The sequence below is a fragment of the Erpetoichthys calabaricus genome, chromosome 16 (genome assembly GCF_900747795.2).
Source record: "Erpetoichthys calabaricus chromosome 16, fErpCal1.3, whole genome shotgun sequence".
NCBI classification, from domain to species: Eukaryota; Metazoa; Chordata; class Cladistia; order Polypteriformes; family Polypteridae; genus Erpetoichthys; species Erpetoichthys calabaricus.
The window spans coordinates 350,507-422,595 of record NC_041409.2 but is presented as its reverse complement, the minus strand read 5'-3'; the positions used below and the strand labels follow the sequence as shown (position 1 = coordinate 422,595).

At 42.2% G+C, this 72,089-nt stretch overlaps 2 protein-coding genes across 3 annotated transcripts; one reads left to right on the top strand and one right to left on the bottom strand.

Annotated features, from left to right (window-relative positions):
* Window positions 1–13,864: 13,864 nt before the first annotated feature.
* LOC114663826 (carboxy-terminal kinesin 2-like) lies at window positions 13,865–45,422 on the bottom strand. Of its 2 annotated transcripts, XM_051919716.1 has the most exons (13): window positions 45,289–45,422; window positions 41,155–41,292; window positions 40,715–40,852; window positions 32,841–32,918; window positions 31,398–31,499; window positions 27,764–27,883; window positions 27,377–27,664; window positions 27,051–27,209; window positions 26,827–26,959; window positions 20,134–20,270; window positions 19,933–20,006; window positions 15,011–15,086; window positions 13,865–13,952 (listed from the first exon to the last, which is right to left on the bottom strand). In XM_051919716.1, exons 2-13 carry the CDS (start codon window positions 41,218–41,220, stop codon window positions 13,908–13,910), a joined length of 1,416 nt encoding a protein of 471 aa, XP_051775676.1. In that variant the 5' UTR covers window positions 41,221–41,292; window positions 45,289–45,422; the 3' UTR covers window positions 13,865–13,907. The 2 variants fall into 2 exon arrangements, with proteins under 2 accessions (XP_051775676.1, XP_051775677.1); XM_051919717.1 differs by lacking the exon at window positions 41,155–41,292.
* Window positions 45,423–55,613: 10,191 nt separating this feature from the next.
* LOC114643270 (N-lysine methyltransferase SMYD2-B-like) lies at window positions 55,614–56,980 on the top strand. Its single transcript, XM_028791878.2, has 2 exons — window positions 55,614–55,825; window positions 56,823–56,980. The coding sequence occupies exons 1-2, from the start codon at window positions 55,629–55,631 to the stop codon at window positions 56,944–56,946; spliced, it is 321 nt and encodes a 106-aa protein (XP_028647711.2). The 5' UTR covers window positions 55,614–55,628; the 3' UTR covers window positions 56,947–56,980.
* The last annotated feature ends 15,109 nt before the right edge of the window (window positions 56,981–72,089 follow it).

Below are 72,089 nucleotides of genomic sequence, written 5' to 3'. Positions count from 1 at the left end.
CTAAAAGATTCTTAAGGGAGATTAAAATGGAGGTGCAAGAGCAATATAGGGGGTATTTAACCTCACACATTCCCTTGAGTAGGTCGACGGGGATTCCACAGGTGCCGGTAGTTGGTTTAGACTCAGATGTAGACTCAGGAGACTTATCCTGGTTGACAGGTATGGAAGATAGTTTGGATGGAGTTATGGATGGGTTGATAAATGGCGATATAGATGGAGTGAAGGGATGGTATGAGAGTATTTGGTTGGGGGAGAGAGGGGATTGGGCTTTTCGAGTAACACAACAACGGTATCTAGGAAACTTGGAGATAGATTTTATCGAAGGTTTTACTTACCGGGGGCCGATTCTTCTCTTCTCTCTGAATCTTCCATCTTCTTTTATGCCAGTTTGGACTCCTCGGAAGCTGAAAAACAAAAAACAAACAATGTTAGATCAAATGGAGGGGGTAGGCCGATGGTTATTTTTGCAGGATCACATACAACAAATGGAATGGCAAAATCAGTGGCGGGGAGCCATCTATTTCTTACAAAGATTTCGGATGGAAGGGCAATTAGAGGTAGGCACTTTATTAGGGACTTGCCCCAACCTTAAGGTTAGTGGGGGGGTCCCTGATGTTAAAATAGTGGGGTTGGGCCCAGAGGGGAAAGTAGTGCAGGTAGACACCTTGTTAGAGACTTGCCCCACCCCGTACCCTAACTTTACGATTGTTGGAGGTGGCCCTGATGGTGCAGTAGTAGGGAGGGGCCCTAAGGTTAAAATGTCTCAGTTGGGGGCTAGTGAGGAGGGGAGTAGTCAGAAGGTTGTTTTTGGAAGGATAGTTACTGATGTGGGTAGTGATTGGGTAAGAAAATGTCAAGGACAGAGATGGGATGAGGGTATGGGAGATATAATTTTTTCAGGGTTAGTAGAGGGGGTGGAATGGGATGATGTGGGTGTGAAATTAATGAGGAGGATGGTGGAAGTGAGCTGGAAATTGGAGTTGGGGGAATTTTTAAATCTAATGATTGGTTTTCAACTTGTTTTTGGAGATGGACGATGGTGGTGGGAAGGATCAGAAATAAAGAGATCGTGGGGAGATAATCAGGGACAAGAACAGGATATGGGAGGGATAACGATAGAACAGAATAAGATTATCCCTTTGATTTTTACATTTTCTAACCAAGCCCAAAAGGTAACTAGGGTTCTGAAGAATGATTTTTCGGAGGCTCAGTTAGGGGATCAGGACTTGCAACAATGGAGGGTGATCTCATCATATAGAAAAAATAAAAATCTGAAAGATTTGATGGTTAGGGTTTCCTGTGTGTCCCGACTCAAGAATAGGCGTGCCTGGGAGATTCCTTTTGTTTATAAAATAATAGTCAGGAATTATGAGACCAGGGAGGAATATCCGATTTACCAACAGCTATCCCTGACATCGATTAACTGCATCTATGGCATTCAATGCCAAGAATGTAAATTGATGTATGTGGGGAGGTTAGGCTAATTAGCGACACGGGGCTAACACTGCTTGTCCAAATATCCGTGGTGAAACTAAACGCAGAGGAGGCTTGCAGTAGGCTGTGGATATGTTTTTTCACGGAGTCGTGTAGTTTAGGCAGTTCTGTGTCAGTCATGTAGTGGCGGCTTGGGACACCATATCTGGGCTCCAGAACACGGAGGAGACGCAGGAATCCCACATTTTCTACCTCCGAGAGTGGCTGGTCACTCAATGCAATGTACTCGATAATTGCCTGTGTTATTTTCACAGCACGTGGATTGTCTCTGGACATTTTCTCTCGTCTTCCAAGAGTTTGCTGCAGCGTGGGTTGTGTTGGTTTAGAAGCGTGGGTAAACTCTTTGTACTCGTTGTCGTGTTGGGATTTTAGGTGCTTGATTAAATTACTTGTGTTAAATGCGCTACCTTTTGAGCCTCCTCTGGACAATTTCGCTGAGCACAATTTGCAGTCCGCCTTTGTTTTGTCGTCTTCATTCACTTTGAAATAGTTCCACACGGCTGACATGTCTCGCCTCGCCTTCTCCCCGCTCTGAGCTGCAGCCGGGGCCTGGGGGCGGGCACTCGGCGCCTGTGATTAACCCCTTACACGCCGCTCAAACATAGACATTTCTCAGACCGTGGTATCGGGGGACTTTTAACGAGTATGAGTACTTTAGAAAATGTGGTATCGAGGCCGATACCAGATACCCGTTTCGGTATCGGTGCATCCCTAGTGCTATACGAAGAATTTACAGGCAGGCTTAACTGTAATCCAGAATCCTTTATCTTTTCTTTTTTCTATTCTGTTGGGATACATAAGACTGAAACATAAGACAAACCAACTCCTGTTTTTGTTTGTGAGGTCCAAAACACTGACATTTCTTATTCCTTGTTGCTTCATTATATGTATTGTACTTTCAGGTGAGTGTCAGCTCTCATGAACACAGAGCCAAGTCCGATGACTTAAGATAAAATCAACTATATTTGATTCTGTCAAGGCAGACTAGTTGGACTGAGTAGCTTGGTATTTCACACTAGTGGCCAAAGAAGTCTGTGACTGAAAGTTACTAGAAAAGTTGCATAATGTGACAGGACCTTAAGTTCCAGTCTGCAGACATTCCATCCATCCATCCATCCATTTTCCAACCCGCTGAATCTGAACACAGGGTCACGGGGGTCTGCTGGAGCCAATCCCAGCCAACACAGGGCAGGAACCAATCCCAGGCAGGGTGCCAACCCACCACAGGACACACACAAACACACCCACACACCAAGCATACACTAGGGCCAATTTAGAATCGCCAGTCCACCTAACCAGCATGTCTTTGGACTGTGGTAGGAAACCCACACAGACACGGGGAGAACATGCAGACTCCACGCAGGGAGGACCCGGGAAGCGAACCCAGGTCCCCAGGTCTTCCAACTGCAAGACAGCAGCGCTACCCACTGCGCCACCGTGCCACCCTCTGCAGATATTACAATACAATATTTTACTAACATTTACACACATAAACATAAACATGTGTATAATGGATAAATAAGCAGAAATATAACTCTATAGTTACATGACAAACATGACAAAGACCTGATGACAGATATATAATAAATAAAGAATATAAGAGCTGTGATATGGTCCAGTAACATATCAGAGACAGAAAGACAAAAAAGCTTTTTTATTTCTAGCTTTTGTGTTTGAACTTCCACTAGGTCTGATTTATTTTCTTGTACTGTGATGTTTACAGTGTTGCATTTTAGTCTTTTAATTTTATTTGTTTTGAGAATATATTTTGGGACTGAATGAGAATGTTCCTGAATTCACCCCTTCTATTACTTATAGTGGCAAATATTTATTTTACATTCTGTTTCCTAGATATTCCCATATACCAGATAGTCTGCTTTCTATAAATCTTCTTCTTCTTCTTTCGGCTGCTCCCGTAAGGGGTTGCCACAGCGGATAGCTTTCTGTCCTCTGTATCTTGTTCTGTTACTCCCATCACCTGCATGTCCTCTCTCACCACATCCATAAACCTTCGCTTAGGCCTTCCTCTTTTCCTCTTCCCTGGCAGCTGTATACTTAGCATCCTTCTCCCAATATACCTAAGGATCTGCTGCAGGATTCAGCTTGTTTGTACTGGCTGTGCACGGATCCCAGGAGTTTAACTATTATTATGTAAATGAAATGACAAACTGGGCAAATGCACAGGCTTACTGCCGGAGTAACTTCACTGACTTGGTGACTATTGCAGATGGGAAAGAACTTAAGGAAATTCTGGGCAATTTTACAAGAGAAAATTACCCTGATGCAGAAATCTGGATTGGGCTAAAAGATATACTTGTAAATAAGACCAATGGAACATGGAGCAATGGTGAAACATTCACCTATCGAAACTGGAATAAAGGGGAACCAAACAATAAGTATGTATCTTGTGGCTGCATGTACTACCACAGAAATGAAACAAACCACAATGGCACCTGGAATGACTGTGGTTGTAAAAATGGTAAGACATTCATCTGCTATGCAGGTAAGTTACAGCTGAGCACAGACTCGTGTCTGGAGGTAGAGGGACACAAATGAGGCTCATCAGTGTCATACTGACTACGAAATCTGCACTTTATAATCCTCTAATGTGATTGTCTCTTCTCAGCATTGCACATTCTCTTCATGTGCTCATGCCTGCCAGTCTTATTTTATTTTTAAATATAAGGCAGCAGTGTGTGGCTTGATGTAATTTACACTGTTAAACTTGAGTGTTAAAGCAGATAAGAAAGTTGCTACCATGTTAAATTTTTTAATTGCTGACTCAGGGAATTGTGAATCTGTGTTAGGATTTACCAATTTGTCTCGCTGTTACATCTGCTACAGCCATCTGACTCGTGTCTGCTGTCTAACCAAATGGTCACGTTTGTCCATCACTCTGTGATTAGTTGTGCAACTCTCCCATCAGAAGGTTGTAGGATCGTTTACAAAAATGTAGAAAAAATATATTAGTCAAATAGGAGATCTGGCAACTAATTATTTTAGAGCAATATAAGATCTAGATACAGAAATTCTAACTGATAAACCGAAGTCAACTTTTTTTAAGTGTTACAAAGTAATAGTCGTGCAGTGGTAGGTTCTTCTTCCTCGCAGCTCCTGAGTTCAGATTCTAGCTTGGCCACTGACTGTGTGGAATTCTAACCTTGACCCCCATTTTCAAGGGGCTTTGTTGGACACATCTTTTAATTAATGATTCCAACTTATCCCATTATGAACGGATGATCCTGGCAATTAACTGGCACACTGTGCTGGGTTGACCCCTGCCTCCTATTTGATATGGCCAAAGAAGAACAAACACAGGCTAAAGAAATGCTTTTTGATGAGAGATTTTACTGCAATTTTGTTTTTAAATGAGATGAATGTGGCTAAAATCTTAGCTTTAATGTAATTTTTACTTTGAAATGCACCACATGAGACACGCCCTGCAGATTTAAGATATAACAGAAGGTGGCCTGTCACAAGCTTTTTAGAAGTATGCAGGTTAGGTATAGGTTATAGGTTAGGTTAGGTACTACCTGAGGTAGTGTCCACCACCTTTAGTGTCATTCTGTTTTTTTCTTGCAGTGAAAAGGAAGTTCCATGCTGTGAACAACCCAATGACTTGGCTCTCAGCTTTTCAGTACTGCAATTCTAATAACACTGGCATGGCCACAATGCGAAGTGGAAGAGAAGAGTGGCATTTGCTGAAGCACCTCAATGAAACCAAAATATTGGAGAAAGTGTGGATTGGAATGAGGAGCTCCATGATCTTTGGACACTGGTTCTAGATGAATGATGACCCGGTCACTTACCAAAACTGGATAAATGACCCCTCAAAGGTCTTTCAAAACACTCGTTTCTGTACCAGTCTGGATCCGAATCAGAAGAAGTGGGCCAAGCAGGACTGTGCAGAACGAGCCCCATTTGTCTGCTATACGGGTGAGTGAACTTTTTATCAAGTAAAACACTCATTTTTTTTTTAGGAGTAATCAGCTTCATATTTGAAATTAAAACAATTTAACATCATCTACATGAAATGAATGGAATTTTGTGGATTCAGAGTTGATTGTATTCAGCCATAAGTCAACTAGACAGCTCTAAAGCTTTGTTCTGCATATCGCTGGCGTGTACAATACGCACAGGAGGCAGGACTGCCCACCAAAGTCATCAGAATTTTTACAATATGCTGATACTCTTTGTGTGATTCCTTACAGACAACTAGCATGGCCAACATTGATTCCATCCTCTCAGATGGCTATAAGATGGGAGGACAGATCATCCACTCTGACACTTGACACTCTTCTGAGAACTGGCAATGCAAGATATATTTAACAGTTTTGCTTTTAAAATGTTCAAGGATTTCCGCGCTGTCTTTTCCACAAAAAAGAATTTACATTCACTCATGAAAGCCATTTGTACCACTCATGCATTTGTCTAAACTCTTAATGAAATGGCAAATAAGCAATTTAGATCAAGAGGGCCTTTTAAATGAAGCTCCTGTTTTTAGCAACATTGGCAGTGTTGTGTTTGGTCTTTTGCCAGAGACATCTAATTAGATCAGTTGTTTTATCAAAGGTTTACTTGTCTGTTTGCAGCAATGACATATGAAACACAGGACCTCTCTTTATAAGGTAGTTTGCAGGACAGTAAATGGCAGGAGGTCAGCATCCTGGGAACGACTGAGAATTCCTCACAGTAACTTTGATAAGTTTATTCTTGACTGCATTCCATTTTGAAGAAACAGTTCCTACAAGCTAGGACATTCTTCCTAGGGTCACCATCTTAAATTGTGAGGTGCCATAATGTCACATGTTATGAAGACAGAGTGTCACACACAACACGCACAGGTCACTGGCAGCGTGCACCATCACCCTAAACAACATGGAAATAGAATCAAGAAATGGCAACATGTTTTGATTGCCATCATTAATGTATTTTCTGTGTAAATTGCTGTGCAGTTCCTATCAATCTAGATAAGGAGTGTAAGATTCTGAGACAGAAGGAATTTGAATTTGGGAGGTTGAGTTTTGTCTAGAATATGATCTGAAAAGTTTTAATATTTAATCACATTTATATCACGGCAACTTTTCCTTTTCTGTGTTTGCATCACTATGTTAGATTTCTGTTTTGCCGTCTACATGGAGAGTTTGCCCAGAATCCATTAGAGTGCAGCGGTTTGTAAAATCAATTTTGCCACGATGCAAAGGTCACCTTCGATGTTTCTGGATTTCCCTTCTTTGACATATAAACATTGTTTTGTTTTATTTAAATGATACTTATTTAGTCTTCCCCTGGTTTTCAAAATCCCTGCTATCATTTTCGACTACAGTACAAGTATTTTTTCAATCCCATTCTGGCTTTGATGAAAAATCTTTGTCTCCCAGGTGTAACCTTTTGCTCCTTCTTTGGTTCTCCTGGTCTTTTTCATTTTCTTTTTAATGTGTGTTTGTGAGTCAGTATAAAAGTCTGCTGGAAAATGGTAAACAAAATAGTACTGCAATAATGTGATGAAAACAACAATAAAAATCCTTCATTGTCAAAATTATCAACTTGCCATGTTCAAAGTGGTAAATAATTAACTCTGCATAAAATAAAACATTGATTCATGACACTTGTGTTTTCTCTTGTGTGTTCAAAATTTACTCTAGTTATTGTAGTTAGGCCTGAGGCTGGCAGTCTCCTTTTCTTTAGTTTTTCACTTTGTTTTCTGTACCTGCTGAGTTTTTCTTTCTTTGGTTTATTCGGAGGTTCTCGCCTTTTTCTGTCACACAGGTTGTGCTTAGACTGCTAGCAAACACTCAGTCGTCCAAGACACACAAAGAGGAGTAAAGGTATGGGAGGCACTATGTTTTCATGGTGGTCTCTGTCCCGTGAGTCAAGCGCCTAATGCTTTATCTCTTACAATAATGTTCACTTTTCTTCTGTGATTCAACAACAACAACATCATTTATTTCTATAGCACATTTGCATACAAAAAGTAGCTCAAAGTGCTTTACATAATGAAGAAAAGAAAAATAAAAGACAACATAAGAAATTAAAATAAGACAACAACATTAGTTAACATAGAAAGGAGTAAGGTCCGATGGCCAGGGTGGACAGAAAAAACAAACAAAAAAAAAAAAACTCCAGAAGGCTGGAGAAAAAAAATAAAATCTGTAGGGGGTTCCAGGCCACGAGACCACCCAGTCCCCTCTGGGCATTCTACCTAACATAAATGAAATAGTCCTCTTTGTAGTTAGGGTTCTCACGGAGTCACTTGATGCTGATGGTCATACAGACTTCTGGCTTTTAATCCATCCATCATTGCTGGAACATCATGGTGCTTTGGGTAGATGGAAACTGGAAAAGGAAACCGAAGAGAAAATAGGGGTTAGTACAGATTCTGAATGAATAGTTATTATAATGAATTGGATATACAGAGTATATTATTAAATTACAGTGAGGTTATGAGAAGGCCATGTTAAAATAATGTGTTTTCAGCAGTTTTTTTAAGTGCTCCACTGTATTAGCCTGGCGAATTCCTATTGGTAGGCTATTCCAGATTTTAGGTGCATAACAGCAGAAGGCCGCCTCACCACTTCTGTTAAGTTTTGCTCTTGGAATTCTAAGGAGACACTCAGTTGAGGATCTGAGGTTGCGATTTGGAATATAGGGTGTCAGACATTCCGATATATAAGATGGAGCGAGATTATTTAAGGCTTTATAAACCATAAGCAGAATTTTAAAGTCCATCCTGAAAGACACAGGTAACCAGTGTAGTGACATCAAAACTGGAGAAATGTGTTCGGATTTTCTTTTCCTGGTAAGGATTCTAGCAGCTGCATTCTGCACTCGTTGCAAACGATTGATGTCTTTTTTGGGTAGTCCTGAGAGGAGTGCGCTACAGTAATCTAGCCGACTGAAAACAAACGCGTGAACTAATTTCTCTGCATCTTTCGATGATATAAGAGGTCTAACTTTTGCTATGTTTCTTAAGTGAAAAAATGCTGTCCTAGTGATCTGATTAATATGCGATTTAAAACTCAGATTACAGTCAACGGTTACCCCTAAGCTTTTTACCTCCGTTTTGACTTTTAATCCTAATGCATCAAGTTTATTTCTAATCGCCTCATTGTATCCATTATTGCCAATCACTAAGATTTCGGTTTTCTCTTTATTTAATCTGAGAAAGTTACTATTCATCCATTCTGAGATACAGGTTAGATATTGTGTTAGTGAATCTAGAGAATGGGGATTCATCCATTGTTCTCAAGGCCACCTTCTTGTATTTCTCATTTTCATTTGTTGTCCACCACAGTGCTTTTTTCATTAGGTTTAACATTACCCTGACTGCTGTTTAATTAACTCCTGTTAGTGTTTTCAAACTTGAGACCATGTCTCTAGCTCTTGGTGTTCCTGGGAACAGACTTCTCTTTTACTTTCTCCTCATTTTGCATAGTTCCTCTGGAATTTCACACTACTATCCAACTCTAAATAAACTAATCCTTGGGCTCCACAGTGGTTTGTGCATCTCCCTTACTGCACAAGGAATACAAGTTCAATTTATTACAACCACATGTGGAATCTGGACATTAATCCTGTGCAGTTCTCTTAGTTTTGCTCCCTTGCACAGTCAAAGAATCCCAAGCTGCGATATTTACAGTTTCAGGGTAGAGGAGTCTTCAAATACTTACAGTGTTGGATTGGTATGGCTAAAGAGCTGATGTCTGCCACCATATACTGGAATAAGAACGCATAAAGGATGAATGACCAGTGACCCAGAAGTCTAGCAATTATGTGCAGAGAACAAACCACATCTAGATCGCCTTAGTAGACCAGTTATGTTACAGGTCATTACTAACCGGAGCTGCTCTACAGTCCTTTTCACAATTAGATTTTGGAACAGAAGTGCAACACATTCTCCAAATCAAACGTGGCTGTCACTTTTAACACAACAACAAAACATTTACAAAACCTCTCAGTAAAGGCTGCAAATCTTTTCTTGATCATTTCCTTTGGGAGCTGGTTGCTCTATACTTAAATCCAAAATCTTAAAGCACTCCTTGCATTTCCATCCCTTCTTGAGGATCACCCTCCATTTCATCATCACTTCCAGTTCTCCACACTGTCCCACCTCCTAGAATTTCTTTTTGTTATACATTTACCTGAATTGCTGGCACATCCTCTTTCGCCCAGTTACTTGAAGTTTGTAAGAGAACTACTTGCACGCAGCTTGCAACTTTGCTTTGGTTTTTTTTCCTCCCCATTTACCACAACACAACCAAACTGGTTACACTTCTGTCTGATCTTTGAAAGCCTTTTACTTTTTGTCCCCCCAAGGTCACTTAAGACAATAAGCAACCAAATCAGATTTTCACAGTAACATTCTGGTTCTAATGACAGCAAGACTAGATAAAATTCAGCATTGTCTACATAACTCTGCCCAGAATTTTTTTTGGTCAAAAAGTCTCCAGCAACCCTGTCCAGGGTCTTTATTGTACAAGTGGTGCCATTCATTTTTTGTACTTCTTCCCTTTCCCAAATCACTGTCCACATTCAACATTAAAACACAAGACGTCACCTGAAAGGCCAGACTTTTGAATGCCAAAATTTGTATTCTTCTTAACACTCTTAACCCCAACTAGATGGTGAAATTCATCACTTCAGACAAAATCATGGCCAAAAGTGCATAAGGAATCAAGCAAACACCACAAACAGCCAATATGGAGTCAACATTAACTCAGAGTATTTTTAGGTGACAATCTTTACCATAATAAGTCATAAATTAATCATTATTAATACAGCTAATGTTTCTGACATCCCCATTGATAAAACACTGATGTTACCCTCATAGAAACCTTCTTAAGGCTGAAAACAAAGAAGGGTAAAGTACGACCACACAAAATTGACCATAATTTTAATCATGAAAACTTTGGCCTTTTTCTCTCTCTCTCTCTCTATGAAAGCCTGTCTAATTTATCACGACAGGCAGGCAAACAGCTCTTGTGTGATTTGCTCCTACCTTTTATATTCAGACTGAGACAGTACCATAGTGCACAAATAATAAAACCAACTAAGTAGGTCTGTACAATACCAAGACCATGCATCTCGGCATTAATGAGAGATCTTTTGGCCTGAAAACCCTAGAAGACTTCCAATGCAGCTTAACTGGAGTTTTTGGATTTCATTTTGTTTTTCTGTCCACGCTAGCCCAATGACCTTGATATCAGACCACCATTTAGAGACTGAAAGAAAAAACACATAGAAAAACTAAGGATTTCTATTTCTCAGTGTTATGCAAGTGTGCATTTTTGAATGCCATTATGAATTATTTTTCTTGTTTTAGTTTTTTTTTGCAATCAAGGACTTCTTAGGCAACCTGTAGAGCACTTTGAGGTGCATCACTGGTATGAAAATGGGCTACAGAAATGTAGTGATGCACAGAGAAGGAGGAGAGAGAAAAATAAAATATCAGGATTGAATGCTTTATACCTCACAACCGAGTCGGTCTTATTTTTTTGTACATTTGGTTTTGTGCTATTGTATACGGCCTACTTTCAATACATGCTATTCAACAATATCAAATTAATGATGTTGGTTAAAAATCCTTTAATTAATAAAGTGTAAAAGGAAATATAGAAAAATAGATAATTGGATAAAAGAAAATAATAAAATGTGAGCCATGTTAGATGGTCAAGGTGTTTTGTCCATTTTTGGCTAACAAGTCCTATGGATCCACATTGTTTATGAAGCTCAACTTGTTTAAATGGCATTGCTTTGGATCCAAATTCGATTTGCTCTGAATGATCCTTTATCTTTCTCTTTATATTTGCTTTTATAAAAACTGTTGCAATTCCTAGCAGTTATGTTACAACTGCTCATTCCTTGTTGTAAACAAACCAGTACAATCCTCTAACATTTATTTCCACATCTTATAATGCAATGTCACATATCACATACGCTCTAAAGAACATTCCAGCATCATTTCTATTCCCCCCCCATCACACTCACAAATTGACCTGCATTTTGAACATTGCAGGCGACAATATGAATTTTAAAAATGTCCACACCCATTGGCCAGTCCACACTGCCCAGAAGAAGCTACAGAATGATTGTGTGTTTGTGTATATCACTTCTGGAAATCTAATCATTTGTCTCTGCATGCATTTTAATCATTCAATAAGGGTACAATGAAGTCTACATTTCAAAGCTTTCTTGATCACTATTTAAAACAGTTACATGACTACATCAACTTCTGTATGGACACTTTAGTTCCAGTAAGAACAGTATGCTGCTATGCTAACAACAAGCCATGGATTACAAGTGACATCAAGGGCCTTTTGAACCAGAAGAAAAGAGCCTTTAAAGAAGGTGATCAGCATGAGCTCAAGCGCGTGCAGAAGGAACTCCGAGTCCAGCTCAGGGCGGCGAAGAAGCAGTACAGGAGAAAGCTGGAGCAGAAGTTGCAGAACAACAGCATGAAGGAAGTGTGGGATGGGATGAAGATCATCACTGGCTGCAGCTCGAAGCGGGGTACCACCATCGAGAGAGACGTGAAAAGAGCAAACCAAATGAACATCTTCTTTAACAGGTTTGACCACCCTAATCCACTCTCACCTCGGAGTACTGCACTCTCTACACATCCTTCTGCTGATACCAACATAGGAGAGACATCCCCACCCACAAATACAGCAGCGCAAGTGAGCAGAGAGCTGAGGAAACTTCGTGCCAGCAAAGCAGCAGGTCCAGATGGAGTATCGCCACGACTGCTGAAGGTCTGTGCATCAGAGCTAGGGGGTCCTCTACAGCGCATCTTCAACCTGAGCCTGGAACAGGGGAAAGTCCCGAGGCTTTGGAAAACATCTTGCATCACCCCAGTCCCAAAGGTATCACGTCCTGGTGAGCTGAATGACTTCCGGCCTGTCGCTCTAACATCACACGTGATGAAGACCATGGAGCGGCTGCTGCTTCACCACCTGAGGCCACAGGTCCAACACACCCTCGACCCTCTGCAGTTCGCATACCAGGAGAAGGTGGGAACGGAAGATGCCATCATCTATATGCTACATCGATCCCTCTCCCACTTGGACAGAGGCAGTGGTGCTGTAAGAATTATGTTTCTAGACTTCTCTAGCGCCTTCAACACCATCCAACCTCTGCTCCTTAGGGACAAGCTGACAGAGATGGGAGTAGATTCATACCTGGTGGCATGGATCGTGGACTATCTTACAAACAGACCTCAGTATGTGCGTCTCAGGAATTGCAGATCTGACATTGTGGTCAGCAACACAGGAGCACCGCAGGGGACTGTACTTTCTCCGGTCCTATTCAGCTTATATACATCGGACTTCCAATACAACTCGGAGTCCTGCCACGTGCAAAAGTTTGCTGACAACACTGCTATCGTGGGGTGCATCAGGAGTGGGCAGGAGAAGGAGTATAGAAACCTCATCAAGGACTTTGTTAAATGGTGCGACTTAAACCACCTACAACTGAACACCAGCAAAACCAAGGAACTGGTGGTGGATTTTAGGAGACCCAGGCCCCTCATGGACCCCGTGATCATCAGAGGTGACTGTGTGCAGAGGGTGCAGACCTATAAATACCTGGGAGTGCAGCTGGACGATAAATTGGACTGGACTGCCAATACGGATTCTCTGTGCAAGAAAGGACAGAGCCGCCTGTACTTCCTTAGAAGACTGGCATCCTTCAACATCTGCAGTAAGATGCTGCAGATGTTCTATCAGATGGTTGTGGCGAGTGCCCTCTTCTACGCAGTGGAGTGCTGGGGAGGCAGCATTAAGAAGGATGCCTCACGCCTGGACAAACTGGTGAGGAAGGCAGGCTCTATTATTGGCATAGAGCTGGACGGTTTGACATCCGTAGCAGAGCAACGGGCACTCAGCAGGCTCCTATCAATTATGGAGAATCCACTACATCCACTGAACAGGATCATCTCCAGACAGAGGAGCAGTTTCAGCGACAGACTGCTGTCACTGTCCTGCTCCCCTGACAGACTGAGAAGATCATTCCTCCCCCAAACTATGCGACTCTTCAATTCCACCAGAGGGGGTAAACGTTGAACATTGTTCAAGTTATTGTCTGTTTTTTACCTGCATTTTTTATTACTCTTTAATTTAATATTTTTTGCTGCTGGAGTATGTGAATTTCCCCCTGAGATTAATAAAGTATCTATCTATCTATCTATCTATTAAATAAAAAAAATTAAAAAATCCACTTCTTTACAGGATTATAAAGAAAACCTTCATAACATACATTGCACAAATAAAGCCTGACCTGAAGGTACTAAAAAATGCAGTTGTGTTTTTATTATTTGATTTTTAACGTATAAAATGTATACAAAAGAGATTATGTTCTAAAAGAGAAAAATCACATTTTATTTAGACATTTTAGTATTTACAAAAAGTATTGAGGAGTCATGTTCTGTTGGCAACTGCTGTCCCAATCACACATTCATTCACCTAAACAGAGAAAGAGAGAAATCAGATTAAAACAGAATCGGACCTGGAGTCAGTGTAAAGGCTGTACAGCATATCCCAAAGATCTCAGTGCTAGAAAGATGCTCAAGGCCCATAACCAGCTGCTCCATCTTATTTGTTAGAGAAGGTGTACTTCCAGATCACAAAATTAGTGTACAACTAGAGCACCACACGAGAGAGACTACCACCATCTACCCAAAGCACCATGATGTTCCAACAATGATGGATGGGTTAAAAGCCAGAAGTCTGTATGACCATCAGCATCAAGTGACTCCGTGAGAACCCTAACTACAAAGAGGACTATTTCATTTATGTTAGGTAGAATGCCCAGAGGGGACTGGGTGGTCTCGTGGCCTGGAACCCCTACAGATTTTTTTTTTTTTTTTTCCCTCCGGCCTTCTGGAGTTTTTTTTTTTTTTCTGTTTTTTCTGTCCACCCTGGCCATCGGACCTTACTCCTTTCTACGTTAACTAATGTTGTCTTATTTTAATTTCTTATTTTGTCTTTTTCTTCTCTTCATTATGTAAAGCACTTTGAGCTACTTTTTGTATGAAAATGTGCTATATAAATAAATGTTGTTGTTGTTGTAGATTAATCTCAGGTTCTGCCGCAATCTGCCTCCCCAGATCTAGAAACATTCCTGGCCAAAGTAGACCTACAGAAGACTTAATTAAAAACCACAAACTATAATAGATAAAGAGCAGCTTTTGAGTACACAATTTGACAACCACGTTTGAAATGCAGAGGTTAACTTTAAAGAAAAGCATAAAACTTCACCCATTTCTCCTAACTCAACCATAGGGCAACAAGGAGCCAGTGCCTGTCCTAGAGCAGCACTGAGGGCAAAGAAATAGCCAGCACTTAACTACTACACTTCCAGTTCATTAAAACTGAAGTTGGAATGTTTAAAATGGTCTCTTGAGGGTGTGAGGAAACTACCCTAACCAGGTCACCATCATTAAATTATATAAAAACACTCCAGCTTCACCATAAGTGAACCTACCCACATTACCTAAAACCAATAAAATAGTTGTACTGACCTTGCTAGCAAATCTCAGCGAGTTGAGAGATTCACCAAAGCTGTCACTCTTTGGTGAAATGTTCACAATCATCAGCCTGTGGAATGAAAGATCAGGAGTTCAGTTTTAATCTTTCACAAATGAAATTTCAAAATATATTTTCACCTCATTAACCTAATCTCATATAAAAGGTAATTACATTGATGGTTTGAAGTTTTGCATTTAAATCATTCTTTAAAAAAACGCTTAACGATACATTTTAATTTCATCAGGGTCCGTCCATTTTTTTTTAAAAAAAGACTGCACCGTCATTACAAGCACAAGTGACAACAGGAAGACTTTATTTTGTAATGCTGCTCTGTAATTACTGAATCAGAAAAATGAAGAAAATGCAAACTCCTATTTAGTTCATTATCAGCTGCAACCATAGAGTACTCCCAGCTCACTGTCAAGTGTTCAAAAGGCCCATCTGCTGGTGGTCCGTTCTTACATTAAGGATACAAGCAGTCAAGTAGGAGGGATGAGAAGACTCTTCCTTTTTTCAGCATTAAGAATAAAGGTTGTGTTAGTTAAGGCTTAACTTAAGAAAAGAAAAAACAGCAACCAAAACTAAAAGTACATTTAACTGAGAAAGGCAAACTCAACAGTTCAACATGCAAGGCAAACAGTACATCCGTTGTGCATCTACTAAGCACTGCCAATGTGTTTTGATAAGCCTGCATGAATAGAGATTTGCTTGACTATTTCTATCTCATACCACAGAAATATAACTAATTATCAATCTTAACCCCAAAATAGTGTTTTGTATCATGAATTAAAAAACTCAAAATTTTAAAAAGAAAAAATAGTATGCCAAGCCAAGAGTAATTATTTCAAGAGCTCAAGGTGTGTGTATTTTATTTATATACACACACACACACTTACTGTATACTTATACATTATTAATATACCCCAATTGGGGGGGTTACCAGGTGTACACACTTTTTCTTCCCCTTGCGGGAATCAAACTTCTGATGTCAGCATCTGAGACTTTGTGCCATGGTGGCTGGTTCCCTTTCTGTCAAGTCCAACACATGTGTAGTGTACTCTTATTTGACAGGCACTCTATAGCATGTCTATGATCTGCTTCTCGCAACTGAGAGGGCATAGCGGATGTCTGCCGGCCAACTATAAGTATTACCAAATCCAAATCATATTATGGGATATCATCTACTGTTAAATTCTGCTCCATACTTGTACATTTTTATACTGTATTGAGGATTTGTTCTGTTCTGTGTATTGTATTGTCCCCCTTTTTGACACCCATTGCACAGCCAATCTGGAAAGGGGTCTCTCTTTGGACTGCCTTTCCCAAGGTTTCTTCCATTTTTTTTCCCTACAAGAGTTTTTTTGGGAGTTTTTCCTCGTCTTCTTAGAGAGTCAAGACTGGGGCGCTGTCAAGAGGCAGGGCCTGTTAAAGCCCATTGCGGCACTTCTTGTGTGATTTTGGGCTATACAAAAACAAATTGTATTTTACCTGGTAGAGAACCACCCAAATATGAGATTTCAATCAGACCTATGCATGCACATATATGTACACACATATCTGACATCTGTCAAACACGTATATACATACACTTTGTTGGCCCAAACGTTCATACATCATCATGTTACACAAATTACATTTTAAAGAAATGTAAATTTCAGTATAACAAATACTTTGATCAAAAATGGCCACAGAAGATGACAATGCAATGCAAAAAATACTTAATTCCTTTCTATGTCGAGTCTTGGGAGCCCTGCAACAGGCCGTCTCCAAGAAAGTGACAAGTCTGAGAAATTTCTGGTCTCGGGCAAGAGTGTAGACGTGACATCATACACATAGCCAAATTCTGAGTCAGAGCTCCACCTAGTGTCCACATGGGTAGTTGTGTCATGGGTGGATATTGCACTGCAGAGTTTCATAACAATTGAGAAAAAACAAAAAAAGTGAGAAATTGTGTCTGTTTATGCTGAAAGAAAAAAATGATCAGATCAGAAGAGTGCGAGTGAGAGTAGGCCAAAGCCCGGTGTTAAACGTTCTAAACATTGTTCAACAAGCATGTTACACGGCAAGCTTGATCCTGCAGAGAACAACCAATTACTTGGCCCTTGGTTTACTGTTTACCAAATGGAGATGGAGACTCACGAGAAGAGTGAATGAAGTCAGTGTGTTTATCAACAAGAAACAAGGCAATAGATTTCAAAAGAAGAAAAAAACAAAACAAAAAAAAGATAGGCACAGAGCTAAGAAAAAGAATTGCAGCATATTAATTAGCAATCAATTACAGTACTTTCACAACCTAACAAGACAAATCAGGTGGAAAATTTGATATCCAAAACCATAAATATAAAAAAAAAAAAAAGAAGAGTTTAAAAAACAGACAATAGAATGTGGTCACCTACATACTGTACGTGTGCACAGCCCCAAACCTCAAAGTAAAAGCATCAAGTAGTATAAATATCTCAAACAACCTGGGAGGGAACTGGCGGGTACCACACCATTTGTGAGTGTCCATTTTATAGAAAAATACAATATTAAAGTGGCCTTTGCTGACTAAGCATGGAAAAAGCATTTTCTAAATAAAATGTATTATTACTACTACTACTGGTATACAGTAATAATGTACATTGGTGGTGGTGGGGGTCAATTTATTTGTTTGCAATTATGAAAGTATAAAGTGCATGAGAGGAGAGGTTAACACACAGCTCTTTATTTTTCTATTAGGGGAAAGAGCAAGTAAAATTTTAAAGTAAAAACGCATGGAAAAACATACCAAAAAAAAAAAAAAAAAAAAATAGCCACTTCATTATTATTGTTTCAGTATTTAAAACAAAAAAAAAAAAATCATATATTGAGAGTGCTAATGCTGTCATTTCTTCTGTAGTTCTGTATCATGAAGTTTATTCTGAATTCTGCATCATTGTTGTCCCTCAATTAATCCAATTTCCTATTGCCACTAGTAAATAGGTGTAGAATATTTGTTTAATAAGTAATGCAATTTTGTTACAGTAAATTAAAAAATTACTCTTTAAATGTGGCCCTAAATTTAACTTGGTATACAAATGTTCCCACAAAACAATGCAACTGTAGAGCTGTGCTGCTTAAATAAGACACATTCCCACATTTAAGGTTTAATAGAAATGGTTAAAATTTGACATAATTGTTTTTTTCCTCTCCTCCTATAAATGTAAACACAAAAGCCCCATTCTAGACATTAACTTGATAAACGGTATAAATAACTAACTTTAAAAGCAGCAAGAACACGTTCGACAGAGCAATACTGAATAATTAAAGCAGGCTTATTCAAAATGCAGCCCAGAAGCAACCTCTGAGTGGCCCAGCCTATGGTCCCATCAGGGCTCCAGACTGCAACTAAAAATGATCGGACATTCGACTGAAAACAGGTTTGGTGATTATCATTTCTACTTCATTCGCCAGTAGCGAATTATTTAAACTTTGAAATATTATATTGTATCAGATGCAAAAGACCTTTATTTTTTTTTTTTATTGTGCTGTTAACACACTGCTTCCCAAACTCGGCCCTGGAGGCACACTGTGGCGGCAGGTTTTTGTTGCAAACAGCTTCTGTTTTTAATTGGACTCCTAGGCTAATGAAGTGATGTGTTATTTCCCAAGTGCGGTGTTTTGGAAACAGTATAGAAATTAGAAAACTAAGTTTAGTTAAAAAAAAAAAATGAAAATGTACTAAGCAGTTCTATTGGAATAATGCATTTTCTTCTTTTTAACAATATTTTCATCTTGATTTTCATTCTACTTTTCTAGGCATTCTAATTGTTTAACTAATCCATTATTTTTCTAATTAGTAGTGCTGACGCTAAAGTAGTTGCAGCCTTTGATTATTCAGTGTCGTTTCTCTGGATGTCTGCGCTGCCCATTTTTAATTGTCATTATTAAGATACAATGAAGGGAGCAAACCACCACAGAAAATGGGCCAAATAGAAAGAAATCAACAAAAGGGAGTCAAGCATTTAAATCTATAGCAAAAGCAGAAATGTTTCTAAATGTCTTGTAAAAATCATGCGGCCGTGTTTTTCTGAATGTAGAATAAAAGAAAAATAATACCAGCTAATTACAGTAAATGAGATTAGTGTTATCAGGTGTTGACAAAAACCTACAGCCACAGTTGGACCCCAGGACCCCTGTGTGAATATATGTGTTGGAATGGGCTCCCCTTGCATATCCATGAGCTGCTTAAAAGCTGCTTTATATCCCGCACTGGGTGCGAGATATTTGAAATTCCTCTGTTCATCATGCATGTCCCCTGTTATGATTACATCTGTGCCCTGTGGAATTCAGCCGTCCCTTCTGATTTCGCACAGGCATACTAAGGTGGATGACAGTAGAAGGGGAAAAAAAAAAAAAAAAAAAAGAAAGTATTGCTACTACCTCCGATTCTGTTCAGTTATAGTCGTTTTGTTGTTTTTGATGTGCCTGTCCCAGATATGACCAAATTGAAAAGGGTAAAAATGAATGAACATTACTTGACAAATTTTAAATCAACACAAAGAAATGTAACATTACTTGCTGGTTACCAGTGGCTGAAAATGTCTGGCCCAGCTAAATTTCTTGGTGTGAAAATCTGGCCCAACTTAAATTTGTAATTGGATAACCCTGAATTAAAAGTATACACATATTGTATTTGTTCAGCCGGTCTAGAAAAGACAAAAACTGACTGAATTTATATATGGGTTTAACAAAAAAAAAAAAAAAAATCTGCTTTGATTTCCATAAAAGGCTATATAAAAAAATGTAAGCAAATAAATAACATAAACACTTCATTTGTTTTGCAGGTTCAAGGAGTAATAAACTACCATTTATTCGCCTTCAAGAGAGAGAGCTTAAAACTCTTAAGGTTCTATGTTCAGATTCTTACCCAGTGTTAGCATTACAAAATACTTACGTTTTACTGTTTCCCCCTAAGCAGTTCTGCAGTAAGTAAGTTAGTTTAGAGTTCCTGTAAGGCACAAAAGTATCCTTAAAAAAACAAAAACACATGAATTAAGACCTGCACCTTCAAGTGAGAGAAAAGAGAAAATTAGCTCAAAGGAAATGGTCCAAATTGAGAAAAGTGGAACTACATAAAGAATAAACAATGAATTACCTTGTTTGCCAAAGCAATGAAGACACACCCCAGGTTGGAAAGACTGGAGTTAATGGCGTGTTTTTCTTTTAACCGGTCTCGTGACTCCGATTTATTAATCCTCTCACTGCCGGCAAGGTCAATTAAGCTCAACGTAGCTGTTAAAATATAAGTTGCATGTAAATTTAAAGGGTACAAACTGTAGTGACTGACAGACAATAGCCAGTAATTTAGTCTTTTGCCAAATAGTAGCCACATTACTTGCCCACAGAGCAGGGGTGCCCACACTGTTTTCGGCTTGCGTGCTACTTTTAAAATGACCAGGTCGAAATGATCTACCTACATTAAAAATACTATACACACACACAAACACACACACACACACACACACACACACATCTATATATCATCCGGAAAGTATTCACAGCGCATCACTTTTCCACATTATGTTGCAGCCTTATTCCAAAATGGATTAATTTTTTTCCTCAGAATTCTGCACACAACACTCCATAATGACAATGTGAAAAAAGTTTGAGGTTTTTGCAAATTTATTAAAAATAAAAAAAAAACTGAGAAATCCCATGTACATAAGTATTCACAGCCTTTGCTCAATACTTTGTCAATGCACCTTTGGCAGCAATTACAGCCTCAAGTATTTTTGAATATGATGCCACAAGCTTGGCACACCTATCCTTGGCCAGTTTCGCCCATTCCTCTTTGCAGCACCTCTCAAGCTCCATTAGGTTGGATGGGAAGCGTCGGTGCACAGCCATTTTAAGATCTCTCCAGAGATGTTCAATCGGATTCAAGTCTGGGCTCTGGCTGGGCCACTCAAGGACATTCACAGAGTTGTCCTGAAGCCACTCCTTTGATATCTTGGCTGTGTGCTTAGGGTCGTTGTCTTGCTGAAAGATGAATCGTCGCCCCAGTCCGAGGTCAAGAGCGCTCTGGAGCAGGTTTTCATCCAGGATGTCTCTGTACATTGCTGCAGTCATCTTTCCCTTTATCCTGATTAGTCTCCCAATCCCTGCCGCTGAAAGACATCCCCACAGCATGATGCTGCCACCACCATGCTTCACTGTAGGGATGGTATTGGCCTGGTGATGAGTGGTGCTTGGTTTCCTCCAAACGTGATGCCTGGCATTCACACCAAAGAGCTCAATCTTGGTCTCATCAGACCAGAGAATTTTCTCTCTCATGGTCTGAGAGTCCTTCAGGTGCCTTTTGGCAAACTCCAGGCAGACTGCCATGTGCCTTTTACTAAGGAGTGGCTTCCCGATCGCTCAGTTTAGATGGCCGGCCAGCTCTAGGAAGAGTCCTGGTGGTTTTGAACTTCTTCCACTTCTGGATGATGGAGGCCACTGTGCTCATTGGGACCTTCAAAGCAGCAGAAATTTTTCTGTAACCTTCCCCAGATTTGTGCCTCGAGACAATCCTGTCTCAGAGGTCTACAGACAATTCCTTTGACTTCATGCTTGGTTTGTGCTCTGACATGAACTGTCAACTGTGGGACCTTATATAGACAGGTGTGTGCCTTTCCACATCATGTCCAATTAACTGAATTTACCACAGGTGGACTCCAATTAAGCTGCAGAAACATCTCAAGGATGATCAGGGGAAACAGGATGCACCCGAGCTTAATTTTGAGCTTAATGCAAACGCTGTGAACACTTATGTACATGTGCTTTCTCAATTTTTTTATTTTTAATAAATTTGCAAAAATCTCAAGTAAACCTTTTTCACGATGTCATTATGGGGTGTTGTGTGTAGAATTCTGAGGAAAAAAATTTAATCCATTTTGGAAAAAGGCTGTAACCTAACAATATGTGGAAAAAATGATGTGCTGTGAATACTTTCCGGATGCACTGTATATAATAATAATAATAATAATAAAAAAAAAAAAAATTATATATATAATATATATAAAAATAATATATATAAAGATATATATGCAGTGGAACCTCGGTTTACGAACAACTCTGTTTACGACCAACACATCCGCCAAACTTTTGCCTCGGTTCACGACCACACACTCGGTATACGAACAAGCCAGTTTCCCTTTCGGTTTGTGCGCGTCGATGATTTACGCACCTGTTGCTTTGTTCTCGGTCAGACGTGCGTACTTGCACATGCGTGCGTGCTTTCGCTGTGAAGTCTTTGTGCTCCATTTCATTTCCCTTCCGCTTCGTACGCGCCGATTAATGTATTTAAGCACGTGTTCAGCCTCTCCCGGTTCATTGTTCTCAGTCAGACGTGCGTGCTTTACCTGTGAACTCTTTGTGCTCTACAGTATTTCGTGTGCTTTTGCAGTTAACCATGGCTTCTAAGCAAGTGAATGGTGAGAAGTGTTGCAATGTTACTTTTCTCTTTTTTTCAAATGTTTATTTTTTTCCATGTGCTTAAAACTCATTTAAAAAGCGTGTTTAATGCGATCGGGTTGTAATGTTATTAGCCTGAAATCCTGCAACGTTACTGTCTTGGTTGGCTTTTAAATAAAGTTCGGATTTGTTCAAATGTTCCTTTTTTCCCCCCCTGTGCTTAAAACTTTTTTATATATATATATATATATATATATATATATATATATATATATATATATATATAATATATATAATATATATATAAATATATATATATATATAAAAGCGTTTATACAACGATCGGATTGTAAGGCTACAGCCGAACTGCTGCAATGTCAGAGAGAGAGAGAGAGAGAGAGAGAGAGAGAGAGAGAGAGAGAGAGAGAGAGAGAGAGAGAGAGAGAGAGAGAGAGAGAGAGAGAGAGAGAGAGAGAGAGAGAGAGAGAGAGAGAGAGCCTGCGTGTGCAGCTGAGGAGGGAGCCTGGGTTTTTGTGTCAGTGTTATTTGTGCTTAAAAAATCTTTAAAAAATATATTTACATACAGTTCGTATGGTCTGGAACGGATTAATTGTATTTACATGTAATCCTATGGGGGAAATTGCTTCGATTCACGACCAAATCGGTTTACAACCAGAGGTTTGGAACTAATTATGGTCACACACACACATACATACATACACAAATACACACCAATTCAATAAATGTGTTGTCACTACAGTATTTCGATTTAATAATCTTCATGTGGGAAAAGGCTGACTCGCATAAATGAGTAGAGCCGAATAATGCAGTCAAGGAGGTCGCACATTTCCTCATGTTTGGGTACTTTTCCTCTGTGAGTAAGTTCCAAAACTGTCCATGAGCCCCATACTTCAGCTGAAGGTCGTCCTGTAGTGTCAAAATCTCATCCTCCACTGTAGAGGAGTTTTAGGTGGAACAGTGTTGCAATTTTTGATGCGGGTGAATCACTCTCAACATCTTCCCTAAATGGCTAGCACTTAAATGTAGAGATTGGCTCAAGTAAAGCTGTGTCTTGAAACCGTCTGTCAAAGTCTGACAGACAATTTTCAGTCTGCTCCGTGTAGCGTATGTTGTCAAGTTGCACACACGCCTTCCATTGCATCTCCAGCACTGATGTGAGGTTTTGGATGTTCCCCAAATCAAGGCGCTGCAGCTTGGAGGACAGATGTTGCATTTTTCGTTTGAAAGCATTAACTGAGCTAATCATATTGACCATAGTTTTCTCTTTTCCTTACAGCTGTAAATTAAGCTCATTCAACATATTGGCCAGATCGTTAAGTTGCTTGTATTCTGCATGTTTAATGACAAGGAGAAACTCCTTTTTCTCCAGCCAGGGGTCTTGAAATCTCAGCAGGAATTTCTCCCTAGCCATCTTCCTCAACAAAGGCTTCTTTTATCATCTCTCCATCTTGGAAGGACTTCTTAAAGATCGAGTGACTCACCCGGAACCATCCTTCGTTGTGTCTGCCTTTGCTTTTGAATTCAGCCGAGTGAAAAATGACGGCTGTCTGATTAACGGCAATTTTAGCTTTTCGGAAGAAAGTCAGTTTCGTAGTTTTTATGAACAGTTCGAAAGTGCCTTTCCACATTTTCCTTCTTTGGAATAGCAATGATAGATTGACAGATCAGACAAATAAATGCACTTCGATTGTGGCATTGTGAGAGAAAAAAATCCTCTTCCAATTCCACATCCAGCCCATAACCAACAAATTTTTTTTTTTTTTTTTTAAATCCCTTCTTTAGTCGATGTAAATTGAAAGGCTAACTAGATCACTTAGATAGCCAGAGTTTTGCAGTAGCTTGCGCATTTGATCGATCATGCGTGCGTGATGACCAGTGTGTTAGAAGAAGAGAGATCTCAGACTGGCTGCCCTGTATGTCAATCAAGTGGCAAATGCCATAGGGAGGATATATGATAGACTAACATTTAAAAAATTTTTTTTTTGAATGCAACGCGATCTACCTGTACTACTTTTCCGATCAACATATTAGGCACCCCTGCCATAGGGTTTATCAAGGCTAAGAGGTCGCTCCTTGAAAGAAGAGACAACTGCAGTAAAAGCAGAGCATATGGTTTGGTTGGTGGGTGGCATAACCAAAAGAGTTGTGATGACACTTGTATGTCCGTCAGTACTGGTGATAGTAAGCTCTTAAGTAGAGACTCCTATAGAATATTTATATGTGAATGTGAGGGGGTTCGAAGTAGAATATTGCAGCGTGACAATTACGCTTTCACCCGAGACTTTGTCTACAGGATCGCTATGTGTTTGTGTATCTGCTGTATGTGTGACAATCTTAAGGTGCAAGAGTAGACCAACCTGAAAAAACTTGGGAAGTCCTAAAGAAACTCAGCACTTTGGGGGGGCAGAAATAAAAGCTGGGCTTGGGAGCAAGGCAGTTAAAATTAATGAGAAAGCATTTGGTATGCATCACAACAAGATAACCTAAGTTAAACTCTCCTTCTAAAAAATGTCAGAACCAAACAAAAGGGTAGTAAAAGATACAGAAAAAAATAAGCAAGCTAAAAATCAACGTAAGGGATATTCATTAAAGCAAGATGGAAGACAACCAATAATGGTGAAAATGCTACACTGCAAATCTTGCAAAAAAATATTTGGCCACGTGGATCATACAAAGAAATTACAAAGTGTGCCAAACAAAACAAAAATGACCATTTTTCTAAGCTTGCATAGTTACATCATTAAAAGCTTTTCGAGGCCAGCCTCTGGGAAGTACAGCTATAGGTCTACTGAAGTAAGCCACCCAACATAAAAAAGGTCAGTCATTGTCCTACCCGCTATATCCTAACACAGGGTCACGGGGGTGTGCTGGAGCCAATCCCAGCCAACACAGATTGCAAGGCAGGAACAAATCCCGGGCAGGGTGCCAGCCCACCGCAGGGCACACACACTGGGGACAATTTAGGATGGCTAATGCACCTAACCTGCATGTCTTCAGACTGTGGGAGGAAACCCACACAGACACGGGGAGAACATGCAAACATGCACATGAAAAGTGCTCAAAACAAAAAGTTTCAAATTTTGACAATCACATCACTCTTTTACTTCATACTTAGGGCTAATTTTTTTTTATGATATGGTAAAATGATACCAGGGAAAAAAAACAAACTGTAAAGCCAAAACAGAATTTAAAGCTGTATACCTTCCTGTTCAAGATGCAGTACCAAAATTCAAATCAAACCGACTATTCTTCAGAAAAAACTTTTATTCAGCAGAGCTAATCAGAACCTGTACTTGTGTTACATTTATTGTACATTTAATACTGAAGATCTTCTCTTTCCACACAGAAAAATGCCCAATCATTTTGAAATGTGGACTTTTCTTAATTAAATATGCTTAGATGTACACTATAAACAACAGCATAAAATTAATAATCACAAACTGGCTGAGTGTAAGTGAGTGAGGCTCATGATAGTAACAGTATTTGATCTTCACTAGATATTCCTCAAAACTATTAAAGTATTCAGAGCTCATCTGTTGGTCAAACATTTTATTTCATTATTATCTGCAAAAAGTTAAAACACAACACTGCTTCTAGGCAGAGCTTTGCAATAAACTCAAAAAACACACCCAAAAACTAAAAGTATTAAACAAGAAGCGTAATAGAAGAACGGGAATTCTGACCAGGAAAGGAAGAGGATTCATTACCCAGATGGGAGGCCAGAGAAGAAAGTTAGATGAACTGGCAGGCCAGACAATAAAATAATTTTGTACTTGGGCCGTTATAAGTTAATGGTTGCCTATGCGATAGCCGGGAATAGACAGCAGTTCCATTCCCCATATACCAAGTGGCAGTGGTCCTCACATGGCAACCCAGTCAGGACACCTGCAGGGGTGCTTGGGATATGGAGTCCAGAAGTGCTGTCCTGTCTAGGTCCTTATGGGCCAATGGGGGTTAGGGTGCTGTAAGGGGAAGAGCTTCCTGCTTTTCTTATGGCCCAGAAATGTCCCCCCCACCGGAAGCCCTCCTGGGTCCAGCCTAAAAGACAGCCCACTGCCTCATCATTGAGTCAGTCTCAGAAGACAGCAAAACACTCAACTGGATGATGGAAGGAGGAAGAATTTATTAATTGTGTATTTGCAACTGGCATTGAAAAGGTGTTTCAGAAACGGTGCTTCTAGGAAAATATTGTTTATCTTATATATATAAAAAAAAAAAAAGTGTGCTGGGTATTGATATGTCTAGGGTTGGAGAGCTACAGTACGCCTTGGTGGATACACCAATAAACTCCAATATTAACGTCAAGGCATAAAAAACTGACTTTGTTAAAACTTGTTCACAGCCTGCAATTATCAACATACACTTTGCTACTTACAGGTGATGTTTCCCTTCTTACTGAGCCCTTCAATCTTCAGCTGGAACACACTATGGCTGCGTGAAGACGACTCATTCATCCTGGTACAGGCTGTAGCACGATTCTGCTTTGCAATTTTGATTAGAGACAACACCTAAGATAAAAGGAATTTCAGTCATAAAATACAACTACTTTAGTATATATTTATTATATACGGTTTGACAATTTCCTCCAGTTTTATTTACCTCTTCTACGGTCTCCACATTTACATATTTACGGTTAGTAACATGTACAGCGTTAGAAGTAGGTCTCTTGATTTTATGTTCTTTTTTAATCGTTTTGTCAACAAGCAGGTCCCGGATTGTCTCGTTATAAATTTCGAGGAAGCTTGCAGTAAAGGTGTACTGTGGGAAAGAATGTATGAAGGGCTTTATTAATAGAGATTTAAAATGTTACAAGCACAATGTTGATTATAAATCCAAATTCAATGTGAATTTCCTCATCCCACACATGACCTTAGAACGGTCACTTTGAGGCCACAATCTTGACTCTGTTTTAGTGCTGGTCTTACCTTCCATCCTTGGTCTTTAAGCTCCACAGCTGAATTAAAGACCTGATGTACTGCACGGGGTATTATCCCCATGGTGTCATCAAGTGGATCTGGACCTTCCATGGTGTAAGTCTTTCCACTTCCAGTCTGGCCATAGGTGAAGATACAAACATTGTATCCATCAAGTGCCGACTGTACAAGAAGAGAAATCTCTTGAAAGACTTCTTGTTGCGACGAGCGGGGTGGAAAAACTCGGTCAAAGTTAAACTTGTATTTTCGCTGGTCTTTGCTCTCTCTGCCACTGTGAGACTATTAAAAAGATGAAAACAGAACAATGAAATTAAGAACTTCAGTGGAGGAGATGCAGTGCTGGGGAGAGGTGGGATGTTAGGGTAGTCACTACTATACCTCTTCAGTCCTTGCAAGCAAGATTGACTTCTCATCATTTGGGAACTGAACATGTTCTAGGTTCTCAGCGTGGTCACTGGGCAGAAGAGGACGCACTCTGCAAAATACTCTTATGTTCCCCTATGGAAGAAGTAAAAAAATAAAATTCAGGCTTTCACTATAAATACTTCAGAAGAATTTAAAGGGAATTTCACACTCTTGTTCAGTTGGCTTTGTGGTGAATCAGGAAGTTAGACACATTGTTTCAATCTTCAGTTTAGACATTTTTCACACAGCAAAAGAAAAACACCCTATGGGTAGGTCTTACACTTCTCCCATTGGGCAGAAACAATTTGTCTCAAGAATTATCATGGAAGGTCGACCTCTGCTATGTTTGAACATCACCACAATTGCAATAATTGTGTGGTTTATTTGCCTTAACACAGCTCGGTAAGTAGAATGTGATTACCTGATAATTAGAAGAACACATGTAGATGAGCAAATTCACTTGCTACAGAAAGTAGACATTTTATCACACATCACAAGGTCTGTTGTGAAGGGCGTAATATGATGTGCTTCAGTTTCGTTTAGACCAGACAAAGAAACAGGAATGTACTTTTTATTTCACTGTAGGATGTTGCAGATTGGGCGGCACGGTGGCGCAGCGGGTAGCGCTGCTGCCTCGCAGTTGGGAGACCTGGGGACCCGGGTTCGCTTCCCGGGTCCTCCCTGCGTGGAGTTTGCATGTTCTCCCCATGTCTGCGTGGGTTTCCTCCGGGCGCTCCGGTTTCCTCCCACAGTCCAAAGACATGCTGGTTAGGTGGATTGGCGATTCTAAATTGGCCCTATTGTGTGCTTGGTGTGTGGGTGTGTTTGTGTGTGTCCTGCGGTGGGTTGGCACCCTGCCCAGGATTGGTTCCCTGCCTTGTGCCCTGTGTTGGCTGGGATTGGCTCCAGCAGACCCCCTGTGACCCTGTGTTCGGATTCAGCGGGTTGGAAAATGGATGGATGGATGGATGGATGTTGCAGATTTACTCAACTGTAACCTGCTATTATAAAACAAAAAAAACTGCTGTTCATCTTGAATAACTAGTCTATTCTTTTTAGACCTGTAATTATCTGCGGACAATGAAGCAGATATTATTATACACAGGTTTGATAGCAGTAATAAAATATACTGTATACACAAATAATTGTTAATTTGAATATCTATTAATGGACTGCTTCTATCCCCTCCTGGTACAATGGATTACTTGGGTAAGTGGAGTGAGAAAGTGAGAATGTGGGGTGTGGAGGAAAGTGAAAAATTCTGCTGGTTCCATGCACCAAAGAAAGTAAATGTTTAAAAAGGGACCTGTGGCTTAAGATTTTTAAATGAAATATGAATAATGTTCATTTTAACATTTGCTACACTATTCCCAAGTTAATGTACATTCAGACTCCACATCATGGCCAGAGAGCTATAATACTGAAAGTACTAACTCTGTGCATATCACTCTTATGGTACAAGATTAAGGGAGTTTGATTGTTGGCCACACAGGACATTGCTGTTCATTTCTCACCACCTCTAGAAGTGGTTTGATTGCTCTGATCAATTGACAGTATTTATAAAAGCACAAAACCAACACTACAACCTTTATTAGCTGCTGTCCAATCACAAGAGAGGGGCACCGAGCATGAATCACAAACGAGACATGCTACGATGGAATGGTACCTATCCATGCAGTTTTATTGCAGTTATGCTAAGTTTTTTATGTAGGTCTGCCTATTTGTACATTTTACATTTAATTGATTATTTAAGCCAAGTTTAACATTTCTTTCACTTACTGTAGTTAGATCAGTGTAATGTCAAATCATTTTCATACCTTACACAACCTTCTTGTAGTTTTGGTACACACTAGAATGTGACTGTCATGTTTACATCTACCTAAATGAACCAGAATTTGGTTGTGGGCTTTGGGATCACTCTAGAGATTGAGAGCAACTTCTCCAAAACAAACTAACCTTACAGTTTTTAGCAAGCCATTTATTCTAATGTATCTAGGCTTTGTATGAGAAGAGGCGACACCTTAGGATGGTTCCTTGCCGTGGCGAAACTTTCTAAGGCACTATCAATATAATGCACTACAGTGTAGTGAACAGATGGGACTCTTACCCGGCTGGGACTTCTTGTGATGGAAGGACTGGGGGAGAGTGCTCATACACTGCATTACCATTCCAGGGTGGTGCCTTCTACTGTACAGGAGGAGGTAAAGCACCATGGGCTTGGAGCTTCAGAAATCAACCCTATAGGGGTCCGTGGTCACCACCAGGGAGCACATGAAGAACTACAGAACCCTTTATTGCAGCACTTCCAGGTACACCCAGAACTGCCAGAAGGAAATCATGGGACACCCAGAGCACTTCGAGGGGCTCTATAAAAGGAGCCAAAGTCAGGAGGAAGATGGACAAAACTTTGCCGAAGGAGGAGGAGTAGGACTGGAGGTGGAAGGAGAGACGGAAGAAAAGGCAAAGAAAAAAAGTGCAGAGTGCTTTATTCTGTGCATTGGTAGGAAACAAAAGAAAAGCGTTTCCCACTGTAAAAATAAAAACAAGTGTTGTGCTGGATTTGTGTCTGGTGTCCGTCTGTGTTGAGTTTGGGGAGCTAGTGTGCCCTCTGGTGGCCACAACACACACACCACAAATAGACTAGACTAATAAAAGATTTATCAACTTCTATGAAATTTACCCTTAACCAGCAACCTCAGTTAATAATGCATTTTAAAAAGAGTTCTCTCCAATCTGATCAAAATTTACAATGAAACGTTTATTCTGAAAGCTCCAAACATATCAGCAGACACAAAGGAGGTTGTCCTTTGCTAGTGCAGTCGCAGACCAGTGAGCACATGTAGGTTTGTCTTTCAGCATAAGTACAGTCTTTGGTCCACGGCCAGTGTTTCAATTGTGTCTGCATGTAAATGCAGATTTATGTACATGGCAGGTATAAGTTGGTCTTAAGGCACTAAACACATTAAACCATGCTGCCCAACAGCAAACAACAAAAAGTGTGTGAACCTCAGCTTCTTCACTAAATTATAATTTATGTTTCTGCGTCTGAATTGAGATTAATTTAACTCTAAAATTCCATCTGTGTGAGTCAATGCAAGGGTATGTTACAATGCACTGGCACCATATCCAGAGGCAGTTTCTGACTTGCACATGATAAATTTTTACTACCACAACCCTAGCATTGGATAAGGCAGGTTTGAATATTACAAGTTCAATCAAATCACACATTCAAACCGGACAATTCTCTGTCCTAAACATATATTATATCCTCCAAAAACCATCCACTCCAAAACAAGAAGTTCTCTTCGCATTAAAACATTCAACATACCTTTGAGCATTTCTGGCATGTAACAACTACGCGATTCTTTCATTTAGAGCATTTCAAATAAAAACCATTTTGCACATAATCTGAGCATGATTTTTTATTGAGTGCTACATGGTTTTATTAGATTTTTTTTTTTTTTTTTTTAAATAAATGGGTGTATACACAAATTTACCAGCTCTGAATACTGTGTACTGTATATGCAAAAGACATAACAGTCTAAAGGCATTTCACATTTGCAACTGATCCAATTTCCTCTTAGATGAAACAGCACTTTCAATTTACCTTCAGCTCCAGTATCTGATTGTGTAGCTTCCTTCGGTCCATTTCACCTTTGTACAGTTTTTCTGAAACTTCAGATAACTTTGCTTTTACACCATCTATCTCCTGGTTAGAAGCAAAACAGCAGAGTTGGCTAAAGAACAACAACTTAAAATGGCTAAGATGCAACTATGGGGAAGGGAAAAAAGGAATAAGGCTAATGAATCATTTAGAGGATAAATTTATTAACTGTTCTTTACAAGAATTAATAATACAATAATTTATTAAAACACAGACGGAGCTAAAAGTAGCCTGTAAATGCATCGTCTTCATCAATTTCAAATCTGCCTTCGATTGCATCGATTGGACCAGTTTGTGGAGAGCCCTAGAGATCGAACATGTGCCGCTGAAAATCATTCATCTTCTTCAAGCATTGTACGACGGCTCAACCAGCAGTGTCCGTATCCGGAATGACATGTCTGAGGAGTTCCCGATCCGGCCGCTTCTTTTCAACATCGTGATCGACGCGATTATGCGAAAAGCATTCGATGGGTGACACGGAGTTCGATACGACGACACAAACTTCTTAACCAATCTGATGTTCGCAGATGACAGCGTGGTTTTCGCCGACACGGATACTGAAGCAACAGACACTTTGTATGACATTTCCCGCATTGCACAGTCATACGGATTGAGAATCAACGTGGATAAGACCAAAGTACATACAACAGATGGATCGGAAGCCAGAATTTACCTTGATGGAACTCGAATCGAGCAGGTACCACAGTTCAAGTACTTGGGATCATTGGTCACAGAGAAGAAAGCAGCATCGGCAGCCGAAGTTCACAGCCGGATCGGCCAGGCAACAGCAGCATTTGCCTCACTCAAGTGGTGCATATGGAAGCGGGCAAATATTACCATCAAAACCAAAATACGCCTATATAGGACGCTGATCCTTCCAATTCTTCTTTACGGATCGGAAACATGGACATTGCTCAAGCCAGACCTCAACAAGCTCGAGGCATTCCAAATGCGATGCTTGAGACAGATTCTTCGTGTCTCACTCCGCGACCGCCTCCGAAACGAGACAATCAGAGAAAGGTGCAACCAACAGGCACCGATCGCGGAGGAAATTCAAAAACGTTGATTAAGATGGTTCGGCCACGTCTGTAGGATGGATGGAAATAGACTACCGCACAAACTCCTATGGATAAAACATCCTCCTGATTGGAGGATACAACAACAAGCACCGAAGATGACATGGTTGAAACAGGTAGAGAACGATCTAAAGAACCAGCGACTGACAACAATCAAAGCAAGAACTGTCGCAACCGATCGACTAGCATGGAAGAGTGTGGTGAACAGAGCATGGAATCCAGCGGCACCAACAGCAGCGTATTGGCTACGAGGTCGACCCCCTTTCCAAACGCCAGCTATGGAATAAAGAAGAACAGAAGAAGACTCAACCTGCTTGTAGACATCGTTCTCTTCTATCAACTTCTGATTTTGTTCACTTAATATCTTCATTTTCTCAATCTCTTGGTCCTAGACAATAAAAAAAGCAGTAAATATAATTTTCATAAGTAATAGTTAACACTCTAAACACTTAATAAAAGATCTAATAGCAATTTCAAATTTGTCCGCTAAAGCATTTTGGAAAACAGGTCTATAATGACCATAAAAGAAATTTATTTGACAACACAAGACAACTACTGCCCTCATCTTAATGCAATAACTGGAAAGAAGGAAAAAGGTCATCATGGATGGTTAAAATCTCTACAAGAATGACAATACATGTCTTATTTACTCTTTGTTGGTTGGTATTTTAGGATTGCAAATTTCACTTTAGGTTTTTTTTTTTACTCTGTTGTGGTTTCATTATTAATAAGGACAAAACCTTGAAAAATGTATGCACAAATAACTAATAAGGCAAATCAACTCTTTGTAATGGTCTTCACACATTAAGAATTAACTGGTTACAAGATACACAAAACACCATTCAGTCCAATCCTGAACCATTCTCAAAACTCCACAAAACCCAATCAAGCAGCTAAATGCTATAAAAGTTGAGATCTTCCAAAACAAGGCTTTTTGAGGCTCTAAAATACTATAAAGAAACTGGTGACAAAACCTTTCAACTCTGATTCTACTGTGATACCTCAATGGTTCACACTAAACACCTACTTTTTTCTTCTGTCATTTGTCAACACTTTGTTTTCAAGTTAAACAAAACCTCTTTTACACTGTGACAGTACTACCATGGTGTACACTGTACTGTATACTATACCTGTGAGGGACAACCAACAGGTGAAGTGAATAACATTGACTGTCTCATCACAATAGCACCTGTCAAGGGGTGGGACATTAGACAGCAAGTGAACAGTCAATTCTTGAAGATGATTGTTGGAAGCAGGAAAAATGGGCAAGCGTAAGGATCCAAGCGACTTTGACCAGAGCCAAATTGTGATGGGTAGACGACGGAGTCGCAGCATCTGTAAAATGGCAGGACTTGTACTAACCACTGCATGCTGGGAACACCCCTACCTGTCAAAAGTGGCCCAAGGAAGGAAGAACTGTTGACAAGATCATTGGCACTCAAGGCTCACTGATGCACATGGGGAGCGCAGGCTAGACCATCTGGTCTTGTGCCCACATAAGAGCTACTGTAACACAAACCGCTGAAAAAACTTCAATACCGGCAATGACAGAAGTGTCAGAACACACAGTGCATTGCAGCTTGCTGCATATGGGGCTGCGTAACTGCAGTCTGATCAGAGTGTCCATGTTGACTACGATCTACTGCCAAAAGCACCTAAAAAGGGCATCAGAGTGTCAGAACTAGACAAAAGCAATGGAAGAAGGTGTCCTGGTCTGATGAGTAATGTTTATTTAGATCATGTGAACAGCTGGGTATATGTTAGTCTTAACTGGGGAAGAGATGGCTGCAGATTGCACTATGGGAAGCAGCCAAGCCGGTAGAGGCATTCATGTTTGTTTATGTTTGACACGTACCTATCTAAATATTGTTGCAGACCATATACACATGCCTTCATGGTAACAGCATTCCCTAAAAGCACTTATTTGCCCTGCCACACTGCAAAAAAAAAAAAAATTTTTGGAGTTGTTTGAGGAACATGACAAACAGTTCAAAGTGTTGACGTGGCCTTCACATCCTCCAGGATCTCAGTCCAATCGCGCATCTGTAGGATGTGCTAAAAGACACATGCTTCACTTGAAACATACACAACCTGCTGCTAATGTCTTGGTGCCAGATAGCACAGGACACTTGTCTTGTGGAGTTCATATTTCGACAGGTCAGAGAAGTTTTGGTGGCACGAGAGGGACTTTTTAAATAGCTTGATGTTTAACAGCGTGGTTGTAGGGTTTTTTTAAAAGATTTGCACTGTGTTTCTTTGTAGTTATGTATCATACAGCAAATTTTGGTAACAAACAAGTACTACATAATTAAAATGGAAATCCATATTTTATAATTAAACATCAAGAATTACAAATGTCTAGTTGATACACTGAAGAGAAAAAAACACTTATAAATATAGTAAATGTATATTTTAACAGCAAAAAGCTGTAGTGCATTTAATGATTTTGAATGATTAAAACATAAGTGCATTGCCAATATCAATTGACTAAGAATATACTCTGTGTTATATATATATATTAAATATATAACACACACAGTATATATTGTTAGGGAAATTGTGTAAACTACAGTAACACTTTACATTAAGTGTTCATGATTACACTTGCCCAGACCACGGAACATCTGTTACATAGATGTAATTACATACCCTGTTTTTATTACATTTTGAATGTACAGTTACATCATAACTATGTAAGTACACTTGTTTTTGGATCAGTGATAAATTGTTACATTGTAATTATATAAACTTTGGAATAACTGACAATTGAGTAATTAACTATAGCGTTACTTTGTATTACACAGTAAGTACGGAGTAATAACTCAGTTACACTGTAACTACTATGTAAGTACCTGTATAAATACAGTGTAATTATGGACTCTTAATGTAAAGTGTTACCAAAACTATTGTACCTATTTGAAACCAGGGTTAATTAAAAACATTACAGAAAAACAAACTAAATATGACAACTTGTAATTCTATTTCTTTTGTGCCATATGTATTCTGTATAAATACTTCTGTACACATTTTATTAGTTAAAGTATGTATTTAAGGGAAATTTCACTTAGTTTAGTATTTTATGTTCACTGAACAATAAGCCTGTACAATTTAATTTTGTCAATAATAAAAGAATAGTTAGTTTAATTATAAAAATACACTTCAATATAGGACATAAAACTTCAATATGTCTCATTAGGCAGGAGAGTAGTGTAAAGTTTTTTAAAGGGATAACGAAAAAACGCCCTTGACCCTCTGCAGTTTGCATACCAGGAGAAGGTGGGAGCGGAGGCTGCCATCATCTACATGCTACACCGATCCCTCTCCCACTTGGACAGAGGCAGTGGTGCTGTAAAAATTATGTTTCTAGACTTCTCTTGCGCCTTCAACACCATCCAACCTCTGCTCCTTAGGGACAAGCTGACAGATGGGAGTAGACTCATACCTGGTGGCATGGATTGTGGACTCTCTTACAGACCTCAGTATGTGCATCTCGGGAACTGTAGGTCTAACATTGTGGTCAGCAGCACAGGAGCACCACAGGGGACTGTACTTTCTCCGGTCCTGTTCAGCTTATATACATCGGACTTCCAATACAACTCGGAGTCCTGCCACATGCAAAATTTCGCTGACGACACTGCTATCGTGGGCTGCATCAGGAATGGGCAGGAGGAGGATTATAGGAACCTAATCAAGGACTTTGTTAAATGGTGCAACTCAAACCACCTACAACTGAACACCAGCAAAACCAAGGGGCTGGTGGTGGATTTTAGGAAGACCAGGCCCCTCCATCATCATCATAGGTGACACTGTGTAGAAGGTGCAAACCTATAAATACCCGGGAGTGCAGCTGGATGATAAATTGGACTGGACTGCCAATACTGATACTCCGAGTAAGAAAGGACAGAGTCGACTATACTTCCTTAGAAGGCTGGCGTCCTTCAACATCTGCAATAAGATGCTGCAGATGTTCTATCATCCGTGGCAGAGCAACGGACACTGAGCAGGCTCCTGTCAATAATGGAGAATTCACTGCATCCACTAAACAGTATCATCTCCAGACAGAGGAGCAGCTTCAGTGACAGACTGCTGTCAATGTCCTGCTCCACTGAGACTGAGGAGATCGTTCCTCCCCCACACTATGCGACTCTTCAAATCCACCCGGGGGGGTAAACGTTAACATCATACAAAGTTATTATCTGTCTGTATACTTGCATGGTTATCACTCTTTAATTTAATACTGTTCTTTATCAGTGTGCTGCTGTTGGAGTATGTGAATTTCCCCTTGGGATTAATAAAGTATCTATTGGAATTGGCCGATCAAGTAACATGAAATTGTTGATTGGTATCAGCCATCAAAATCCTCATTGGATCATCCCTATGCAACTGTCTATAACATAAAATCAGTAGGGCTTGCAAAAAAAAAAAAAAATTACCCTGAATGTGGGAATATTAATTGGTTTTAAATGGGGCAGATTTTACCAAATGATAACCCTATAAATCTACATACTGTAGATGTAGAGAAGGTTCATAAACATGCCTGATCTGAAATGTTGCCAATTGGGCTTTTATTTGTTAATGTAACTATTGGCTATCTACAAAAAAAAAAAAAGCTCATCCCACTGGCTCCACTTTACTCTTCCCCATTTATTGCTTTACCTAACTTAATTTGACAAATTTAGGCATTTAAAAATGTACTACGGTATCAGCAGGTTTATAGCTGAAATCAAGCATTGTTTTACTTCAGCTATTAAATTAATCAAATTTCAATAAGCAATACATTTGTACTGTATATGATGCAGAATAGTATTTTGGAATGATATCTAGTATCGTTTCATAAACAAATGTACTACAAATGCATAATAGCAAACAGGACAGTGCTTAAAGCCACACTTCCATCATTTTCCATAGGTCCCAAAACCTAATTGTTTTTAATAAACAGTAAAATAGAGAATTCACAGTTGAGAAGTACCTTTGTACGGGTCTGCTTTGTGAGTTCATGGTAAATTTTTCAAAATTAAGACTTATTTTAAGAGGAAACAACACCACCTTAAAAAGACACAACCATCAACATTACCCTTGCTCTTTAGTTGTTCGAGATGTCAGTGGGACTATGTCCATCCATCCATCCTCGTCCGCTTATCCGAGGCCGGGTCGCGAGGGCAGCAGCTTGAGCAGAGATGCCCAGACTTCCCTCTCCCCAACCACTTCTTCTAGGAGAATCCCAAGGTGTTCCCGGGCCAGCCAGGGGAAATAGTCCCTCCAGCGTGTCCTGGGTCTTCCCCGGGGCCTCCTCCCGGTTGGACGTGCCCGGAACACCTCACCAGGGAGGCATCCTGATCAGATGCCCGAGCCACCTCATCTGACTCCTCTCGATGCGGAGGAGCAGCGGCTCTACTCCGAGCCCCTCCCGGATGACTGAGCTTCTCACCCTCTCTTTAAGGGAAAGCCCAGACACCCTGCAGAGGAAACTCATTTCAGCCGCTTGTATTCGCGATCTCGTTCTTTCGGTCACTACCCATAGCTCATGACCATAGGTGAGGGTAGGAACATAGATCGACTGGTAAATTGAGAGCTTTGCCTTATGGCTCAGCTCCTTTTTCACCACGACAGACCGATGCAGAGCCCTCATGACTGCAGACGCCGCACCGATCCCCCTGTTGATCTCACGCTCCATTCTTCCCTCACTCGTGAACAAGACCCCGAGATACTTGAACTCCTCCACTTGAGGCAGGATCTCTCTCTCAACCCCGAGAGGGCACTCCACCCTTTTCCGGCTGAGGACCATGGTCTCGGATTTAGAGGTGCTGATTCTCATCCCAGCGGCTTCACACTCAGCTGTGAACCGATCCAGAGAGAGCTGAAGATCACTGCCTGATGAAGCAAACAGGACAACATCATCTGCAAAAAGCAATGACCCAATCCTGAGTCCACCAAACCAGACCCCCTCCACGCCCTGGCTGCGCCTAGAAATTCTGTCCATAAAAGTTATGAACAGAATCGGTGTAAAAGGGCTGCCCTGGGGGAGTCCAACTCTCACTGGAAACGGGTTCGACTTACTGCCGGCAATGCGGACCAAGCTCTGACACCGATTGTACAGGGACCGAACAGCCCTTATCAGGGGGTCCGATACCCCATACTCTCGGAGTACCCCCCACAGGATTCCCCGAGGGACATGGTCGAACGCCTTTTCCAAGTCCATAAAACACATGTAGACTGGTTGGGCGAACTCCCACGCACCCTCCAGGGTGTAGAGCTGGTCCACTGTTCCGCGACCAGGACGAAAACCACACTGTTCCTCCTGAATCAGAGGTTCAACTATCCGACGGACCCTCCTATCCAGAACACCCGAATAGACTTTTTCAGGGAGTCTGAGGAGTGTGATCTCTTGTAGTTGGAACACACCCTCCGGTCCCCCTTCTTAAAGAAGGGGACCACCACCCCGGTCTGCCAATCCAGAGGCACTGACCCTGATGTCCATGCGATGTTGCAGAGACGTGTCAACCAAGACAACCCTACAACATCCAGAGCCTTGAGGAACTCCGGGCGTATCTCATCCACCCCCGGAGCCCTGCCACCAAGGAGTTTTTTGACCACCTCGGTGACCTCAGTCTCAGAGATGGGGGAGCCCACCTCTGAGTCCCCAGGCTCTGCTTCCTCATTAGAAGGCATGTTAGTGGGATTGAGGAGGTCTTCGAAGTACTCCCCCCACCGACCCACAACGTCCCGAGTCGAGGTCAGCAGCGCACCATCCCCACCATATACAGTGTTGACACTGCACTGCTTCCCCCTCCTGAGACGCCGGACCAGAATCTCCTCAAAGCCATCCGAAAGTCATTCTCCATGGCCTCCCCAACCACCCAAGCCGCATTCCGCTTGGCCTGCCGGTACCTATTAGCTGCCTCCAGAGTCCCACAGGACAAAAGGGACCGGTAGGACTCCTTCAGCTTGACAGCATCCCTCACCGCCGGTGTCCACCAACGGGTTCGGGGATTGCCGCCACGACAGGCACCGACCACCTTACGGCCACAGCTCCGGTCAGCCGCCTCAACAATAGAGGCACGGAACATGGCCCATTCGGACTCAATGTCCCCCACCTCCCTCGGGACATGGTCGAAGTTCTGCCGGAGGTGGGAGTTGAAGCTGCTTCTGACAGGGGGCTCTGCCAGACATTCCCAGCAGACCCTCACAACACGTTTGGGCCTACCAGGCCTAATCGGCATCCTCCCCCACCATCGAAGCCAACTCACCATCAGGTGGTGATCAGTTGACAGCTCCGCACCTCTCTTCACCCGAGTGTCTAAGACATGTGGCCGCAAGTACGATGACACGACCACAAAGACGATCATCGAACGGAGGCCTAAGGTGTCCTGGTGCCAAGTGCTCATATTAACAACTATAGGCTTGAACATGGTGTTCGTTATGAACCATCCGTGACAAGCACAGAAGTCCAATAACAAAACACCACTCGGGTTCAGATTGGGGGGCCATTCCTCCCAATCACGCCCTTCCAGGTCTCACGGTCATTGCCCACTCATGCAGTATGAGGGAGTCCCCAGAAGGTATGCCCTCTAGCACCCCCTCCAGGGACTCCAAAAAGGGTGGGTACTCTGAACTGCTGTTCGGTGCATACGCACAAACAGTTAGGACCCGTCCCCCCACCCGAAGGCAGAGGGAGGCTATCCTCTCGTCCACTGGGGTAAACCCCAATGAACAGGCTCCAAGTCGGGGGAGCAATAAGTATACCCACACCCGCTTGGCACCTCTCACCGGGGGCAACTCCAGAGTGGTAGAGAGTCCAGCCCCTCTGAAGGAGATTGGTTGCAGAGTCCAAGCTGTGTGTCGAGGTGAGTCCGACTATCTAGCCGGAACCTCTCGACCTCGCGCACTAGCTCAGGCTCCTTCCCCTTCAGAGAGGTGACATTCCACGTCCCAAGAGCCAGCTTCTGTAGCCGAGGATCGGACCGCCAAGGTCCCCACCTTCGGCCACCACACAACTCACACTGCACCCGACCTCCTTGGCCCCTCCCATAGGTGGTGAGCCCATGGGAAGTAATAAAATCTAAGTATTACAAATAATTCCGACAGTGAAACTAATGTTCTTTTCTAATCTCTCTCTAATCTTATCTAATTAAAAGAAAAAATATGAAAATATGAACTATTTTCTCTCTCTAAAAACACACCCACCTTATCTTGATGTCTTTTTTTCATTTCAGCCATTTCTTTTTTGATTTTAAATATCAATCTTCGCCTGCCTGAGTTGATCTTCTTCTCCTGTGTTAGACTATTTTTCCACTTTGTAGTTTTAACCTTGGCAGATACAAGCTGAAATGAAACAAATGAACAAAAAAAAATTACTGAATAGCTAAATATAATTAAGTAAATGTCATTATGAAAGCATGACATGTTTAGAAATCACAAAGTTATTATATACAAGTTCTTTTCTGAAATCTACAAAATTAGTCAACATTAGAAATAAACAGTATTATTTGCATACAAGCACACAACACTCTCTGCATTGGAAATCATCCAGTCTTGACACACACACACAACGTACACAAAGAAAAACTAATTTCCTCTCAATGATATGAAAATATGAACTATTTTCTCTCTCTAAAAACACCCACCTTTCTTTTATATATTTTTTTCATTTCAGCCAATTCTTTTTTGATTTTAAATATCGATCTTTGCATGCCTGAGTTGATCTTCTTCTCCTGTGTTAGACTATTTTTCCACTTTGTAGTTTTAACCTTGGCAGATACAAGCTGAAATGAAACAAATGAACAAAAAAAAAATTACTGAATAGCTAAACATAAATTAAGTAAATGTCATTATGAAAGCATGACATGTATATAATAACTTTGTGATTTCTAAACAAGTTCTTTTCTGAAATCTACAAAATTAGTCAACATTAGAAATACAGTATTATTTGCATACAAGCACACAACACTCTGTGCATTGGAAATCATCCAGTCTTGACACATACACACAACATACACATAAAGAAAAACTACCCTAAGTTCTTGTCTATAAGCCGCGGCTTATCTAAGGAAAAAAGTTGTGAAAATGAAAAAATAGAATATCGGTTTATACATAAGTCCGGCTTATACAGTAATCCCTCCTCCATCGCGGGGGTTGCGTTCCAGAGCCACCCGCGAAATAAGAAAATCCGCGAAGTAGAAACCATATGTTTATATGGTTATTTTTATATTGTCATGCTTGGGTCACAGATTTGCGCAGAAACACAGGAAGTTGTAGAGAGACAGGAACGTTATTCAAACACTGCAAACAAACATTTGTCTCTTTTTCAAAAGTTTGAACTGTGCTCCATGACAAGACAGAGATGACAGTTCTGTCTCACAATTAAAAGAGTGCAAACATATCTTCCTCTTCAAAGGTGTGTGTGTCAGGAGCACAGAATGTCACATAGATAGAGAAAACAATCTCTAGCAAACAAATCAATGGTGCTGTTTGGCTTTTAGGTATGCGAAGCACCACGGCACAAAGCTGTTGAAGGCGGCAGCTCACACCCCCTCCGTCAGGAGCAGGAAGGAAGAGAGAGAGAGAGAGAGTTTGTCTTTCAGTCAAAAATCAATACGTGCCCTTCGAGCTTTTAAGTATGCGAAGCACTGTGCAGCATGTCTTCTCAGGAATCAGCTTTACAAAAGATAGCAACGTGAAGATAATCTTTCAGCATTTTTAGACGAGCGTCCGTATCGTCTAGGTGTGCAAACAGCCCCCCTGCTCAATCCCCATACGTCAGGATCACAGATAGTCAGCGCAAGAGTGAGAGAAAAGTAAGCAATCTAGCTTCTCAGCCATCTGCCAATAAAGTCCCTTGTATGAAATCAACTGGGCAAACCAACTGAGGAAGCATGTACCAGAAATTAAAAGACCCATTGTCCGCAGAAATCCGCGAACCACCAAAAAATCCGCGATATATATTTAAATATGCTTACATATAAAATCCCAATTTAAATGACAGCTACGCGCGTGTTGACTCGGCGACGCCCAGAACAGAAAACGCGCTCCGGCCGCTCCAACCGCGCCATGCGGGGAGTGAGAGGGACGCCAATATCTCACACTCTCTCCCCCCTTAAAAAAATTAAATGGGTGCGAGTGAGACCACTGACCTCCCTCCCTTCTATTAGTTATACGTTATAGTACGTTCGGCTTATCCAGGAGTCCGGCTTATCTATGATACGATTTTATTTTAAAAATTCGTATGATTTTTGGTCTCCGGCTTATACATGAGTCCGGATTATAGACAAGAACCTAGGGTAACTAATTTCCTCTCAATGATCAACAAATTTAACATTACATAAAGTCAAACCAAAAACAAAAAATATTCAATATGTTGGTGAAAATGAATGAAAAATAAAACAAAAAAACAAATTCCTTTTGTAACTGCGGGGTTAAAATACATTCAGGTGTTTTTATTTATTTATCTGGGAAGATTTGCACCTTCTCTCACTAAAGTTCCAAAATAAAGTGAATACTTTTAAAAGAGGAACTCATAACCAAGTCAAAAATCTTGCTAAAGAGAAGCAGAAGACTATAGGAGGATTCAATACCATTACACCAACTCTACTATAATATATATACTATTCATTTCAACGGTAAATACTACACTCAGAAAGAAGGCATGCCAATGGGATCGCCGTTATCAGGACTTCTAGCGGAACTGGTAATGCAGCGATTTGAAAACATGGCTCTATCCCAGTTCGCACCCAAAATCTGGATACGTTATGTAGACAACACATTCGTCATACTAAAAAAAATGACAAACTGAATGAGTTCTACAATCACATCAACACAATATTCCCTGCAATCCAATCCAACACATCAGCTTCCTGGACATCCACAACAAAAGAAATAATGACGCCACCCTGACCACTAGTGTTTACCGTAAAGAATGCTATGCATGTAAAACAGGGGTAGGCAATGTCGGTCCTGGTGAGCCACAGTGGCTACAGGTTTTCATTCCAACCCAATTGCTTAATTAGAAACCAATCATTGCCAATCTCAGACCTTATTTAAATTTATGGCTTGTTAGTCTGTGCAATGTAAGGCTTTTATATCGTAGATTTTTTTCCTTTCCAAGGATATCATCCAAATGATTTGAAGCCTACACTATTGCGTCAGCAATAAAGCTACGATGCCGGATAGATAGATATATATATCAGGTACTCGTCGACATACGACCTATGCAAGTTACGACTGTTCGACTTTACGACGCGTTTGACTGTTTCCCCCGCCAGCTGTTGGCAGCGCCAGTTTCCCCGCACTCTCAAGTCTCGCTACGCAGCAGTAAAAATATACGCAGCAGTGTTGCCCCACGTGTGTTTGTGTCTTGTTGTTTTGGCAATTTTTGATAATAATATAACCCTAACATATAACCCTATAATATTAACACTAATAGCAGCTTTCTACTCAAAACGGCAAACTTGAGAAGCTGCCAGCATCAAACCCAGAAGCTCTTGATTGGGCAGTTCTTAGGATTGCACTACGCAAGCAGTCGCATCAACTGCTTACCGCAACCTGCTTTCTTTTTTCTTCTTGAATAAAAGCGCACTTGTTCTGTTATACTTGTACTTGTGAAAGTGTTTTTGATATTTGGACTTCAGGCTTCACACCAGTCATTCTCAGTCACACACACCACTCACATCCACATGCACAGTTATCCCAGTCCCGTTCGTGCACAAGTTTTATATACAATCATCACATTCAAATGTTAACAGTTCCCACACACAACTGCTGACTCCCAATCAAGAGCTTCTGGGTTCGATGCTAGCAGCTTCTCGAGTTTACCGCTTTGAGTAGAGAGCTGCTGTTATTGTTAATATTATATAATTAAAACATACATTTGATTTACGTCTGTAACAACCGCTGTAAATTTATAGTGCTTGTCAAAGTTAGCGTTCACACTCGCCCCGATATGACACTGCTCTTTTCAAATAAAGACGCGCTATAACAGAGGTGAACTCAGATCAGAGAAAACAGAAGCCCTCCCCGCAAGAAATGTCGACTCACAGTGTATGAATGGCGTATGGAAGAAGTGTGTTAAGCGTTATGTAAATACTTTTGCTGGATTTAACAGTGAACAAGAACTTGATGAGATTCGTGAAGAAATAGTGAAACTGTCAAAAGACCTTTCATTGGAATGTGAAATGGAAGATGTCGAGGAGTTGCTAGACCGGGAATCAGGTGAACTTACAAATGAAGAGCTGATAGAATTGGAAGAAGAAAGAGTGGCGAAAGAAGAAACAAGAGAATTGGAGTAAGACGAAGAGGAGGAGGTGCCACAAAGAATGTTCACCACAAAGGGATTGTCAGAAGATTTATCTCTACTGAATAAACTCCTCGCTCATTTTGAAAAAATGGACCCAAATATTGAACGATTTGCGAGGATTGAACGGATGGCACGCAACACATTTCGTCCTTATTGCGAAATTTAAGAAGAGAAAAAAAAACCAAACAATTCAGACGAAGCTCACTATGTTTATGAAAAGAGCAACTCCTCCCATCACCCCGTCCGCAGCCTCGCCTGATCTGATGAAGGCGATATCGACAACCCGCAGCCAAGCACCAGTGGTGCCAGGAATTAAATGTACAGTACAGTATTTCTTGTTTTGTACGTTTTCCACATATTAAACAAATTGTACTGTAGTATGCTGTGTTTGTCTTAGAAAGTAAGAAAATGTTGATAAAATATTACTTTAAGATGATTACAATATTATTACCCAGTCTAATATTCTTACCTTAAATTAACATAGGCCGACTTACGTCCAGATCAACTTAAAACCAGTCAGTCGGAACCAATCGCGGTCGTAAGTCGACAAGTACCTGTGTGTGTATATAGCACAACAAACACACACTCTCTCCCTTTACCACGTGGCTGGCCTTTTTTATATCCCACCCGGAAGTATTCCAGGTGCTTGATCACCTGGGCCTATTTGCATTTCTGGGTGGGGCCAAGTCCATGCAGCTCACCCTGGCGGCCATCCGAGCCCCCAACCAGGCTGTGGAGGACTCCATCTCCCATGGAGCCATGCGTCCTGTTGGGGAATCATCGTCCGCCATGGAGGCTGCCACCAATAGTGATGGGAAGTTCGGATCATTTTACCGACTCGGACCTTTGAGTCTCGTTCAGCAAAATGAACGAATCCTTTTTCGAGTCATTTCGTTCATTTTAGCAAAATATAATTAAAATGTTACCTGTTACCTCCCTAACACATCTACTGCTTACACAAATGTTGATCACACTACAAACAAGACAAAACTATAATGCTATAAGAAACAGAAAATATTAATTCATTGTTTACCTGGGTCTTTAGTCTGTGATTCGCTCTTATCTGACAAGTTTTCGGGTTTGAGTCGTTCGTTCATCACGTGACAGCCCAATTAGCTAACCAAGGCAGTCTGAGCCGGAAAGAGAATTGATTAGTTCATTCCTCGAGTCGTTCGTTCTTTTGTCACGTGACCACTTACCGGCTCAGTACCTCAGTCAAATACTAACGTAAAATTCCATTTGTTGTATGTTGGATTGTAAATGACTTTAACTCTCCAGTTTTTATTTCATTTTGGGTTACAACTTGAAGTTTAACTTATCATAACCTTAATATTTTAAACTAACCTTATTCATTCAAATTCAAAAATGTTATTTGCTTTTACTTTGTCATTATGTCCTTTTTGACCAATCTTTTTATACAAATATTAGATCAATATGTTAAGTCTGCACAGGAAAAACAATTATTATAGGGGAGACTGGGGACGGTTGCAACAAGGGACGGTTGCAACAAGTCTTATTTCTCCAATTAGAAACATGCTAGAGTGATGATACTCATACTGTACATGCTCAGTTAGGCCCTCTCTCCACCAGAGAGAAACTATACAGTTTCATCATCTGCTGCTGCATTTATTGAAAAATAACTGTTTTGAAGGTATGAAAGTAATTTTTTTTCCAAGTTGTTTTTTTGACTTACTGTCCATAGCTTTTATTTTAATTAATCAAAACATATCTAGTTCAAATCATTGTGGTGTTGACTTTTAAAAAAGTATTGTTAGCATGTTTCCCTGACTCTTTGAATAGCTAGCACATGGTGTCTGTCATGGCTGGCAGGTCAGGGACGGTTGCAACAACTTGTTGCAACCGTCCCCAAGCCAACCAGCCATATTAAAATAGACTACATATCATTACTTTTTAACATTTTTAGTTCACCCCTCCTTTAACCGTCACCTTATCGTGGTGGAGGGGTTTGCGTGTCCCAATGATCCTAGGAGCTCTGTTGTCCGGGGCTTTATGCCCCTGGTAGGGCCACCCAAGGCAAACTGGTCCTAGGTGAGGGACGAGACAAAGAGCGGTTAAACAAACCTCCTATGAAGAAAAACCATTTTGGACGGCGTTTTCCCTTGCCCGGACGCGGGTCACCGGGGACCCACTCTGGAGCCAGGCCTGGAGGTGGGGCTCGATGGCGAGCGCCTGGTGGCCGGGCCTGCACCCATGGGGCTCGGCCGGGCACAGCCCGAAGAGGCAACGTGGGTCCCCCTTCCCATGGGCTCACCACCTATGGGAAGGGCCAAGGAGGTCGGGTGCAGTGTGAGTTGGGTGGTGGCCGAAGGCGGGGACCTTGGCGGTCCGATCCTCGGCTACAGAAACTGGCTCTTGGGACGTGGAATGTCACCTCTCTGAAGGGGAAGGAGACTGAGCTAGTGCGCGAAGTTGAGAGGTTCCGGCTAGATATAGTCGGGCTCACCTCGACGCACAGCTTGGACTCTGGAACCAATCTCCTTGAGAGGGGCTGGACTCTCTACCACTCTGGAGTTGCCCCCGGTGAGAGGCGCCGAGCAGGTGTGGGTATACTTATTGCCCCCCAACTTGGAGCGTGTACATTGGGGTTTACCCCGGTGGACGAGAGGGTAGCCTCCCTTCGCCTTCGGGTGGGGGGACGGGTCCTAACTGTTGTTTGTGCGTATGCACTGAACAGCAGTTCGGAGTACCCACCCTTTTTGGAGTCCCTGGAGGGGGTGCTAGAGGGCATACCTTCTGGGGACTCCCTCGTTCTGCTGGGAGACTTCAATGCTCACGTGGGCAATGACAGTGAGACCTGGAACGGCGTGATTGGGAGGAATGGCCCCCCTGATCTGAACCCGAGCGGTGTTTTGTTATTGGACTTCTGTGCTCGTCACGGATTGTCCATAACGAACACCATGTTCAAGCATAGGGGTGTTCATATGTGCACTTGGCACCAGGACACCCTAGGCCTCAGTTCGATGATCGACTTTGTGGTCGTGTCGTCGGACTTGCGGCCACATGTCTTGGACACTCGGGTGAAGAGAGGGGCGGAGCTGTCAACTGATCACCACCTGGTGGTGAGTTGGCTTCGATGGTGGGGGAGGATGCCGGTCAGGCGTGGTAGGCCCAAACGTGTTGTGAGGGTCTGCTGGGAATGACTGGCAGAGCCCCCTGTCAGAAGTAGCTTCAACTCCCACCTCCGGCAGAACTTCGACAACATCCCGGGGGAGGTGGGGGACATTGAGTTCCGAATGGGCCATGTTCCGTGCCTCTATTGTTGAGGCTGCTGACCGGAGCTGTGGCCGTAAGGTGGTCGGTGCCTGTCGTGGCGGCAATCCCCGAACCCGCTGGTGGACACCGGCGGTGAAGGATGCCGTCAAGCTGAAGAAGGAGTCCTACAGGACCCTTTTGTCCTGTGGGACCCCGGAGGCAGCTGATAGGTACCGGCAGGCCAAGCGGAATGCGGCTTTGGTGGTTGCTGAGGCAAAAACTCGGGCGTGGGAGGAGTTTGGGGGAGGCCATGGAGAATGACTTTCGGATGGCTTCGAGGAGATTCTGGTCCACCTTCCGGCGTCTCAGGAAGGGGAAGCAGTGCAGTGTCAACACTATATATCGTGGGGATGGTGTGCTGCTGACCTCGACTCGGGACGTTGTGGGTCGGTGGGGGGAATACTTCGAAGACCTCCTCAATCCCATTAACATGCCTTCCAATGAGGAAGCAGAGCCTGGGGACTCAGAGGTGGGCTCCCCCATCTCTGGGACTGAGGTCACTGAGGTGGTCAAAAAACTCCTTGGTGGCAGGGCCCCGGGGGTGGATGAGATACGCCCGGAGTTCCTCAAGGCTCTGGATGTTGTAGGACTGTCTTGGCTGACACGCCTCTGCAACATCGCATGGACATCAGGGACAGTGCCTCTGGATTGGCAGACCGGGGTGGTGGTCCCCCTCTTTAAGAAGGGGGATCGGAGGGTGTGTTCCAACTACAGAGGGATCACACTCCTCAGCCTCCCTGGAAAAGTCTATTCAGGGGTCCTGGAGAGGAGGGTCCGTCGGATAGTCGAGCCTCGGATTCAGGAGGAACAGTGTGGTTTTCGTCCTGGTCGCGGAACAGTGGACCAGCTCTTTACCCTTAGCAGGGTCCTGGAGGGTGCATGGGAGTTTGCCCAACCAGTCTACATGTGTTTTGTGGACTTAGAAAAGGCATTCGACCGTGTCCCTCGGGGAATCCTGTGGGGGTACTCCGAGAGTATGGGGTACCGGCCCCCCTGATAAGGGCTGTTCAGTCCCTGTACGATCAGTGCCAGAGCTTGGTCCGCATTGCCGGCAGTAAGTCGAACCCGTTTCCAGTGAGAGTTGGACTCCGCCAGGGCTGCCCTTTGTCACCGATTCTGTTCATAACTTTTATGGACAAAATTTCTAGGCGCAGCCAGGGTGTTGAGGGGGTCCGGTTTGGTGGGCTCAGGATTGGGTCACTGCTTTTTGCAGATGATGTTGTCCTGTTTGCTTCATCAGGCCGTGATCTTCAGCTCTCTCTGGATCGGTTCGCAGCTGAGTGTGAAGCGGCTGGGATGAGAATCAGCACCTCCAAATCCGAGACCATGGTCCTCAACCGGAAAAGGGTGGAGTGCCCTCTCAGGGTTGGTAGCGAGATCCTGCCCCAAGTGGAGGAGTTCAAGTATCTCGGGGTCTTGTTCATGAGTGAGGGAAGAATGGAGCGTGAGATCGACAGGTGGATCGGTGCGGCATCCGCAGTAATGCGGGCGTTGCATCGGTCTGTCGTGGTGAAAAAGGAGCTGAGCCGCAAGGCGAAGCTCTCAATTTACCAGTCGATCTATGTTCCTACCCTCACCTATGGTCATGAGCTATGGGTAGTGACCGAAAGAACGAGATTGCGAATACAAGCGGCTGAAATGAGTTTCCTCCGCAGGGTGTCTGGGCTTTCCCTTAAAGAGAGGGTGAGAAGCTCAGTCATCCGGGAGGGGCTCAGAGTAGAGCCGCTGCTCCTCCGCATCGAGAGGAGTCAGATGAGGTGGCTCGGGCATCTGATCAGGATGCATCCTGGACGCCTCCCTGGTGAGGTGTTCCGGGCACATCCAACCGGGAGGAGGCCCCGGGGAAGACCCAGGACACGCTGGAGGGACTATGTCTCTCGACTGGCCTGGGAACGCCTTGGGATTCTCCCGGAAGAGCTAGAAGAAGTGGCCGGGGAGAGGGAAGTCTGGGCATCTCTGCTCAAGCTGCTGCTCCCGCGACCCGACCTCGGATAAGCGGGAGACAATGGATGGATGGATGGATGGATTTTTAGTTCAGAATCAACACATTTTTTTCAGTTTAAGTCCGAAGTATTCTGCTATACAGCTTAACTGTAGTTTATGGATTTAAAAATAGAAATAATCTGTTTATTCCAGTATGCCAAGAGTGAGGAAGAGAGTTACTAACAGAGGGGTTCCCCTTGAAATTTTGGAACAAGCTTCAAACGTAATTAGGAATGAGGGCAGGACAGTCAGGGCAGTCGCCAAGGACTTTTCCATCTGTCATACCACCTTATTTCGATTCCATAAGAAAAGAGAGAAGCTTGCAAGTGAGGGATCAGATAAGTTACCACGTGCAGGGTACTGGACCATCATAAGAGTCTTCTCAGAAGACCAAGAGAGGAGTCTAAAACAGTACAGTGGTGTGAAAAACTATTTGCCCCCTTCCTGATTTCTTATTCTTTGCATGTTTGTCACACAAAATGTTTCTGATCATCAAACACATTTAACCATTAGTCAAATATAATACAAGTAAACACAAAATGCAGTTTGTAAATGGTGGTTTTTATTATTTAGGGAGAAAAAAAAATCCAAACCTACATGGCCCTGTGTGAAAAAGTAATTGCCCCCTGAACCTAATAACTGGTTGGGCCACCCTTAGCAGCAATAACTGCAATCAAGCGTTTGCGATAACTTGCAATGAGTCTTTTACAGCGCTCTGGAGGAATTTTGGCCCACTCATCTTTGCAAAATTGTTGTAATTCAGCTTTATTTGAGGGTTTTCTAGCATGAACCGCCTTTTAAGGTCATGCCATAGCATCTCAATTGGATTCAGGTCAGGACTTTGACTAGGCCACTCCAAAGTCTTCATTTTGTTTTTCTTCAGCCATTCAGAGGTGGATTTGCTGGTGTGTTTTGGTCATTGTCCTGTTGCAGCACCCAAGATCGCTTCAGCTTGAGTTGACGAACAGATGGCCGGACATTCTCCTTCAGGATTTTTTGGTAGACAGTAGAATTCATGGTTCCATCTATCACAGCAAGCCTTCCAGGTCCTGAAGCAGCAAAACAACCCCAGACCATCACACTACCACCACCATATTTTACTGTTGGTATGATGTTCTTTTTCTGAAATGCTGTGTTCCTTTTACGCCAGATGTAACGTGACATTTGCCTTCCAAAAAGTTCAACTTTTGACTCATCAGTCCACAAGGTATTTTCCAAAAAGTCTTGGCAATCATTGAGATGTTTCTTAGCAAAATTAAGATGAGCCCTAATGTTCTTTTTGCTTAACAGTGGTTTGCGTCTTGGAAATCTGCCATGCAGGCCGTTTTTGGCCCAGTCTCTTTCTTATGGTGGAGTCGTGAACACTGACCTTAATTGAGGCAAGTGAGGCCTGCAGTTCTTTAGACGTTGTCCTGGGGTCTTTTGTGACCTCTCGGATGAGTCGTCTCTGCGCTCTTGGGGTAATTTTGGTCGGCCGGCCACTCCTGGGAAGGTTCACCACTGTTCCATGTTTTTGCCATTTGTGGATAATGGCTCTCACTGTGGTTCGCTGGAGTCCCAAAGCTTTAAAAATGGCTTTATAACCTTTACCAGACTGATAGATCTCAATTACTTCTGTTCTCATTTGTTCCTGAATTTCTTTGGATCTTGGCATGATGTCTAGCTTTTGAGGTGCTTTTGGTCTACTTCTCTGTGTCAGGCAGCTCCTATTTAAGTGATTTCTTGATTGAAACAGGTGTGGCAGTAATCAGGCCTGGGGGGTGGCTACGGAAATTGAACTCAGGTGTGATACACCACAGTTAGGTTATTTTTTAACAAGGGGGCAATTACTTTTTCACACAGGGCCATGTAGGTTTGGATTTTTTTTTCTCCCTAAATAATAAAAAACCATCATTTAAAAACTGCATTTTGTGTTTACTTGTGTTATATTTGACTAATGGTTAAATGTGTTTGATGATCAGAAACATTTTGTGTGACAAACATGCAAAAGAATAAGAAATCAGGAAGGGGGCAAATAGTTTTTCACACCACTGTATTTACAAAGGGCAGCAGACTTAGATTATGGGTTAAGTCCTAAAGAGGTAAGAGAAATTAACAGAAATGTATAAAGAGAGTAAGAGGGTGAGAGGGTTAGGGTAATATCAGTAAAAAGTGAAAGATAATAAAAACTATTTACATTTTATAACATTTTATTTCAGGTTCATAGGCTTGCATTTTCAACTCGCCTCTCACTATACGTGCAACTTTCCCTCACAGTGGAATGAGGCCTGTATGGCTGGTGTTAACTGGTTTAATGGTTTTTTAAAACGGCACCCAACTCTCTCAATAAGACGTCCTCGAGCTACAAGCCTTTCGAGGGCAACCAGTTTTAATGAAACAAATGTTTACAATTTCTTTTAACAATTTAAGCCAGGTTTTGGACAAACACAAGTTTCAGTCACAAAACATATGGAACATGGATGAAACTGGGATAACAACTGTTCAAACTCCCGACAGGGTTGTGGCAAGACGTGGTGACAGGCAAGTTGGTGCAGCTACCTCAGCAGAAAGAGGCACACTTGTCACACTAGTTTGTACAATCAATGCACTTGGTAACTCCATACCCACAACTGTGAATCTGACTAAAAGAGTTGAATTATTTTGTTCTTGTTGTTTGTAGAAAGGTTCACTGGAAGCCAGTTCCCAAAATTGTTCTGCTAACTGGCAGATTTCTACTGTTAGTCAGTATAGATGTGGGGTACTTTATATGAGGGGTGATTAGCCACTGTTTAGGAATATCTGTGCAACTTTATTTGGGTTGTATTTGATATTCTCAATATTGTACAATAAATGTATGTTTAAATATTGTTAATTAGTAAGAATTATATTATAATTGTTCTAGTAACTGGCAGATTTATCCTGAGAGCCAGTAGAATTGTTGGGGTGACTTTAAATTCACTTTGTATTCAATATTTTTTGACTTGTTTTAAAGCAGATCCATGTTTGGACAATAAATGCATTTTTAAAAAATCCCGTGTGACATAAAAATACAGAACTTTCAATATGAATAAAAATCTACTTTAATATTATTGTATAATTGTAGATTTACACAGTACTTTGCAAGTTCAGAGAAAAAGCAAAGGTTAATTATTGAAATTTAATATATGTTTAACATGTTGCAACCGTCCCTTATATGTGTTGCAACCGTCCCCAATGTTGGGGACGGTTGCAACATCTGACTTCTTCAGTTCAAATTAATATTGTGCAGGATATGTAAAATATAATTAACTACAAGTACTATGGGTAATTAGCAGACAGATGTAAGTTTATAGTATACAAATTTGGCTGGTGTAGTCCAAACAGTCTCTTGAGTAAATGAGGGGAATGCAAAAAGTGTTGCAACCGTCCTCAGTCTCCCCTACCAGGAAACGCAAAATTGGAGTAAAAATGAACACTGCTATAGAATAGTGTACGATTATTAACTATAAGTACTTTGTAATTGTAGGCTTGGATTATTTTATTATGTAGCCTAGTGTTTTATTGTCTTTCTCTATCAGTAAAGTAAACAAAGGACAAATTAATCAATAATTTATTTGTAACGGGATTATTTATTTATAAAATAACACACCACAGATCCTCAAGAAACAGTAACAAAATCATAGTGACAGAAATTGACAGACCTTTTTTATTTATAAGAAAATGCGTTTTAGATATTTTTGATAATTTTATGATAATTTCTAAATATGATCCAACATACAACAAATGGAATTTTATGTTAGTATTTGACTGAGGTACTGAGCCGGTAAGTGGTCACATGACAAAAGTACGAACGACTCGAAAGACTTGAGGAATGAACTAATCAATTCTCTTTCCGGCTCAGACTGCATAGGTTAAGCTTATGGGGCTGTCACGTGATAAACGAATGACTCAAACCCGAAGACTTGAGAGATGAACTAATCAATTCTGTTTCCGGCTCAGACTGTGTTGGTTAAGCTTATGAAGTTGCGCAAATGAGCATATGCGACTGAACGAATCACTCCCACGAGACGACTCGTTCTTCCCGAATCACATTAAAGATTCGTTCAAAATGAACGAATCGTTCAAGAACGACCCATCACTAGCCACCAAGCGTCCCGGGGGAGGTATTGAGCTGTCCATGGAGGCTCCCCCGGAACAGATGCAGCAGGGGCGTCCCTGCCGGTCATGGGACCCGGCTGTCCTTCACAGTGTGTACGTATGTGTGTATGTGTGTACGTTTGTACGTGTGTATGCGTGTACGTACGTATGTACGTACATGTGTATGTGTGTACGTACGTACGTATGTGTGTATGTGTGTACGTTTGTACGTGTGTATGCGTGTACGTACGTATGTACGTACATGTGTATGTGTGTACGTACGTACGTATGTGTGTATGTGTGTTCGTATGCGTGCGTGCGTGTGTGCGTGCGTACGTCGTGCGCGTACGGAAACACAATGGCCTAAAGAGTGGTGTGTCCCCAGCATGCAAAATTCCAATTTAAATGCACGGTTGTTCAAGACTGAAATAAACTTGACGAATCCAAGGATGTTCCGTCTTCACAATTCAGAGTCCCTGCAGTTCAGGAGTGTGCTGGTCAAATGACCAAGACCTGGGCATCTTTATATCTAGAAGACCAGAATGTGTGGAGCTTAGTGGGATCAGACGTGATGTGACTTGGTGTTGGGCAGGACTTTAGCTGCTGGAGGACGAAAACAGAAATGTTGAGGTAGAACTGGTGCAACTCCCCTTATACCCTCTCCAAGAATTTCCCTTGAGAGACTCTCCAGACTTGCACTTGTGACAGTATACCGTGTCTTTTGAAGGACGGTGTTTGTGATGTCCTGTCACCAGTTGCTTATCTTGTGTCTCCTTTAAAGATTTCATTGTGCCCTGTGCAAGGTTCTTGTATGGTCAATTTGTGGTTCTTCATGTGCTGCGACGACTTGCAAAGCCTTTTATATTTTTCATATTCTTTCCGGTGATCAACACGAAGATAAGGAAAAACTCTCTTTAACCAACATTGACCTTTGACATATTTTGTAAATTGTTGTTCTTGTTTAATGTGACAACCAGGCAACCTCCTTGTGAACAGAGCTGAGCCATCTACAGTTGAAGGTTCAGAATGTGAGGCGTCTCTGTGTCTTCCTCTGATCTTTCGTCACTCATTTACCCAACATGTTTCTAGTTCAAATGCTGCTAACGTGACATTCATATCACAGGCACTACATCCTGGCAGGCCTTGGTGTACCATGAAAGTTACTGACTGGCTTTTGTGAAATGCAAGGAGGCCTTTTGCCAGCATAACAACATCAACATCATCCCAATTGCCAATCGGCCACTCCTAGTCTACCGTATCTTGTGCATTCAAGTGTATTGCGGTTAACGTTTCAAATTCATTTTCATGATCTGCCTTTTATTACACCTGCTGTACAGTTTGAAGTTAATTTTATTGTTTTAAAAGGTATCCTTTTTATTAACATCTCTCTTTGTGTGGTTTCTTTTTGGGGTTAATTTAGTTAAATGTAGTGCCTGATGACATCTTTACCATATTCCTATGCTCCTTTACTCCGATGAACCTCCTAGTGAGCTTCTGGAAATCTGCGAACTCAGCCTGGACAAGATGGGCGCCGTGTTTGAGGACAGCAATGTCTATATGTTGCATATGATGTACCAAGCGATGGGAGTCTGTCTGTACATGCAGGACTGGGAAGGAGCGATGCGATACGGGGAGAAGATCATCAAACGTTACAGGTATGGGAGGTCTATAATCCTCCAGTTCACCCTGAGAATTCACTTTGTGGCTCCTCGACCAGCCACCTTCAGGTTACAAAGACCTTAAATATCGTAGAGAGGCAAATGAGAAGTGTCAGGCACTCTGTGGACAGGACAGCTTCTTAGCAGTAAGTGTCGCTCCTGTATACGTGACATCAGGTTGGCTCCCAGTGTCCCAGGCCTTGGCTCCTCCACACTTTTCCGGAAGGTGGCACTATCCCAAACTGACTGATCACTCAGCACCCGAGGGGCTCTTTGCCCAGTTGAAGAGAACTGGATTAATCCAAGTGCCTTCCATTTAGGTCTGATCTGCTGGTTTGAATTAATTCATTTAGTATTTCTTTCATTTTAAGAATCTTCCATCCATCCATTTTCCAACCCGCTGAATCCGAACACAGGGGTCTGCTGGAGCCAATCCCAGCCAACACAGGGCACAAGGCAGGGAGCCAATCCCGGGCAGGGTGCCAACCCACCGCAGGACACACACAAACACACCCACACACCAAGCACACACTAGGGCCAATTTAGAATCGCCAATCCACCTAACCTGCATGTCTTTGGACTGTGGGAGGAAACCGGAGTGCCCGGAGGAAACCCACGCAGACACGGGGAGAACATGCAAACTCCACGCAGGGAGGACCCGGGAAGTGAACCCAGGTCCCCAGATCTCCCAACTGCGAGGCAGCAGCGCTACCCACTGCGCCACCGTGCCACCTTTTAAGACTTTTGAAGTGTAATGAATTAAATTGTCTCACTGTGACATTATGTGAGGTCCCAGTAGTCTTTTTGACTGTTAACGTTATAGTAAAAAGAGAATGTCATGGTAGTTCTGTGCTAGATGAGCATTGCAGGCTATGCTCCAGAAATAATGCAAATAATAATAGCAATACATTTTATTTATATAGCACCTTTCCCATTCTCAAGGAAGTCTCTTGGATTGACATTAAGATGCCATTTTGCCTTTTTTTGTTTTCAGTAAGCATTACCCAGCATACTCTCTAAATGTGGCCTCGATGTGGCTGAAGTTAGGAAGACTCTATATCGGCCTGGAGAAGAAGTCTCTTGGAGTGAAGGCCTTAAAGAAGGTGAGTAGTTTTTAGTGTGTTCTCATTCCTCACCTGTGGTGGTCTGTGTGGTACAGGGGTTGGAGAAATGTAACCCAACCCAGGCATCTGCTGTTTGGAGGTGGGCACCTGGGGGGCCATAAATTGTCACTAAGACAGCTTTAGGTGTTAGACTCCAAATCTGTATGTCAGGTTGCTTGGTCTGACATGGGTGTCTCAGGCCTGCTTCTACCACCACAGAACTAAAGTGGCTGACCTGGCAGTTGTGATCCTTCATTGTCCAGCTCATCGACTTGGCCACCACAGTTCATTCAAACATGGCAGCAAGAATCGCACTTTGAGCATCGGCATGCTGATACTGGGGTGACAGATTAGTGATGCGTAATGAACAGTGCCAGGCCGACTCCAGCCCCTTTCGGCTTACCACACATGGCTAAAGTACACCGTGGCCTGTGCCAGACCAGGACAGTCCACTACGCAGGCACCCTCTCTTGGCAAATAGAGCAGCCGCGCCCCATGCCCTACTGACAACACGAAGGCCGACTCTCCAGGCCTCCTGAAATCCACGTCCTGTAGGAGGCAGAGAGCCCCCAACTGTGGGGAGGCCCAATTCATGTAAAGCACACCTGACGGCTCGCCGGTACTTTGGCACAATGTAAGCCCGCCATACCTACCCTGCCGCTCTTCACATTGGCTTTAATGAATTGAACTAATTGTCTTATTGGCTGTCACTGCACCCATTCTGTACTCTCAGTGATTGTGATTGGCTGTCACTACGCCTGTCCCATCCTCCTTCTCATCACAGCGTCCTGCGGTGACACTTGATGTGACTGTCATTTCAGTCGGGTTGTCCTTCCTGGCTTTGAATCCTGGAGTCCGTCCTTTGTCTTATTCTGCCTGATTTCATTGAGGTATGGTGGCTCCACTCACGAGGGCCCACAAGAAGCCTGGCAGACGAGAGGAGCCCCCGCAGTCCATTGTGCCCATTTGGCCTGATGTGTCCTCCAGGTACTTTTCAAAATTTGTCATTTCAACTCCATGACTCCATGTGGCTTTTTTACACAAATCTGTTGTGAAGAGGTTCTGCATTTTAAATGCATTTCCCCTTGACTTCCACTAGGTGTCCTCGCACATGTGATTTGCTGTTTAATTTAACAAATTCATCTTTGAGAATCTGAATGACCCCACTTCGGACCCCAATAGTGGACGACTTGGGACAGCTGGATTCTGGGATCAGAATTTTGCTTTCCTCTTCCCATAATTCCATTTCTTCCCTCGGTCTGGCTATGGACCTCCCTTTGTCGCTCATATTTAGATACATTCACCAGGGGGCGCAGTTTTTTGTTTTTAAGTATCGCAACCCAAAGTGCAAAGAAGACCCAACTACACCAAGTAGGCCTCAAGGCCTACACCCGCAAAAAGTTAGGGAATTCCAGAAATCCTGGTGCAAATCAGCACAATGATGAACACCTGATGGCCATCCATCCATCTGCCCATCTTCTGGACCTACTGTGTCCTGCGCAGGGTCATGGGGGGCTGGAGCCTGTCCGGGCAGCGAGGCTGGACAGGGCGACAGACCATCACAGGTGTAATACTGAAGCGTAGCTAATCAGCAGAGAAACTGAAAACTAAACATGAACTGAAAACAATATGCTGAAGTAACAAAACTCAAAATACAAACATTTAAGGACAAAGCATGAGGCTCGAAAACCAGCACACCAAATACCAAATAAAATAACGAACAGGAAGCCAGTAACAATTAAAGCTACAGAAGCCAAAACGAGAACCAGGAGGGAGCCGAACAACAAACGGCTCAGCGTGGCAATGTGTGGCACTGCGGCAATCAGGGGACCAGAAACAGGAGGCTCTGGTGACAAAATGACAAAGAAGTGAACAAATGGGGACAAAGAAGGGAGTGTGGAAAAAGAGCAAGACAAAGAGAAAACACAAAAGCAGGATCATTGGGCGGGGCCACAAAGCCATCGCCTCCCTCTGCAGTGACATTAAGACATGGACACGCCGTCCTCTGACTGCCCCTTTCACTGCTGTAGGCCAACAGCAGGGCCTTCTGGTGGGCTCCTCAATGCCCAGATGTCCCCTTCAGGTGAGCCTCGAGTGCCACACATCGCGTTCAGTCATTTTACTCCCCTGGGACAGCCCCCTTTCTCATGAAGTAGCCAATCAAATAAGCATCCCCTTGTCAGCTGACCGTGACTACACATTACATCAGTGGCTTTGCCAGGACGTCATCCTGGGGTGGGCAGTTGGACTTGCAGGAAGGAAAACAAAATGCCCAAATCAGGTCAGTGTCTGTTTACCTCGCCCAGCTCCTGCCAGCCGTAGCCATGCCCTCTGGCTCCAGTCAGCTGATCACACCCATCCTCCCTTAAGTGCCGCTGATCTTTGCTGCCCACTGATTTCTAAGCTGTGAGTGGAGCTGCCAGCCTGCTGCCGGTCACTCAGGACTCTCATTGGTCTCTCTTTGTACTGTGACAAATTTGTTGATTACTGGTCACATGTCACATAGTCACCTGTCTTCATTCTTTGTTGGATTTCTGCCATGTGCAGCATGCTGGCATGAAGTATAAATGAAGAATAAAGTGAAGTGAATGTGGAGCCCAGGAGTGACACCCACCATGAAGACTCAGGCCTCATCTGAACATCCAGTCAAGACAAGGACAGACGCATGGACAGTGGCACATGATCAAGCAGCCACACTCACCATGTGAGAGCAGTGTGACCACAGCAGAGTGACCAGCCAATGCCACCTTAGATGGCCATCAGTCTCATGGCTTATGTAGGTCACTGTGGCTGACATGCCAAACTACTGGTGCAGGCGGGAGGTGCAGCTGGGCAGACGAGTGCTGCTTTTATTGATTCCATTGTGCCCGGTCCTGGGGTACTTACCAGAACGGGTAAAGCAGTGGAGAGGGCAACAACACCCAGGTAACCTCAAAGCGAGAAGACCTAAACCCTCTGGTGGGCTCTCTCGGGGGCCCAACCTGGCATCCTGCTCAAAATGTCACGTCTCAGGACTTTTGGACAGTTGAGGATTCCTGGTGTGCCCTGCCAGGCCTGCTGCCCACCTGCTTTGCCCTTCTTTCTCGGCTCTTACTTGGGGTTCCTGCACTTTTCTTTTCCAGGTATTAATGGAGCCCCTCAGCACCTCAGCTGTCTGCCCAACGCTGATGTCCCGTCCATCTTCAGGAGTCTGAATTCACGGTGCTCGCTTGGTCTGTGGCCACCTGGGAGTCATGTGGGGGCCTCCTTAATGTCTCAGAGCTGGGACTCCATGATGTGCCGGTCATCTGAAAGTGGCGACGTGTAACTGGATTGAGGTGGACGTGGCGGGCAGAGGGCACTTCTAAATCAGGGTTTAACCTGTGACCTCACACTCCACCTGTCCCACCACTAGGGGGTACACTGCTTGATTTCTCTCATCCCCTGTATCTCGTCTATGAGTTTTGTGCCCGTATTTTACCAAGCGTCCTACCTACATACTGAAAGGCGCACCGGGATTTGAACTTGTCAGAAGATGAGAAGAAGTCGTGAAGCGTCCTGCAGCCACCCTGAGGTAGACGTTCACGGCTGAGGATGAGTGATGTCACAAACTCCCGAGACTCCGAGGCACAGATGGCAACTTACGATGACACTAAAGCTAAGGCTGCGTCACAAAGTTGAAGATAATGATAATAATAATAAAAAGAACCTAATAAAGTAGGATTAGTTTACTAAACGATGGCTGCTCCGGCCGTAGATAATGGATGGAAGGAAAGAGGGATTGAGATCCACCGCCGCACTTTCAGATGCTGTTACGCCAACGGAAAACGCCTCGTGAAGTCCCAGCTTAACTGCATGTGAGGTCACGTTCACTCCGCCTGCTCGTCCGTCCACCCGTCGGTCAGTCTGCAGTGCAGTGTCTACACTGAATATGGTGGGGATGGTGCGCTGCTGACCTCGACTCAGTACGTTGTGGGTCGGGGGCTGGAGTACTTCGAAGATGTTATCAAGTTTTGCCCCACGAATGTTTCTTATTCCTCCTTGCAAAGTGTTCTTCACGTTGTTATTTGTTTCTATTATATTCTATTAAAACAGTAATACAGTATATCAGCATAAAGCGACCTGCACAAGTGTCAGAAAAGCTAACCAGTGATGGGCGAGGCATGTGTTTGAATATTAAGATTCTTTTTATTGAGCTATGTGTTAATTGTAGATAAGGTTACATCTCAATCAATCAAGTTTTATACAGACTTGGATAACTGAACCGAGAGAGAATATACAGTATAACACCAGAGATGACAAATAAATCATAAGCCCTCGCTCATGATGGTGTAAAGTAGGATAAAATTAGACAGTAAATGTTCATTCGATTAAATACAGGTATATTCCTATCCCCTTTCTATTATAAGACTCATGAGAGGACCGAGCAAAGCCAACAGACAAGAGGTGAGACTTCTGTTGAGACACAAGCATTCGGCAAGCAGAGTGTCTCAGTGGGAGAGTTTGGAAGATGAAATGTTGTTGTCACACAGCGTGTAGCTTGGACATCGTAGCACCAAAGGTTGTGTCCTCCATTGTTATGTTTAAACTTGTACTGAGGCAAGGATGGTAGCTAATTAGCAGCACATTCAATACTCGTACTCGTTCTCGTTCGGATGTTTCGACACTTCCTGATTTATTTGTTGCAGCTTATCTTTTTGAGGAGGACGACTCTTGAGTGGAGGATCAGGCTAAAGACTACTCTTATACCCAAAAGAGAAGGAAAACATTGTTAGTTTGTTTTTTGTTTTCATATTATTGTTTTAAATTTGATTGGCCATTTAAGTGTTGTTGCTTGTGCTAGTCTTTAGGTCCCAGAATTTGAACTGATAAAGGGAGATAATAGGGTGGTGAAAACGTTCTTTCTTGCAGGGGTCCTAGTCAGAGGCGTGACCACGGGGGGGCTGGGGTGGGCACTACATACCCCGCGAAATGCTCTGTCTGTCCAATGAAAACTCTGGAGAAGAATAACATTTGATTTTCAAAACTGAGTTGCTTTCCGTTTGAATTTGGGGAGTATCTGGCAGTGTCTCCTCCACTAGACAGACACCGTACACACTCCTCAGCCTCCGTGGGCGGACGGACAGACAGACGGACGGACATACAGACAGAGAGATAGACAGACGGACGGACATATGGACATACAGACGGACGGACGGACGGACTGACTGTACGTACATACACACATACGTACGTATGTACATACACACATACGGACGGAAAGACGGACACACGGACGGACAGACATACAGACAGACGGACGCACGGATGGACGGACATACAGATAGAGAGACGGACGGATAGACAGATGGACGGACGGACAGACAGACAGACATATGGATGGACAGACACATGGTCTGTCTGTATGTCCGTCTGTCCGTCCGTCCATCTGTATGTCCGTTCGTCCGTCCGTCCGTCATCGGACTTGCGTCCACATGTCTTGGACACTCGGGTGAAGGGAAGGGCGGAGCTGTCAACTGATCACCACCTGGTGGTGAGTTGGCTTGGCAAAAAGTCGGGCGTGGGAGAAGTTTGGGGAGGCCATGGAGAACGACTTTTGGATGGCTTTGAGGAGATTCTGATCCACCATCCGGCGTCTCAGGAAGGGGAAGCAGTGCAGTGTCTACACTGTATATGGTGGGGATGGTGCGTTGCTGACCTCGACTTGGGACGTTGTGGGTCGGTGGGGGGAGTACTTCGAAGACCTCCTCAATCCCATTAACATGCCTTCCAATGACGAAGCAGAGCCTGGGGACTCAGAGGTGGGATCCCCCAAATCTGGGACTGAGGTCACCGAGGTGGTCAGAAAACTCCTTGGTGGCAGGGCCCCGGGGGTGGATGAGATACGCCCAGAGTTCCTCAAGGCTCTGGATGTTGTAGGGCTGTCTTGGTTGATACGCCTCTGCAACATCGCATGGACATCAGGGACAGTGCCTCTGGATTGGTAAATCGGGGTGGTGGTCCCCCTCTTTAAGAAGGGGGATCGGAGGGTGTGTTCCAACTACAGAGGGATCACACTCCTCAGCCTCCCTGGGCGGACGGACAGACAGACGGACGGATAGACGGACGGACGGACGGACGTACAGACAGAGAGATAGACAGACGGACGGACATACAGACAGAGAGATAGACAGACGGACGGACTGACTGTACGTACATACACACATACGGACGGAAAGACGGACACACAGACGGACGGACAGACAGACGGACAAATGGACGGACATACAGACAGACAGACGGACGGACGGATAGACAGACAGACAGACATATAGACGGACGGACATACAGACGGACGGACGGACATATGGACATACAGACGGACATACAGACGGACGGACATATAGACGGACGGACGGACGGACGGACGTCCGTCTGCCCACTCGTCCGTCCGCCCATCTGTCTGTCCCTCCATACATCTACAACATCCTCCTCATATCTGGTAACTTATGGCTACTCTGTCAGACAACAGATACCTAAGGTTTGTGTGCAGTCAGGTTGCTTGGTATACAGCTTGGTGCTCAGTGATAGATGGCAGACATGTTGCCAGAAGTGAATAGGACACATGTAGATGCCTGGCCATTCAATCTGCTTTGAGATTAGAATGACAAGATGGTCTCCTTCAGTGTCCATATTAAAATATGCACAAATTGTATATCAAAATTTGGGTTCCGGGGGGTTGCAAAGCTGAAACTTAAAGGAATTGACGGAAGGGCACCACCAGGAGTGGAGCCTGCGGCTTAATTTGACAAAACACAGAAAACCTCACCCGGCCCGGACACGGAGAGGATTGACAGATTTACTTCAGTATTTTCACGGGGCCCTGAGTTATAGTTGAAAGTAACTTGAATTCACAATGGCGCGTTTCAAGAGCTGAAAAACACTTCAAATGATAAGTAGTGTTACGGCTGGTTAATCTAGTAGAATCTGATCTACACAGTAGAATTCTGTTAGAATCCATCAATTCACATGTGATACAAGTGGTTTCCACACATAGAGAGAAGGGTCTGGCTGCAGACCGTGCACTCTCAGCCACATGTACGCTCAGCCACTGACGTCAGATGCACGCTCAGCCACAATAGGAAGTGCAACAGGGGAGTCGTTTTCTGATTGCTAAGTTGGTACGTTTGCTAGTTATAGTCTTACCATTTATGAACGATATGGAATATTCTTAATCATGTTAACTTGTGCATATTCACGTTGTTTGCCTGGCCTGTGTTGGTTTATTAACATGTTTACCATTTTAACAGATCAAGTTAACCAAGGTAAATGCTTGCCTGTTATTGTGATTACTAGCAGCATGGCCGTGGTAGCGTAGCGAGAGCGCTGATGTTTAGAGCGTGCTAGTTTAGTGTTCCCGCTGTTATCCCAAGGAAAAAACAATTATGCAACCATCATAACTTGCTAACATCATTTAAATTTAATGTATACAGTATTTACATGTGAATAAAGAGTAAAATGAAAATAAAACAAATAGAACAATTCTGTGTTGTTAATAATCTTATATATCAGAACTGTAATACGTACTATACTTTACATGTCATGAGGTACCAAACTGTGATTAATAAATGGTGGAGGGAAAAGGACATTGGACACATCAGTAATCAAATGTTTGTATATTTATTTATACATAAGACCCCCCCCCCCCCCCTTCAAAAAAAAAACCCCAACAACAAAATACAAACCAATAAAAAACATTAATTTAGTTAAGGAGGCAGCAGTACATAGTGAACTTCCTGCAATTCACCATTTCATCTAAAAATCTGTGCATGTCTTGCACATGGCTAAACACAAAACAAAATGGAGCCAGAACATCATCTCTATTAACTAGTGAATCTTCGTCTGCATTCATTGCTTCGTACTCCTGCAGAGCCTTCCCAGCATCTTCCTCTGTCATAGTCGGTATCTGGGGCAACTGGATCAGACCAATGAATTGGTGTTGGCTGTCACTGCACCACTGACTGGCTGTTTTTGCATGTGCAAGGACAGATACCTTAGACAGGAATAAAAATTTGGTGTATTTATGTGGGCGGCATGGTGGCGCAGTGGGTAGCGCTGCTGCCTCGCAGTTGAGATACCTGGGGACCCGGGTTTGCTTCCCGGGTCCTCCCTGCGTGGAGTTTGCATGTTCTCCCCGTGTCTGCGTGGGTTTCCTCCGGGCGCTCCGGTTTCCTCCCACAGTCCAAAGACATGCAGGTTAGGTGGATTGGCGGTTCTAAATTGGCCCTAGTGTGTGCTTGGTGTGTGGGTGTGTTTGTGTGTGTCCTGCGGTGGGTTGGCACCCTGCCCAGGATTGGTTCCTGCCTTGTGCCCTGTGTTGGCTGGGATTGGCTCCAGCGGACCCCCGTGGCCCTGTGTTCGGATTCAGCGGGTTGGAAAATGGATGGATGGATGGATGTATTTATGTGTTTTATGCAATTATTATTGATATATAAAAAACTGATAAAAAAATTTACTTGTACTTCTGGCGGTATTGATGCATCCTCACATTCATCCTGTGCCTGCAAAACATAACACTTTGTTACAGTTATCTGGCTATGTGGTGGCTTCAGGACAGTACTGCCTCTCTGGGAAAAAAATAACTGGACCACCTTGGATTACGTGCAGACATCCCACATTTTCTGTACTTCCAGATGTCCACTGCATTCTGATATAAGCGTCATGACTCCCTCAGACAACACAGAATATCGCAAATAGGTGGTTTTTATGGGCAAGAGTCTGTATGAGACTGAGGGGGCATTCTGATTGGCCTCTCTTTGTGCTAAGTAAACCTACAGGATTTTTCTGTACATGTGGCAAACACACCTTATGGTCCAATTTGGATTCATATAATTTGTGGCTACATCTCATAACTTTTATTTATGCTACCGTCCATTACGATCTTTTTTACGATCAAAAGGTGGAATTGGCAGCATTCCTCCAGTTCTCATTTAACATGTTGAATGTTGCCTGTTGTCTTCCTTTGTACATGGACCGGAACAGAAAAACCATGGCCAGTTCGTTGAACTACTGACACTCCATTAGATACATCAACACAAATGCTGGAAAGATGAGACATGAGTGTTACATCCTGGGATATGTCTGTATGTTTTCTTAAGATGTGTGTGTCCAAATTCTTTTTGAGCAAATCTAATGAGCAATGAGGGCACTTTCTTGTATTTCTTGTTTTAGAACTGGTTTCTGGACCCAGCTCATTAGCTTGGGAGGGCTCTTGTACTGGGAGCGGTATGGTATGGGAAGGTTCTTGTGCCGGAACAGGTAGGTTGTGGGAAGATTCTTGTGCTGGAAAAAGTAGGCTGTGGGAAGGCTCAGATGCAGATTTTGAGCATATTTTTAGATGACACTCCATACTGTTTCTTCTAAGTATTGTCTTCATACAAAACGGACAATAGTAGTGACCCTCAGACCTACATGGCAGATGGCAACGACATATTCTCTTATGTGTTAGAAATAAGAACAAGTAAAAGGTAACAAGCACACACTAGGGCCAATTTAGAATCGCCAATCCACCTAACCTGCATGTCTTTGGACTGTGGGAGGAAACCAGAGCACCCGGAGGAAACCCACGTAGACACGGGGAGAACATGCAAACTCCACGCAGGGAGGGCCCGGGAATCGAACCCAGGTCCCCAGATCTCCCAACTGCGAGGCAGCAGCGCTACCCACTGTGCTACCCACTGCGCCACCGTGCCGCCCCAGGTAACAAGTCAGTAAATAAATTAATCTTGAAACAAAGCATTCAGATGCTAAACAATGGGACTATTGTGGCTATTATGTGGGCTATATCATGGTCTGTGTCCAGTAAATTTACAAGCACCTTAAGTGATTTTTTTCCATGTCTGTACAATGCCTTAAAGTAGACTGAAAACAGACTCTGTTACATGGGGGACTCTTACCAAATTTTTAAAATAATATTTTTCTCATGTCTTGCTAAAGTTTCCAGGTTTTTTGTACTTTAACATGCAAGAGTTCAGTGTATTTTTGCACATTAATTATTCATTCACCCTAGTTATATTGTAATAATCCACCTTGCATTACCTTCAAAAATGATTGCATTTTTTAAATGTCCATCTAAATGCTGTTGGATTCTTGCCAACCTCATAGACTGTAGGGCAGGGCATAGTGAACAATGATACAAAGTGCAACAATTCGTGCACTGCTGTGGCACAATAGCCTCACATCTTATGGAGGGGTGCATCTGTAAAAGCACAAAGAAACGACACATCTTTGTTTTATTAATAAGCTTAATAAACATTTTTACATCACTTTAATTCACACGAATTTAAATACGCTTCTGATATCTTAAGGTCGTAGACATGTGTCTATTTAACGGTAAGATAACGTGAGCTAACTGGCTAGTACTCACCGTAACTGAAAACAAACTCACTCCAGTCATTAAAGAAAGAAGTTACTTAACGCACTTGACCAAAAATTTACACTGCAATAATGTGTGTATGGCATGAAATAAAATAAAACGTAACTATATAATTCGGTAAAAGAAATAATAAAACGTAACTATATAATTCGGTAAAAGAAAAAATAAAACGTAACTTAACGTTCGCGTTGGCCTCGAAAACTAAGTTGGTGCTTGAGCATCGGCGTAAAGCGTGGGACACAGAAAGTGATTTGCGTGCTGCCTGTCTGTCTTCTGGTATATAGGGGAGACTGGGGACGGTTGCAACAAGTCTTATTTCTCCAATTAGAAACATGCTAGAGTGATGATACTCATACTGTACATGCTCAGTTAGGCCCTCTCTCCACCAGAGGGAAACTATACAGTTTCATCATCTGCTGCTGCATTTATTGAAAAATAACTGTTTTGAAGGTATGAAAGTAATTTTTTTCCAAGTTGTTTTTTTGACTTACTGTCCATAGCTTTTATTTTAATTAATCAAAACATATCTAGTTCAAATCATTGTGGTGTTGACTTTTAAAAAGTATTATTAGCATGTTTCCCTGACTCTTTGAATAGCTAGCACATGGTGTTCTGTCATGGCTGGCAGGTCAGGGACGGTTGCAACAACTTGTTGCAACCGTCCCCAAGCCAACCAGCCATATTGAAATAGACTACATATCATTACTTTTTAACATTTTTAGTTCAGAATCAGCACATTTTTTTCAGTTTAAGTCCGAAGTATTCTGCTATACAGCTTAACTGTAGTTTATGGATTTAAAAATAGAAATAATCTGTTTATTCCAGTATGCCAAGAGTGAGGAAGAGAGTTACTAACAGAGGGGTTCCCCTCGAAATTTTGGAACAAGCTTCAAACGTAATTAGGAATGAGGGCAGGACAGTCAGGGCAGTCGCCAAGGACTTTTCCATCTGTCATACCACCTTATTTCGATTCCATAAGAAAAGAGAGAAGCTTGCAAGTGAGGGATCAGATAAGTTACCACGTGCAGGGTACTGGACCATCAGAAGAGTCTTCTCAGAAGACCAAGAGAGGAGTCTAAAACAGTATTTACAAAGGGCAGCAGACTTAGATTATGGGTTAGGTCCTAAAGAGGTAAGAGAAATTAACAGAAATGTATAAAGAGAGTAAGAGGGTGAGAGGGTTAGGGTAATATCGGTAAAAAGTGAAAGATAATAAAAACTATTTACATTTTATAACATTTTATTTCAGGTTCGTAGGCTTGCATTTTCAACTCGCCTCTCACTATACGTGCAACTTTCCCTCACAGTGGAATGAGGCCTGTATGGCTGGTGTTGACTGGTTTAATGGTTTTTTAAAACGGCACCCAACTCTCTCAATAAGACGTCCTCGAGCTACAAGCCTTTCGAGGGCAACCAGTTTTAATGAAACAAATGTTTACAATTTTTTTAACAATTTAAGCCAGGTTTTGGACAAACACAAGTTTCAGTCACAAAACATATGGAACATGGATGAAACTGGGATAACAACTGTTCAAACTCCCGACAGGGTTGTGGCAAGACGTGGTGACAGGAAAGTTGGTGCAGCTACCTCAGCAGAAAGAGGCACACTTGTCACACTAGCTTGTACAATCAATGCACTTGGTAACTCCATACCCACGACTGTGAATCTAACTAAAAGAGTTGCATTATTTTGTTCTTGTTGTTTGTAGAAAGGTTCACTGGAAGCCAGTTCCCAAAATTGTTCTGCTAACTGGCAGATTTCTACTGTTAGTCAGTATAGATGTGGGGTACTTTATATGAGGGGTGATTAGCCACTGTTTAGGAATATCTGTGCAACTTTATTTGGGTTGTATTTGATATTCTCAATATTGTACAATAAATGTATGTTTAAATATTGTTAATTAGTAAGAATTATATTATAATTGTTCTAGTAACTGGCAGATTTATCCTGAGAGCCGGTAGAATTGTTGGGGTGACTTTAAATTCACTTTGTATTCAATATTTTTTGACTTGTTTTAAAGCAGATCCATGTTTGGACAATAAATGCATTTTTAAAAAATCCCGTGTGACATAAAAATACAGAACTTTCAATATGAATAAAAATCTACTTTAATATTATTGTATAATTGTAGATTTACACAGTACTATGCAAGTTCAGAGAAAAAGCAAAGGTTAATTATTGAAATTTAATATATGTTTAACATGTTGCAACCGTCCCTTATATGTGTTGCAATTGGGGACGGTTGCAACATCTGACTTCTTCAGTTCAAATTAATATTGTGCAGGATATGTAAAATATAATTAACTACAAGTACTATGGGTAATTAGCAGACAGATGTAAGTTTATAGTATACAAATTTGGCTGGTGTAGTCCAAACAGTCTCTGAGTAAATGAGGGGAATGCAAAAAGTGTTGCAACCGTCCCCAGTCTCCCCTATTGACACTAGTAGGCTATCGTCGCAGAGGTAGCCTATTTTATGAATACAGTATACAATACACTTACAGAGAGACTCTTACAGTGTGTTAATGTGTTAATCTTCTCTGGTTGATTAATCAGACTATTTTTTATAAGAAATTAGCTTTTGAAAGGGATGTGTTACAGCTGAGAGACAACGGCCAGCCAAAGTCTTTAATGTGTAGACTCTACTGTTTTCCTATCGAGTGGACAATACTACACTGAAAGCCGCGAAAAAATATTTATTGCAAGACAATAAGATGTATTTCCAATATTTTGTATTAATTCCAGCACAACAGCTGCAACGTGCTAAAGCTTTATTACAGTGCAGCGATGGGGTAATAAGCATTGGAGTCACAAGGATGTACCATAGACATTTTAACGAGGACCATATTCACATTATGACTAGTAAACAATTCCTTTATGGTCCAAAACTCGACAACTGAATTTTAAAATTAGCACTTGGACTAAAGTCCCCATACTTTTTTTCTACCCTTTTCTCAAAAAAAAAAAAAAAAAATTTTTTTTTTGTACTAACAACAGATTTTGTGGGTGTGTTGTGGTGTTTATGGGCGTTCCGTGAATGACTAATAGCCCTATATATCTCTATCGCTTTCTGCGGGTCCTTTAAATTCCGCTACGATTCTTCACTAAACAAGACGAGATTAATTCTGGGATCGCGTACAGGTGGGAATGCCCAGGATTATTGTTTTCTTTTTATCATGCATGAGATTTCTCTGGAAGTAAAGTTGCTGTTATGTTTTTAAACATGACTTTGTGTTTATTGATGCAGTGTGATCGGCGGTACAGCCATCTATACTGTGTATAGATCAATGAAAGTGAGTCCTTTCTTCTGACGGCGTTGCGATGTTCCTGTATACGTGTTGCGATTCTTTTTGAAGTTTGTCCTATGTATACCGCTGAGCAAGAAATGCGTGGAATGCTATAAACCAGGGGTAGGCAACGTCGGTCCTGGAGTGCCACAGTATGTGCAGGTATTTGTTCCAACCCAGTTCCTTAACGAGAACTCAATTATTGCTGATGAAGCACATATTGCTTAAGTGACATTTTAATGCTTCATTTTAGTGGTCTCGCTTGTTAAGGTTCTCCAACCTTAATTGCTTATTTCAATCTTAAACTGCTGCATTCAGTGTTTTAATTGCTCCTTATTAGCAATAAGATGTAAAAGACAAAGCAGCCAGCAGTTCTCCAGCTAGCTTTTTTCCAATTACATCTGTGTGTGTTCATCATGCACGGTTTGATTTAATAAAACACTTAATGGAAAAATAAGACAGACTGAAAATGATCTGTTTTATAGGCTTCAAATCATTTGGATGATATGCTTGGAAAGGAAAAAAATCTACGATATAAAAGCCTTACATTGCACAGACTAACAAGCCATAAAATTAAATAAGGTCTGAGATTGGCAATGATTGGTTTCTAATTAAGCAATTGGGTTGGAATGAAAACCTGCAGCCACTGCGGCTCACCAGGACCGACATTGCCTACCCCTGTTTTACATGCATAGCATTCTTTACGGTAAACACTAGTGGTCAGGGTGGCGTCATCATTTCTTTTGATGTGGATGTCCAGGAAGCTGATGTGTTGGATTGGATTGCAGGGAATATTGTGTTGATGTGATTGTAGAACTCATTCAGCTTGTCATTTTTTTAGTATGACGAATGTGTTGTCTACATAACGTATCCAGATTTTGGGTGCGAACTGGGATAGAGCCATGTTTTCAAATCGCTGCATTACCAGTTCCGCTAGAAGTCCTGATAACGGCGATCCCATTGGCATGCCTTCTTTCTGAGTGTAGTATTTACCGTTGAAATGAATAGTATATATATTATATATATTATAGTAGAGTTGGTGTAATGGTATTGAATCCTCCTATAGTCTTCTGCTTCTCTTTAGCAAGATTTTTGACTTGGTTATGAGTTCCTCTTTTAAAAGTATTCACTTTATTTTGGAACTTTAGTGAGAGAAGGTGCAAATCTTCCCAGATAAATAAATAAAAACACCTGAATGTATTTTAACCCCGCAGTTACAAAAGAAATTTGTTTTTATGTTTTTTTTTTTACATTCATTTTCACCAACATATTGAATATTTTTTGTTTTTGGTTTGACTTTATGTAATGTTAAATTTGTTGATCATTGAGAGGAAATTAGTTAGTTTTTCTTTATGTGTACGTTGTGTGTATGTGTCAAGACTGGATGATTGCCAATGCACAGAGTGTTGTGTGCTTGTATGCAAATAATACTGTTTATTTCTAATGTTGACTAATTTTGTAGATTTCAGAAAATAAC

Bases quoted from the DNA above. Each gene is read 5' to 3' on its own strand.
- LOC114663826 (XM_051919716.1), bottom strand. From the start codon at position 41,220: ATGCAAAGATCGATATTTAAAATCAAAAAAGAATTGGCTGAAATGAAA. The intron at 40,853-41,154 runs GTGGGTGTTTTT...GTTTCATTTCAG, and splicing joins AAAAAATATATAAAAGAAAG to CTTGTATCTGCCAAGGTTAA. The intron at 32,919-40,714 runs GTGGGTGTGTTT...TTTATTGTCTAG, and splicing joins AAAAAAGACATCAAGATAAG to GACCAAGAGATTGAGAAAAT.
- LOC114643270 (XM_028791878.2), top strand. From the start codon at position 55,629: ATGCTCCTTTACTCCGATGAACCTCCTAGTGAGCTTCTGGAAATCTGC. The intron at 55,826-56,822 runs GTATGGGAGGTC...TTTTGTTTTCAG, and splicing joins AAGATCATCAAACGTTACAG to TAAGCATTACCCAGCATACT.